The sequence below is a fragment of the Dermacentor andersoni genome, chromosome 3 (genome assembly GCF_023375885.2).
Source record: "Dermacentor andersoni chromosome 3, qqDerAnde1_hic_scaffold, whole genome shotgun sequence".
Lineage (NCBI taxonomy): Eukaryota > Metazoa > Arthropoda > Arachnida > Ixodida > Ixodidae > Dermacentor > Dermacentor andersoni.
This window is the reverse complement of record NC_092816.1, coordinates 96,514,611-96,586,699: the sequence shown is the minus strand read 5'-3', so window position 1 is coordinate 96,586,699 and position 72,089 is coordinate 96,514,611. Positions and strand designations below refer to the sequence as shown.

At 46.2% G+C, this 72,089-nt stretch overlaps 1 protein-coding gene and 2 non-coding genes across 5 annotated transcripts; 1 reads left to right on the top strand and 2 right to left on the bottom strand.

Annotated features, from left to right (window-relative positions):
• Nucleotides 1-19,637: 19,637 nt before the first annotated feature.
• Nucleotides 19,638-19,709, bottom strand: TRNAQ-CUG (transfer RNA glutamine (anticodon CUG)). Its single transcript has one exon. It is a non-coding gene; the product is annotated as a tRNA-Gln (tRNA).
• A 5-nt stretch (nucleotides 19,710-19,714) lies between these two features.
• On the bottom strand, nucleotides 19,715-19,786 carry TRNAE-UUC (transfer RNA glutamic acid (anticodon UUC)). The gene has a single exon. It is a non-coding gene; the product is annotated as a tRNA-Glu (tRNA).
• A 12,303-nt stretch (nucleotides 19,787-32,089) lies between these two features.
• Nucleotides 32,090-71,511, top strand: LOC129387459 (uncharacterized). 3 transcript variants are annotated; one of them, XM_055076385.2, is made up of 8 exons: nucleotides 32,090-33,451; nucleotides 38,962-39,079; nucleotides 46,823-47,203; nucleotides 57,190-57,333; nucleotides 61,482-61,630; nucleotides 63,786-63,990; nucleotides 67,181-68,212; nucleotides 71,200-71,511. In XM_055076385.2, exons 3-8 carry the CDS (start codon nucleotides 46,945-46,947, stop codon nucleotides 71,337-71,339), a joined length of 1,929 nt encoding a protein of 642 aa, XP_054932360.1. In that variant the 5' UTR covers nucleotides 32,090-33,451; nucleotides 38,962-39,079; nucleotides 46,823-46,944; the 3' UTR covers nucleotides 71,340-71,511. The 3 variants fall into 3 exon arrangements, with proteins under 3 accessions (XP_054932360.1, XP_054932359.1, XP_054932362.1); XM_055076384.2 differs by having other exon boundaries at nucleotides 38,962-39,089; XM_055076387.2 differs by lacking the exons at nucleotides 32,090-33,451; nucleotides 38,962-39,079 and having other exon boundaries at nucleotides 45,363-47,203.
• The last annotated feature ends 578 nt before the right edge of the window (nucleotides 71,512-72,089 follow it).

Below are 72,089 nucleotides of genomic sequence, written 5' to 3'. Positions count from 1 at the left end.
TCGACCACTGTATAGTTGGTCTAGTAGATAGTCCGATTGAGCGCCGCATTGTCACACAAGTCTGCAAAGAACTTCTGGATTGCATTGCAGATGGCGCACTTGCTCGGAACACAACCTTCGAGAACCTCCTGCTCATCTACGTTAGCTGCTGACTTCTCCAGCTGATCGGCTATTGAAAAATACGCATGCATGAATGCGACAAAACCAATCACAAGTCGAATGAAAGTGAAAGAGAAGTGCTCAGAAACCTCCTTAAATCTGCTAGAAAAAAAAAGAATGACAGAACTTGCGTTCAGTGTCCAAAGCAGTGGTCGTTTAGTGAACTTGAGGAAATATTTCTGGCAGTTTATTAGCACATTTTATTATGTGCTTTGTATTTGCTCTTTTTCCTTTCTGCCTTGCCTGCCGCTGTTTGCCTCCTAGTCAAGTGTGCACAGGAAGAACTTTAACTTCGTGCACTATAACATATCTTGCCTTCAGTACTTTGGAATATTAACTCAAAAGCAATTATGTAAGATATTGATCTCCTATATAGCAGAATTGCATCAGGTAGTGAGCATAACGCAGAAAGCTCCTCTGCAGTGCGTATAATTTCCCTAAGGAAGACAACGGCTGAAGTTTTCAACCTGCCATATACAATATTTCGGTGGGTTTCTGAATTGCTAAGCACGGCAAACTCGTGCATATTACCTGTGCCAGAAGTTTAGAATGAATGAATGAACTTTATTTCCCTTTTAAGGGATGGGAGGGGCCGGAGGGGAGAGAGGGAGGTCTAAGTACTCCAGTCCCAGCAGGCGTCCGTCACCACATTATGTAGCTAGCATTATGGCTACCATGCGTGGTAGGCCTCCGCTACCTCCTCAGGCCACGTCAGGACTCGGTCATGTATTGTGGGATAAGTTTTGATGGGGCATAGCCACATGATATGGGAGAGATCTGCTATCGGGACAGGGCAAAAGCGGCACTTGAGTGTCGGGTATGTGGCGGGAAAGAATAAGTGCAAAGTGCGCGGGGTAAGAAAAGTGCGAGTTTGTAGTTGGCGTCACAGTATTTCTCTCTGGCGCGTCCTAGGCACAGAGAGAGCTGGATGCAATAGGCTTTGGTGTCTGTACTGTGTGGAAATTTCATGGAATGTGACGAGTGTGTCTTTATTTGTGTGTTGTTGGGAGTCATTTGGTTCTAGAGTTAGGCCCAAATTTGTGGCCACTCGGTCCGTGAATCCTCGAGCAGCGGCATGGCCATTTCGTTGCTTTGGAGTCCTTGATATGCTGGAGTACATACGAGAGCGATGTCGTTTTCTGGTGGGTGAGCTACAAGTAGAGAGTGCGCGAGGTTGTTAATGTAGCCGTTACTGAAGTTCCGGATAGCAGTCTTAGAGTCACAAATGATGACGTCGCAATCGGGTAGCCCCGATGCGAGTGCAATGGCGGCCTCTTCCGCGTCGCTCGCCGAGGTGGTCTTGACTGATGCTGAACAACCAGTGTTGGCCCGGTTGTCTACGACAACTAGAACATAACGATGTCTAGTGGTGTAGGCTGCAGCATCCACATAGTAGACACCTACAGCTTGTCCATAGCTGCGTTGTAGCACCTTGGCTCGAAGTTTGTGACGTTTGACGTGAAATTTGGGGTGCATGTTTCTGGGTAGGGGCTGGATGTGGTATTGGCCTTGTATGTTCGGAGGAAGTTGATGTCGCTTGCTCTCACTGAATGGTGGAGCATGATGAAGTTGTTTCAGGACCTCACGCCCAGCTTCAGTAGTGGTGAGTCTGTAATATTGCGATGGTAGATGTGTTTTGGTTAATTCTTGGAGGGTATTTAGTGTGGCCGTGGCCATCACCCTTTGTGTGGATGCTTTAATTGGAACACCAAGAGCGGCTATGTGTATCTTTCGGATCAAGCAATTTACAGTATCCTCTTCCTGCCTAGAGAGTGAGAGATATGGTAGTGCGAAGGTGATTTTGCTTAAGACAAAATCCCTGATTATCTGAATTAGCTCCTTATCTCGAAGCCCGCCGTGTTTGTTGGAGATCCTCCCTATCAGCAGGAGCGCATTATCTGTCGTTGTTTGTACTGCTTGCAAGGTATGCTGATTTTAAAAGCACTTCTTGTTGGGCTAGTTGGTAGCTGTTCATTATAAAATATGAAGACGCCAAGTAAACAGACACACACAAGAGAAGAGAACGGGACAGGGCGCCACTTGCAACTGTCACGTGCGTCGGTCGGTTCGATAATGTCTTCTTTGAGCCTTAACATGACATCCTGGCAAAAAAGAGATTTGCGAAAGCCAGTCATTTCCCAAGGGAACAAGTGATTATGTTCGATGTATTTGGAGAGGCGTAGCTGGATTACGGGCTCCAAGATCTTCCCTATGCATGAAGTGAGAGAGGTTGGACGGAAGTTACCAATGTGAATTGACTTATTCGGCTTTGGAATGAAGATTACCTTGGCTGCTTTTCATTGTTGGGGAATCTCCCCCTCTTCGAAATACTCGGTGAGTTTACGTATGGATTGCTCATCGAGGTTGCGAAGCGTTTTATTGGTCAGAGATTCTGGGCCTGGTGCCGTGGTGGTTCGCACTTGGTTGAGGGCATGTCGAACCTCCGCTTCTGGGATCGGACTGCAAAGCTCCTCGTTGGGGTCACCAGCATAGTCGGGCATGGGTATGTGCGTAGGAAGGGGCATATGTTTGGAGGCCAGGTTGCTGAACATGGTCGGCCGGACGGCTGCATGTTTATGCAGTAGTTTATTCATCTGGTGGTTATTGTGCGTCTTAGTCGTGGTATGGTCGAGCAGGTGCCAGAGCAATTTCCAGGTCTTTTTAGTGCTAAGATTACCATGCTCTCCTACGCAAACCTGAGTCCATTGCTATGCCGCCAATTTGATAGCGTATTGTTGGATCTGAGAGACTAAGTTTAGAAAGTTTGAGCCAAAGCGAGGATGCACACTCCACAGCAATTTTACCAACAAAGGTAGTGATTGGGGCTTGTTGGTGAATTTTCAGGAGAACTCTTGATGCAGCGTGGGAAGTATCACGGGCACAAGGACGCACATATAGAAAGACAACACACAGCGCTGTTAACAGCAACAATGTTTATTCTCAAAACCAGACCGCTTATATACCACAGGTGCCATAGCAGACAGAGATCCCGTGGTGATCTATGTGTTGAAACTCATTTATTCCGACAACCAGCTATTCTGGAGCTGTGATCCCCGGGCTAACAAATCTTTACTCCTTTTCAGTCTAACCACTCGAAATCAACCAAGAGAGGCATTGCAGTAATGTGCCTCAGCAACGCATTAAGGAAATCTTGCGCTCACCTAATGAAGGATAGCTTCTGGAATAAAACTTTACGCTTGAAGGAGACTGGCTCTCCAGACCTTGTTTTAATGCCTGTAGCAGAAAAGCAGCTCAAAAGAAGTCGCGGGAGTTCAGGCCAATCTAACACTCAACACCGCGCAAGTGCAGGAACGAAAAATGCAGCTGTAAGTAATTTCCTATGTTCACCAGCTTTCACATCATCTCAAGAAGGTGTGAACTCCGCGATAACGTTAGGGTGGGTTTTTTCACTATACGGCAACCTTGGAAGGCTGTCTGAAGACAAAGCCTTCCAGGGAAAAAAGAAGCTGAGTGTGCAAAACAGCATAAAAACAAATTGGTAGGTTGCAAAGCATTTGTGATTTATCGTATTCCGCTCTCCTGTGGGAAACAATACGTCGGCCACACCAGTAGGCGTTTAAATGAGCGGTTGAAAGCGCAAAATAACAAAATAAAATACCTACCGCCTGACGGGTTTCTCGCCCGCCATATCGAAGAATATCCTAGCCAACCTTTGTTTGATAAAAGCGTCATTCATTTTTCGATATCAAGAAGAGGTCACCCGATGAATTGCTGAGGCAGAGCATATCGACGCACTTGGGGATTTGTTCATTAGCAAGCCGTCGATAGCGTTGTCGCCTAAGGAGTTTGATTTCCTGCTTCAGCGGTGACAATTTGTTCTGGTTGGTTATCGCGGGTCATAAATATGGTTCGATAGTGTGACTTTCATCGCGCAAGTTTCTCAGTGCTTCTATGTGATCTATGCTATAGCTATGGCGCATGTGTTTACAAGCGGTCTGGTTTTGATAATAAACATTGTTATTGCTAGTGGCGCTGTGTGTTGTCTATTTGTATGTGCCTTCTTGTGTCCGTGTTCGGTTTTGCGCTTCATCAAAAGCGGTCCTGAGGAATTTGGTGCTCAGATACGGCTTAACGGCAATGTGCTCCATAACGCTATGGAGCCAGATTGCACTAGAAGAAAATGATCACTTAATGCGGGGTTGCGAATGTTGCTTGACAATAAGAGATTGGCAATGGAAGACAGCCATTGTACAGCAAGCAAGCTCCTATATACTGAATAATTCACAAAGGAAGAGAGCAGCTGAATTTTTCTACCTGCCACATACAGTATTTTTGCTCTTTCTCAACTAAGCACAGAACTGCGCATATTACCGATTTCAAAACTTCGAAAAACGGGAGTACAAAATGGGGGTGCATGCTTGACAAAGATGATGATCTGTTTTAGGTGCCAGAACTGCTCTTTGGTGACAATGGCGCCAGGTTTATTTCAGAAAGCAGCTGTTGACGAATGCGTGATTGTTTGGCTGAGTTTCACATAGGGATGTTATACAGCGAAGCTACATTTGACTAGAATTCCAGGATTCTATCGCGTCCGTCGACAGAAAACGATCATCATCAATCGCTCATACCCCCGTAAGTAGGCAAAAAAAGCAATGGTGCTCATAGCCCCGTTAACTGGAGGCGCCTCCAAACCAGCACTTACATGAACCTGATGCATAATAACCGCATGTTTCCGGAATTTCCGCATCTTTCCTTACTCTGATGCCAAATGTAAATTATGTGATGATAGAGGAGCCATCCTAGGGCCCTATAACGTAAAACTATTCCAATATGTTTCTATTCCAATTTCCTGACGTCAAATTTGCGTAACCGCTGACGCAAGCATCAGGTGGTCATCCGTAGGGTTGTCTAAGCAGACCGATCAAACGCTCTTTTCGTTCATGGGAGGTTACTTTTGTTTGCTTGAAAAACGAATAACATTGCCTACACTGAGCGGCTTGTCTTATCTAATTGGCTGACAAGAGGCGAGGAGCACGCTCAAGTGGAGGGGGATTCGATGGGGCCGAGCCACTGCACTGAATATCGATAACTGGATGAAGAGGGTGGTGCCGGCGTCTGCGATTGGTCCGCTTTCCCTTACTTAGCTGGCGGTGGCTAGTCGACAATCGCGGCGGCATGCAACGGAAGCTTAAGAATGACACTAAAACGGATCCTCACCAAAGAATAGTTGGCAGAACACGGTCGTAAACGTTCCGAAAGTGTTCGAAAACGTGACACGGCTACGCAAAATGTTTTATTATACGCAAATAAACCCATGCTCTCCGACAGGTGCGAGTAGCTAGTGCATCAGCGATCAGCAGCAGCCATCTTTTATTCCTTTTGGAACGGGGCAGCCAGCGGTTATTCAGAAGAAAATTCAGTTTTGTTCGGCATATTAATGCATCTTTGACGCGTAAACGTCACTGACGCGGTGAATTTTTGCAGTTTTGTGACGTCTCGTGACAGGCAGGTGAAGTGGGTGCTGCCCGAAAACTTTTGACCAATATCCGAGGGCTAGTGCCGAAAAGGCGTCGAATCAGAAATAACTATTTTTCTTTTGTTCGGTCAAATATTGCATAATCAGTGTGTACACGTCATATCAGATGGGGAGCTATCGCGGTTTTCGTGACGTCGCGTGACCTACAGTAGAAGTGGGGGTGGCCCAAAAAAGTTTTTGACCAATCGCGGAAGGCTGATTGCAGAATTGGAATAGAACTGTTTGGAATAGTTTTACGTTATAGTGCCCCTAGACCATATTCTCTGGAACTGCGAAGTAGTTCAGAGGAGAATAGGGGCGCGGTGGAGAGCCGCACTGACTCGCTCAGATGCCCAGAACCAGCTTTGGGCCATCCGGCAAACCCGTGAAGCTACCCAGAGACAAGGTCTCTCTGCTGGCCCCGGCGCGGCCTAGACCCAGGCCATCCATTTGCAAGATATTGAATAAAGTTGTCACACACACATAGTCCCGTAAGGCGGAGGTTACAAAAACATAGGAAAGTGAAGCGAACGGTGCTTACATTCTTTGGAATCACGCATACAACATACAGAACAGCATACGTTTCAGTAAAAAAAAGAGGCTGAAAACAAGCATCTGAACCACATAATTGATGATAAGGACCTCATGATAGCAATGCAAAGCATGTAGCGGTCCCCGTATACGTTTCCCGGTAAAGATTACTGCTGCGCTTGCTGCCGTGGTGACGCCATCTTGCGACGTGGGTGTGACATCCCTAGCCTTTCCTATATAAACTTACCAGCCTAGCAACTGATATCAATGTTGTTGCAGTACCGCTGTGGGCGGCGGCGTGCTGTCAAAATTACCATTACTGACATTCCGGCCATTACTCTAAAATAGCACTATTACTATTACTCCAAAACCATAAAGCATTCCATATACCCTTATCAGCAGTTGTAGCAGTGGTCTTCAACAGCTTCGCTGGACATTCGCTTCCGCAGAGCCGGGATGGCGAGCTTTTCTTTTTTAAATGAGAAAGCATTATATGCCCCATTTCGAGAAGGTCCAGTGGCGACGTTACCAAAACATGGTACCAAAATGGCCGATGGTGCAAAGAGGACAAACACGTCAAGAAATGCTCGGATTGATGTCAAACTTCTCAGTGTCTTACGCAATCCGGCATCGTGTCTTCTCCACGTGCAAAAGCTCACACAAAGCTTTTGATGCTGTGCGGGTGGTGGTGGTAACAACTTTATTGAGACTCTGCTCAGTTGTGATCTGGCAGGCCCGAGTCCTAGAATGGCCCCTCACGAGGAGCGACCCTTTCGGCCCAGGCAACGAGGGCTTTTTGTACTTTTTCTTCCGGCGTTCTCAGCTGCTCTTCCCACGTCTGTTGTGAGGGAGCTGGCAGGAGCGACCTGGGAGGGGGTAAGCCCTCGCACCCCCAAAGAATGTGATTTTGGGTAGCCAATGTTTGATTTGTGCAGTTTTGACATATTGGGTTCCATTGCCCGTTGGTAATTATGGCTAGCCAATGTGGGCTGGGGAACGATTTAGTTTGGATTCGACGCAGGATCGAGGCTTGCGCTCGCGTGAGGCTTGCGTTTGGAGTTGGGTAGATGCTGTGCGGTTCACCGTCGTCGTTGTCTTCTGTCACGCGCTAACGATCGTTGAATACGAAGTGGCACCGCTGCGCTCCATGTATCCATTTATTGGCCAATTTCCCAAAGTAGGTAGGAGCCACATACGTGGCAGGAAACAACAGCGACAAGAACAACACTTTCGACGCCAACTCATGAGCGTATATAATGAGGTATACCACCGCCGTCACGTCTCAAAAAAGAACGCCGTGCAAGTTTACGACGTGCACGACGACATGCACATGAATACCTAAGGGGGAAATTTGGAGCACGCTTAAGCATCACCTGTAGTAGTGGAACGCGATATCATTTAAAGATCCCTGACTGCTTCTCATGCTTCCAGGCAACTGCAGCTTAAGTAACTGTAATGTTTATCGGGGAACGCTATAGGCGAACGCTGGAAGCAATGCGGCCTCTTGCGTGGGCCGATCCCGCAGGTTGGGAACAGCCGCAGCAAAAAAAAAAAAAAAAACAAAAAACAAAAAAACACGTCATTTTAAGCTTTGTTTCATTGTTTTGTGCTTGTAATATTTGAGTCTAACATTTAACAGAATGGGCATGCGCTGTGGGTGTTCTGTTTCATGACGTTCGTTCGTGGGCTGTCATTCTCAAAATTCCGAGGAATAGCTTTGTCAAGAATGTAAGACAATATATGCGCAATTTTAGTGACAGATTGGTGTGGCAATATAACCCGCATATACCGCATGTCATATAGTAAGACATGGCATATACATATACCTAAATACATACGGGAACATTCGCGCAAGGGGACGCCGGCACCGGACGCCGACGCCGACACCGCATTTTCTGCGACAAGGGGCCCTTAACGATATCGTGTTAGAGCATTCCACCAAAGTGACTAGAATGCTTTCGCATTCCCACACGTTATCAGTCTTAATTGCCTCTCACGAATTTTTTTTTCTTTCCGAGGGTTAAAAGTGGGCGTGGGTAATAAGCGTGGCAATACAGTACACAGTAGCCAATGCAAACCCCCAGACAGTACATTTCCACATGTACCTTCTCTGCATTTTTGTTAACGACACTATTCTTAATATCACAGCTCACTACTGCCAACTTATTTAACAGTTGCACAACCAAGCCGAAGATGGAAGACAAAGATACATTTTTTCTGTCTTTGTCTAGGTCTCTGGCCTGTTGAGAGAGAGAGAGAGAGAGCGAGAGAGAGAGAACAAGCGGTTGATAAGCTGAATCAGAGAGAAATATTTCTTCTTTTTTCTCCCAAGGAGGGGGGGGGGGGCTCCTGAGTTCAGAGAGATAGAGAAATAAAATAAAGGAGAGTTAAACAGATACGCGTCCGGTTTGCTACCCTGCACTGGGGGAAGGGGTATAAAGATGAAAAGAGAGGGAGAGAGAGAACGCAGTTTAGCGCACCTTTAAAGGTTCACACCGAGTCTACACACGGTCGCCAAGACCTGCCGACTTGAGGTACCGCAACAACGCTTTCGTACGTAGCTTTCTGTGCCATCGACGTGCACGGCCATGGCCCAAGGACCTTCACGTACGAAAACGGTCTAGAGTCCAGTCGGTCCGGAGAATTTCACGCTCGATGTCGTACTCGGGACAGAGTCATAAGATGTGTTCAATCGTTTCTAAAGTTACACAGCAGTCGCAAAGGGCCTTACCCCATTCCTATGCGGAACAAGTAGGCCTTCGTAAGTGCCTACTTCGTAGTGCCGCGAGCCAGAGGCGGCACAACACTGTCGCATCAGAGCGGGAAACTTTCGATAGCACATGTAGCATTAGGGATGGATCAAGTCTATGAAGATGACACTTCGAGAGTTTGGAAGAAGACCAGTATCTGTGTGTCATAGCTTTAGCCCCGATATGAAGCTTTCTTGCAGCGTCGGTTCTGAATAAGGAGATTGGAACTGGTCGGGCTTACAGATGGGCAGACCTGGTGGCTTCGTCGGCGATGTCATTATCAGCAATGCCGGTATGTCCAGGTGACCACTGGAATATAATTTGATGCCCTTGATCGATAGCTTGATGGTGGTCTTATTTCATATGCCAGCTACTCATGAGTCCTGTTATATGGGACATAATTCAGATTATGAAGTTCTGCCTTACTGCAAAAGATGGCCCATTTCTCAGGCGTCTCTTGCAGAAGGTATTTGACGGGAACACACAGGGCAGCAAGCTTTGCTGCCGTTGATGTCATGTGTAAAAGTTTGAATTTCATTGTAGTTTGCGTAACCGGAATGACAACAGCACCTGAAGAGCTTGTAGATGAGACCGAACCATTGGCATGGGTGTGTATTTGGTCCCCGTATGTCTTATTGATCGATAGTAGCGTCATCTGTTTCAGAGCATTTTTTGGTGATTGACCTTCTTTACATCTGGAATACTTAGGCGCAGCTGAGGCTCTTGGAGACACCACAAGAGGAATGAAGGCCTTGCCGCTGGTGTGTATCCTGATGAAAGACGATGTGTATCGGTGATGATATGCCATAAAACGTTGAACGAGGTCTCCGCGAGGGCAAGAACGCTAAGGGATGATCGGGGACGCGGGAAAGATGACGGATGTCCTAAATCCAGATAGCCATTGGCCTTTGCTGCTTCTCTGGCCTAGTTTACCAGCTTGCGCTGGTCCCGCAAGTCGGATGCCACGAGCTCGGACTCCCACGATTCTTGGAGGTCTTCTTGCAAAATAAGTTCATACCAACTCGACCAGTCGTGTGTTAATGAATTTGCTAAAGGATGACAGTCACTGCACTGCAGACGCCTTGTAATTGCTGGCATCTGTACTCGAACAAGTCAGACGTGCTTAAAGTATTGAATGTTTACAGAGCGAATTTATTGTGCAATGCTTTTCCCTGGCTGTTAGCGTGATGTTGTAAGTGCATGCAGAAATGTACGGTCATTCGTGTGGATGGGGCAAAAGAGCCCATGGGAAAAAAATTCCTGCAACCCATGTGAGCTTTTATTAATATACAATGGATACAGTCCTTATTGGACGTCAGTCAATGATTACCGTAACACTGAGCCAGATGATAAACAAAAAGGCGATCGTCTTACGTGGCGGACGGACTGTTTTCCTCGTTCGGTAAGCATAGAAATGCATGCGCATTTAAAGAACTCACCTCCTATTAGTATGTGCGTTACGTTGATGCACAAGCGAGCATTGCTGAGTGTCTTGGCAATGGAATATTGCAGACGAAGGTAAGATGCCAATTCAATAACAAGAACCTGAAAACAAAACAGGAATAAAAAATGCGCATCACCTGATAAGAACACAAGCAAAAGCCTTAGCATTGAAATGCCTAGGTGAGTGCAGTTTCTCTGCAGCGGCATTCTTTATGGCCATACAGCAAGGTCCTCATTGATACAGCCATATCTCTCTCTCTTATGAGCATGCATGAAAATGTGCGCGCACCAGACAGAGAACGAGGTGCAAGACAAACAAGCTTGCGACATTTCATTTTGGTGTTCCACACTCTCTGAAGGCTTGCAGTAACTGAAATGACCGCTGTCCAACCTACGCTTAACTATGCGTGCACAGTGGACTTCCGTTATTCGACCCTGACGGGACTGACGAGATTGATCGAATTATCTGGAGGGTGCGATTAAAGAAGCTGCAGAAAAAGATGTCGACGGCGCTTAAGCTTCGCCTTTAAGAGTGGAACACGATAGCATTCGAAGATCCCTGACTGGTTCTCACGCAGCTTATTGCAGCTTATGTAACCGTAGTGTTTACCGGTAAACCCTTGCGGCGAACGCTATGCACGAAGGCGAGCTTTCTGGTAGAAAGAAACGTGGCCTCTTGCTTTGGCCGATCCCGGAGGTTGTGCACAGCCGCGCCAAAAGATAAATCATTTTCAGGTTTCTGTTACTTTATCCGCATTTTTAATCTTTCAGTCTGAGAAAATGTAATATCTTCTCAGATGGGCGGGGGGGGGGCTCTAAACTTAATTATGAGCGGAAGAAAGCTTCTCAATTACTTTATTATTGGCCTAAAATATATGCAGATACCGGGAACTATGGGAATCAACGTTTTCATAGCTGCACGTGACATGTCCAGGAATTTCGGACATCGGTCACTAGCACATGGCCACCTGTCGGTGGCGGGTGCTGTACGGTCACGTCACTCAATGGGAAACGAATTCCAAAAGTTGACGACAGAGCGACGCTTTTTTAGACACGCAGGTCTTTTCACTTAAACAATCAGTATGTTATTCTCTAACTATACGTAAAGTTTGGTTTTAGTGCAGTAATATTCCTGGGCTCAATGACCACTTTAGTGAAGCATTCAAGACTCCATACTCCATACTCCATACCGGGTGTTTAGGCAAACATTTTCTCATTTTTTTAATTGCCTGTGGCAGATAGCACAATTCCAGTCTATGAGCTCATAAATGTTCTCATAAATGAGAACATGTTCTCATAAATGTTCTCATAAATGTCATACCAACTAGCCCCTCACCGTACGCTTCTAGACTATGAGCTGGTCTACACGAAAAGGCGGACATTACTTGCTCAAAAAAGTTAAATGCATATTCAATTAAAAAGAATTCACTCATCAAGTTTTGAACTAATTAAATTATGGCACACATTACAATTTACAAATTCTAGCCGAGTTAGCAAGGCGGATCCACTTGGAACAAATTTTCACGATGATACTAGTTACGAAATATTAATTCCCGAACTTTGCGGAGAAACGCAGTGGTGTTCCAGTTATTTTTGTGGTTCAAACCACAAAACGAAATTTTGGTCAGAAAGTAAGTGGAACGACAGTGCATTTTCACCGCAAGTTTGACGGCGCATATCTTGTAAATGGTGCTATCCACACAATTCTTTTTCAACTGGATAGGCCTTGCAGTCTCACCCGCTAGAATATGTAAATTGCAATTAGGGTAATTAGTTAAAATTTTCATTAGTCAGTTTTTGTTAGTCGCTTATGCATTTCAGTTTTTTGTGCAAGTAATGTCCGTTCTTCGAGTAGACCAGCTCATGGACTAGAATTCTGCTATTATCTGTGACAGGCTACTCCTAAAATTTTTTAAAGTGTTCGCTGGAACACTCGGTATAGTAATTCATACCATAGACACGGACATTCATGAATCCAAATCACTAAAAAGACGTAGTGTTCATCGTACGTGTGCAGTTTTTATTAATTGTGCAAAGTTCCTGAGGTTAAAAAGGTACTTTTGTAAGGCCGCCCTGCAGTGAAGCCACTTTACGTGGGCGTGTGCCTTTTGAAAACATCAGATGCTCCAAAGCACTTGAAATTTGCAGCGCTTCTACGTAAAGTAGCATGTGAGTAAGGTGAAAGCCTATCTCGAAAACACCACGCGGTAAACAAATTCTTTCAGGTGAGATTCGCCTTATTCAAAATTTCACATCCACCGATCCGCAAAACACTCGGGTAATGCAGTGAAAGCAACGCACAGTGTAGAGCTTCGAACGAACAAGGTGAAACAGGTTTCTCGGTAAATAATGAAATGAATAAAAAGGCAGTTTCGACATGATTATTATTAAAGAGAAACAATGACCACGCTGGCAAAAACGAAAAACATTTCGAGTTACCAATGTCGTGGAACATGCGAAGTAACCCCGACTACCCAGATTCCTGGGTATGCCTCACATGATTGGGGACGGGCAGCGTTAGGGGGAGGAGACGGGGGGCTGGGCAGGCCCCATACTAACACAGAATTCTCGGGGACGGAGTCTTTTCTGCTTCTTTCTCCTTTTATTCCCTTTACCCGTTTCCCCAGCACGGGGTAGCCAGCCAGTACTTACACTGGCAAACCTCCCTGTCTTTCCTCCCCTTTTGTCTCTGTCTCGGGGAGGGGGGGGGGTGCACGTGCCCGCTGTGCCACCCCCTGACTACGCCACTGGCGGTGACTATAATATTACGGCTACGACGTCAAAAGGATTTTTGTTTTGTACTCCAGTAAAAAACGTTACAACCTGTTCCATTCAGTTCTGTTACAACATGGGCCGATACAGAAGGTAGTGTTACACAACGCCTACGTATAGCGTTAGCTGCTACGATGTATGGACTGGAAGAATGCGGGCCGATCCCGAAGGCTGTGCAGCCTAACATAGCGTCTCGAAGCGCTAGCTGCCGCGAGGGAAGAAAGAATGGGAGAAACTGGCAAGTCCCACGTTATAAGCAACTTGTGGCTATTAGATGTGATGCACGCGAAATACAGTCGTAAGTCGGAGCCGATTGGAGACTGGCCTTGCGCATACGTTCTCCTTCGGGCTATGCAAGGAGGTATAAACAGATTGCTGTAGTGGAAAAAAAGTTTGATCAGTGCATCCAGACTACCACCATATTAGGAGGGGCACGATAATGCCTTACCGTTTAGCGAAGTAAAAGTAAGTGCTTTTTTTCACACTTTCGAGTTTAATGCAGCTTATTTTGCCGTACAGATGATGGTCGATGTGTATCTTTGTGCTACTGGTTTTAGCGTTAAATATAAGTTACCGCAGTGCTGCTAATAAGGCTGTGCAATTGGAAGGTATGGTTTTGGCCCACGATCCAAATATTGTATTACTAACCGAGACATGGCTACGGAATGTTGTTTTTGATAGCGAATTTGTACTGAAAAAATGCAGAGTGTGCCGTAAACATGGTATGGGTTGTAACAGCGCACACAAGACAGGGATAAGAGAAAGAATAAAACGACGACACAGCGCTGACTCTCAACTGATTTTTATTGAAGATATGTCTAACATATATATATACATATATATATATATATATATATATATATATATATATATAGGAGCCATTTGATAAAAACCATGACATGCAAAAGATACAGATATGCGTCGAGGAAACTGTGACAAACGGACATAATCAAAATTGACATAGGCAATGCAGTTCCTTGTCATAAAGAGCGATAGAAGGTTCACTGATACACGCTTTGTCCCTAATCTTTATATTGTGAGCTTCGGCGATTTTCCTTGTCAATTGGCTTGCGTGTTTAAACATTACACTAGTTTTCTTAAATTCCGGGCGACACCCGCACGACTTGCAATGCTCCGGGAGATGAAGTGGCGCAACCCCTTGCAGAGATAACTCATGCTCCCGAAGTCGAGCATTCACACATCGCTTCGTTTGTCCCACGTACTCTCGACCGCAAGATAATGGGATGGCATATACGACCTGCTTAGCACAATTGATGTATCTGTTCACATGTTTGGCAGTGCATTTTCCTTTCCCTTGCTGTCCCTTCAGCAAATTATCAAGTAACGGGCATATGCGACCTATCTTTTGTTTCGCAGAAAAACGAACATCAATGTTGTACCTTGAACCAACGTTCTTAAGCCCGTGCGCTAGCTTGTGTGCATACGGTACAACTGCGTTTTTTCTTTTTTCTTCTAATTTGGTTATAATACCTTGGTCATTTGTGCTCTTGACGCCGCGAACCATATTTTCACTCACAGATGAAATGATCGCTTCGGGGTAACCAGCGTCCAGTAAACGAGTTGCCTGATCAGAAAATGCAGCCTTCGTCATATGAAAACACGACTTTTTTAAAGCAGCATTTAGAATAGACTTCGCTATAGCCCGCTTCACTACTTTGGAATGACCGGATTTATAGTTCAATATGGGTTTAACCGACCTGGGACCATATTTCAAGCACACATGAAATTTACCAAAAATTATTCTCAGGTCAAGAAACTGCAGTCGATGGTCCTTAGGCACTTCGAAAGTAAAATCAATGCCCATGCCGTGCTGCCTCAATAACGCTAAAATTTCATCAACACCTTCGGCGTGAATGTCTCTGGTAAAAAATAAAACGAAATCATCAACATAGCGAAAAACCCTATTGGAAAGTTTAGCAAGGTGGCCCTCTAATTGCCTATCAATATAACCTATAGAAAAATGTCACTAATGACAGGAGCTACGCACGAGCCAATGCATACCCCCGATTTTTGTATATACAGACCCCCTTTCCATATCGGGGGTATGCAAAAATCGGGGGTATGCATTAGCTCGTGCGTAGCTCCTATCATTAGTGACATTTTTCTAGGTTATATTGATTCAGCGCTGTGTCGTCGTTTTATTCTTTCTGTTGTCCGTGTCTTGTGCGCGCTGTTACAACCCATACCATGAATCCCAACCAACTGGCCCAGCTCGCCGTTCTGATGCAGTATATGTTCCGTAAAGTTCGAGATAGAATAGGAGGAGGCATTGCCGTTCTATTTCAGAACAAAGCACTGGTTGTAAAATTACGAGATGCTCAAGCCGCAGAAAGCATCTTCCGTAAAGTTTATATTGGCCGCATCAGATATACTGACACGTGTACGTGTTTATTTTTTTTCGCGTGACCCCTTTTCGCCGTCTAACAAATATTATTGCTCAGCGCGGGACGCACCCGCATGTATAGGAAGTTTCTCGAACGTTATCGATGGTTCTATCTGCTGTCTGTTGTCACTGAAAGTTGTGTAATCGTGTTTGCATGTGCGACATGAATACTGTAGAACTTTCTGGAAGACACGAGAGTAACAGCGACCACTTTGGAACCTTCGATGACTCATGTATAAAAGCCGACGCGCTTGACCGGCAGATGAGATTTTCGATGATCTCCGACTGTTCGTCGCTATCACTGTGCTTTGAGTGTAACTTGCTTTTGTGGGCACAAGTTCGCTCAATAAAAGTTCGTTTCGTCATTCACAGATTTGCCGCTGCAATATTCACCATCAATACTACGTGACAATATTCCTGGTGTTGTTTATACCCCACCGAAGTCTTCCTTCATTGTTCTTGTAAGACATAATTACCTGCATTGTCCCGTGAAAGGACAAGATAGGTTAATCGTATATCATGAGATTTTAACATGTCCAATATGAATTCGGAATCATTTTCATCTAGTAAGTGCCAAGCTATGGACTCTGAAATCTTGGCTAATATGCTTAAATACGATCTCACGCAAGTAGTTACTGATCCCATTAGAATAAAACACTGCTCAATATATACCCTAGATATATATCTTGGAATTGGCAATATAAACGAAAGCATGTCGTGCAAGATCACAAGTGGCATATCCGATCACAAGGCGGTGGTACCGGCACTAAGTGGAGTTACACTTAAACAGAAGAGGGCGATGAAACATTGTCCTGATTGTTATAAAGCAGATGGATCAGGAATTCATGCTCTGCATGGCTTTTCATTATGGCAATATTATTACGAGTAATTTTACTGTTGATGGTATGTGGCTTCGTTTTAAAGGTGTAGTTCAAAATGGTGTTCAGCGATTCATCCCTTTTATATCTAAATAGTTGAAAATCACAATCATTGGATCAAAAGAGAAATTTTACAGCTGAGGCAAAAGTTGAAACGTTTAAAGAAAGAAGACGAACAAGGTCAGCAGTCCAATTTTAAAAGCAAAGATTGGTGAAATACGCGAAGAAATAAAAGAAGAATGTTCTTGTGACAAAGAACATTGCAATAAGAAATTATAAGCAGTTATTAAAACAAGACCAAGCAAACTTTGGAAGGAGATCAGTCCAGGCACGTGCTCTACCGACATATTTCTTTTAAACGGAAAATTAGTGAGTGACGACCCTGCTGCTCGTATGGCATTTAATAACCATTTCGTTATTGTATACGCAAAAGATAACGACTGGATTCCATCCCTTAATGTAATTCTACCTGCGGTGTCAGATCTCGTCATTTCTGATTAAAGTGCTTTTTTTACATTATTTTTTGCTCTGGATATAAAAAATCTGTGGGACCAGATGAGCTACCGGATGATTTCCTAAACCAGTTCGCAGAATGGTGTACAAAATATTTGTGCGTGTTGTGCACTGAAAGATCCCTGAAAGAAGGTTAGTTACTTGAAGACTGGAGGATGTCCAGAAATAAACCTATACACAAAAGAGGTGACAGACCACAATCTGAATATTACCGACCAATTTCGCTAACCTCGAAAGGCTGCAAAATTTTAGAGCACATAGTCCATAAACACAGATGCGCAGCATTGGTTTCGACATGGATATTCAGCTAGCACACAACTGGTTCAAACCATTCAACATTTTGCTACAGCATTAAGGGAAGGAAAAAAGGCAGATGCCATCTTTATCGACTTTGACAAGGCTTTTAATAAATAATCTCAAGAAATTCCTTAATAAATTGGAATATATTCTAAAAAGGGGAAATTGCTATCATGGATACGAGCCTACCTTTAAAATGGACAACAATTTGTTTCCTTAAATGAAACCAGTTATGGAAAATCCCCGTTTATTCTGGCATCCCTCCGTCCTCGGACAGCTTTTGTTTCTGTTGCTTATTAATGATATTGTCGGCGAACTTTCTATAAATGTGAAGTTGTGGGCTGACGATTGTGTATTGTACACGGAAATATCTTCATCTAGAGATCAGATTAGGATGAATAATCAATTTGGCGATGTCATTGCTTGATGCCAGGATTGAAACATAAAAATTGAAAACACAGAACAGTCTATAACCATAAATACATGACTAGAAATAAAAAAAAGATTCATCGCAGACGATTACGATGCTCTCTAATGCGAAGTTTGAGCGCAGCTGTGTGCGTTTTAATTTAGCGATATATTGGCTGGCGCGGACTATCTGTCTCGTGCGGCACGTTGCAAACGGAGCCAAGTGAGGCGCGACTGCCTCGCTAATCTGGCTATTGCTAGAGGCAGCGCGTGGGTGACGCGTGGGCGCGACTCACGGCAGCCGCCGCCGAAAAATCTACCAGACCACGCGTGCTACACTGGCGCCATCTCGTAGTCAGGTCTCTATACAGGGTGTCCCCGCTAACTTTATCCAGAGTTTAAAAATATGCGAATCGCACGTAGCTGGACAGAACCGAGGTAATGTCGTTTGCCGTCGGTCGGAGGTTGTCAGATTATTTTTTTTTCGTTCCGCCAAATTAGATAATAATTATTAATTAATTAATAAACTTCTTAAATATTATAATTAGACGACAAGTGTCAATGAGAAAATTGAGAAATGAGGTACTGCTTTCTGTTGCTCAATGCGGGCTACAGGAAAGTGTTTTTCCGAGAGCGAAAGAAACCCTCAAATGCTGCTCGAGGTAATTTGCGTGTATTCGCAGGCTACTTTCAGGCTCGGAAAAACATTACCCTCCCACGTATTGAGCAACAGAAAGCTGTATCGGGAATTTGTTATGTCGCTCTACAATTTTCTGATTGACACTTTTAATCAAACTATAATTTTTGAGAAGTTGAATAATTAATTAACGCTAATTATATGATTCGGTGCGATGAAAAAAATAATTAGAGCATCTTCGAGCGACGGCAAACAACATTACCTTAGTTCTGTCCAGCTACGTGGCATTCGCATATTTTTAAACTCTGGCTAAAGTTAGCTAGGACATTCTGTATGTGGACGCTGAGATTACATACTCAAAAAAAAAAGAAAAGAAAAGAAGGAATGTCATTTAAGTAACATCACCTATTGTTAACTACCTGAACTAGGTATTTACGACTGACAGCTCGCTTCAGCGTATAAAGAACGCTACTATTTGTTCGCTTTAAATAAGAAATTTGAGGTTTATCAAACTCAGCTTAGCAAACACGATACGTTGAGTTTTGTGGGAAAGCGAACACAAAAGGATGATGCTTGCTATCCGAGAGAGGAAGGCGTATACGGGGGAAGGTTTGACCATGCACCGTCGCGTCTCATCCCTGAGATGACCCTGAGTCTATAGTGACCCTGACCCTGAATCCCTGACCCTGAGACCCTGACCCTGAGTCCATGACCCTGAGTCTATAGTGAGCTTATCTTTCTAATCAGCCACCGGTGTTCAAGCAAAAGAAAATGATAGCTATACGATATTCGCTCCGTCAACCGAGTTTTTCGTGTTCGCCGGTAATGCTTTCCATTATTATTACGGTAATAATTTCCTAAAATTGTCCGTACATTTACCTAATCTCCAAATTCCTAATTATTACCGAAATGGTTGAAATGCTCGCAATATTTCTACTTTTCTTCTGAAATTGTGTGGAACCTCTTACTTTAATATTAAAACTTTACCTTGGATTTCTATGTAGTCCTTATTATTTCTCTTACGTCCGCTTTCCTTAAAGCTTTTATCCTCCGGTTTCCTACTATACCGCCTGTTTCTTGTCCAATCCTCCGTAGCGGGTCAGTGTCATTAATTCGAAGCAACCGAGTATGCAAGGAAGAGAAACAAGAGACACGGCTGGCGGTCGCGAAAGACATATGTTATTTTTGAAAAAAAAAAAAAGTCACGTAGATGTGGTCCTTGTTGCTGTAAATCGTATTCAGAGTCACTAATAACGTAAAGACAAGCGCGGGCGGAGCGTAAGCTGTCAATGAAAAACTAGGCGAAAAAGAAGAAACAGACAGGAAGGTAAAAAATAAACGATGCTACATTGAAACAAATAAAAATGACAGGTCTCACCGAGATTTGAACTCGGATCGCTGGATTCAGAGTCCAGAGTGCTAACCATTACACCATGAGACCGAACGTTCCGACGCCGGGAATCGAACCCGGGCCTTCTGGGTGAAAGCCAGATATCCTAGCCACTAGACCACGCCGGAGACGGCGGGGCGGGAGCGAGCGCTCGAAGCGGCCTCCGTTCGCGGACGCCGTGCTGCGTCGCTGCACGGAAGTAGTAATTCGTTTGCTGGTTGTGGCTACGGAAATAGATGCGAGTGCTGTGCTGCATAATGTGCATTGCTGGGAGACCTGCAGCTTTGGTTCCGCTGGCGCAGCACCGAAGTCCTCGCGACAAAATATTTTTAAAAATCTTTGTTCGTGGTTCCTCTCTCATAACCGCGAGTTCGCACGGCCAAACGATTGAGCTACGGGAAAGAAAAAAAAAACAACTTTGGAGGCTGAATGCGACCGCGCTGCCGACCTCCAAACGACACTGTATAGGCGATGCCGAAGTACCAGACGTGTCTGTGGGCGGCTAACGCTGTCGCGCGTTCTCAAATGGGTGGTGCTGGAACCACACGCGGCTCCCTAGACGCATTTTAACATATGTTGTAGGTTTATTCTTTGGCTCGCATGCAGCGTTCTAGCTCGACCTCTTCCTTATAGAATTTGGCGAGGGATCAAATACATGAATAATAACTGCATTGCCCTTGCCAAAGATGTTGCAAACGAATGCTTGAACGCTACGCACTGTCCAGACAAGTAAAATATGTTTTTTTTTTCTCATAAAAGAATATACTCGCATGTCTAAAAAATTGTGTCCGAAATAACTGATGTCAATGCTTCCATATTTTCTGTCTATATAATAGGTGAAGAAAACATCACACGAACTTCAGAACTATATCAGTTTGAAACCAGCAAAGTAGTGCACGCCACCTATCTGAACAATGTAAAGGCCATGAAATGAACAAGTTTAGGACGAATAATTTAATGAAACTTTGTCATTCAAAAACCTTGTTTACATTTTTATACATATCCAACGGCCTTGGAAGAATATCAATGACGCTGTCCTTTGTTACAATGTATTGCGTAGGAACAGCTGTCACCGGTCGTGTATTTGTGAGTAACTGCACCGAAATTATTGTCGGAACAGATAGGACATATAAGAAGCAGGAGTTCTACAAAATGTACAAGGGCGAGTCAAATGAAAGTGAGCCGATGCGAGAATATGACAAACGGTGTACTTTATTTGAAAGTAGTCTTCGTGACCATTTAGGCATTTGTTCTGCTGACTAACCAGCCTCGGGATTCACGTCTCATAGAACTCCTTGGGTTGCTGCTTCAAAAAGTCTGTACCTGACTCTTACACGTCATCGTCCAACACGAATCTGCTTCCCTTGAGCTGTTTTGTTTTTTTCGATTTCTCCAAAATGTGGAAATCGCAAGGCGACAGGTCTGGCCTGTATGCCGGATGTTGCAGCATTGCATTGTTGCAGCCAGTTTTGTATTAACCACATCAGCGACATGGGGACGGGCAATGTCGTGGAGCAAGATGATCGCATTCCTCAATTTTCCACGTCGTTTGTTCTTGATTGCGACAAGTAGCCGATCCTGCGTTTCATAATATTGGAGACTATTGATAGTCTCTCCAGGTTTAGCAAATTCGATCAATGATGGCCCCTAACGATCGAAAAAAAAAAAAGTCAACAACACCTTTCCGGCAGAAATGATGACCTTCGCTTTCTTTGCATGTGGTGAACTCAAATGTTTCCATTGTATGCTTTGCCGTCGTGTATCAGGATCGTAGTAGTGGCACGATGATTCATCTCTGGTCACAACTAACGACAAAAAGTCGTCACCTTCATTGTGATACTGGATTAGATGAGTCAAGGCAGCGCCGAACCTCTCCGTCTTCTGGCAGTGGTTCAAAATCTTGGGCATCCATAGCGCATGTAAGAGCCGATAACCGAAATGTTCCGTATAATGGCATGAGCCGAACCGTGACTGATGTTTACATGCCCTTCCAATTCATCGATACTTATCCTCCGTTCTTGTCTGATCAGCTCATCAGCCTTTGCACTTGTGTTGGGGGTGATTATTGCACGATGGCTTTGGCCTGGTCTTGGATCGTCTTTGCAACTTTCACGTCCTTCTTTGAACCGTTTGCTCCAGTGCTTCCCAGTGGCCAATGAAATGCAACGTTCAACGTACACGGTAGCCATACAGCGACTAATTTCTTTTTGAGATCCCACCTTCAGCTATCAAAAACCTCACGACACCACGCTGTTAAACTTTTGGAGCGTCCATTATGTCACGCAACCATGTTGAACCGAGTGTATGATAGCATTAAAGAACCTTTATGCTCACACCTGCGTGTCACTTTTGTAAATGAGAGATGCCTTTCTGCTACGCGCATGCCTATCAAATGATGAACCGAAGCATTATCGCGCGGGTTGAGTTAGCTCCCTTTCTTTTGACTCGCCCTCGTATATTGGAAATGCGAAGATGCAATGGAATATACAAATGCGATTGATAAAAAGGAAAAAATGTGTCACCGGAAACAAAGTTCACTGGACGCATACACAAAACCTCGCAACAAGATATTTAAGTATACTGATAAGTCTCCAATAAATCTATGTATCTAAGAAAAAGTCACTGTATATAAAGCGTCAAACAAGGCAAATAAACATGTTGCGCAACCAAAATTCAGAGATCAGAGAATTTCCGGAGTGGTTGCGCTCAAGCGAACGCGTTCCGATCCGCCGAGTCCCCGCAGTGATGGCGGCGAGCGACCAAGCATTGTTTCTTTTTCTTGTCTGCTGGTCAGAAACCGTCCAAAACTCTGCCAGGTGAAAATCCACTCGGCAAGAGAAAAACGAACGCGCACCGAAGTGCGCCGCGCGGTGGTCCGGGCAACGCGAGGAAAACGCATGCGCTCTGTCTGGCTCCGGCAGCCCGCTGGCAGCGAGAAAAAAAAAATAACATTGAAGAGGCTGAATGTGTCGTCGCAAATAAAAGTCAAAGTAGAAAAATAAATGAGAACTTAGTTACCTTTGCTGGCTTTAGTGTGTTAACATGGATGCTTTGGCGCGGATGAAAAGAAATGTTGATATTATTTTCTGTGACATGACGGCAAAAATGAACCACCACAGCGCTTCGTCTCATCGTACCTCGCTGCGTGCTTTGTCAACTTGTCTGATAGTGTGTTGATTTGGGTTTTCTCGTTTTATGGTCCGATATACGTGTTTAGAAAAGTCAATGAACCGTTGGCGTCAAATGTTTATAACAACAATAAACCCACATAATTCCGGCATTCAAAATCTAAAGCACGACTTTGGAAAAGTCAGTGCACCTTTCGCATCAAAAGTACATGAGAACTTTATACCTATAAAGTTTCAGAATTGAAATCCATGCGCTCCATAAATTCCGCGGCATCCGCGAAATGCCGCGACGAGCCCTCCCGCCATCAAAACACCCTTGAAACTGTGCGCTCGGATGGGGCTTCTTGCGTTATGTGACTCCCGAGTTATGGGCGTTGCCACGAAATCCAGCTGGAGTTCGCAATGTTCGCGATGAAATGTCTTTTCGAGCGTGAAAAGGACATTCTAGACAAAATCCAGAATGATTTCCGGCGCTGGGGGTTGTTTTGGTCGGCGGTACACGACAGCACAAAAAAAAAAAAAAAAATTCAGGGGTGGGGGAGCTGAATCGCCAAAGGCTGAATACGTCTGGCTACGCCCCTGGCGCTGAGATATAGGTGAAAAATTAAAGCGAGGCAATTTCGCCGCAGTTTTTTCAGCAATAATCGTCATTTTCCCACTCGTTGATGCCCTAGCACATCTTGGTGAGCCGAGAGGGCTGTATGGACCCCTTTCGCTAAGTTTCCACCAGATGAACGAGATGGCGCTACCGGCGCTGCGCCGCGCGTTGCCTTAGGCGAACGCGTGCAAAAGCGCACGGATCCGTAGCCATTATCGCTTCTACCTTGCTTCTGTGCGATCAGCTGTCGAAAATGCAACTGGGTACTGGCTGGCGCACTGTGCTCCATTCATGCTACAAAATGCGGACTGGAAGAGGGAAGACCTGTGCTGCAATAATAGTGACTGCAGTGTGCGAAAAGTATGACTGGCAATAGACTAGGGACTAGCATATACAAGAAAGAAATGAATCTGTACGTCCACGTTCACGGACCACTGCTACACAAGTGCTGCGTGTGCTGCCGGCCCTTGGCGATGCACGGCTTTCCTCGAGGATAAAAAGAATGCACTCGTCCGCCAACCTTGTATCGCTAACCTCCGAATAAAAGACTTCAACCCCATAACGTCGGCAGGAGTTAGTGCCGCTCGTTACACAGTGACAAAGGAGTGGCGCCGTTTCCTGGCATAGTAAGTTTTTCGCACGTTATCTGCACACATTTGCCTCAACACAAACTCATACTTGGGCCCATTCTATTGCACACGTATCAAGAATAATTAAAAGGAATCTAGGCGCTGAAGCGTGTCCGGTGACCAAATTTGAGGTTGACCCAAAGTTTAGTTGGTACACCCCTACTATAAACTTCCCCATACATTTTCTAAGGAGCACCATGTATCTCTATGGGTATTCTCTTTTTATTTTATTTTAAAGCGTAAGCTTACGTTGGCGAGCTCCCCAGCCCTGTCACGCGAAATGTGTAATGCCTTGTATCTGCACAAGAATTTGGAATTTGCAAAGCTAAAACATTTAAACCTCATGATAGTGTAATTGTAGATGATTGGTAACTTTTTTAAGCGATCAAGGAGAATTTAAAGAAAAAAATAAAACGAAAAGAAAATACCCATTGGGGTTTACACAGGGCTCCTTAAATAAAAATAATGCATGGGGAAGCTGATCGCAGTAGTGAGCCAACTGAAATTTGGAGGTGGGTCAACTTGAAATTTGCAAATGCGACAACTCGAAATTTTTGGGCGGGCCAACTTAAAATGTGGGTTGGACACTTAAATTAGGGGACGGGACAACTTAAAATTTGGTGGTGGGCATACTTGAAATGTGAGGTGGGCCTACTTAAATTAGTGGGTGGGCCAACTTGAGATTCGGGGGCTGGCCAAGTTGAAATCTGGGGGTGGGCCGACTGAAACTTGGAGATGGGGCAACTTGAAAATTTAGGGGGAAACTTAAATTTGGGGGTGGGCTAACTTGAAATCTGGGTGTATGACAAGTTAAATTTGGGGATGGGCAAAGTTGCCACTGAAATTTGGGGGGTGGGTCAACTTGAAATTTTGGTGAGGGGGCAACCTAAATTTGAGGGCAGGCCAACTTAAATTTGGCGATGAGCCAAGATGAAATTTGGAGTGAACAAACGTGAAATTTGGTTCTGAGCATACTTGAGATATTGGGGTGGCCCAATGTCCAATTAAACCCTGCTGAGTGTCCTTCGAGTTATGAACATCTCGCGGGCAAGCGAGCGCGTTGAGACGTTTGGCGCGTTTTGTTGCGTTCTCCAGGGTAGCGTATCCCACCGCTGCCGAGTTGTTGCGACGCCTGTTTATCGAAACTCGACCGACGTTACTATTGGGTAGCGTGGCGTTGTCGGCGGGCTGCAAGCATGCGGTAGACCATGGTAACCAGGCAAGGACGAGACGATTTCTAGTGCGTAACTTGCACGGTTTATTCAATGGTTGGTGAAAGATAAGAAGAGGGTGAATTGAAAAAGTACATTGCGGGGCCCCTTAAGTAGGCCCCCTAAAATTGTAGGCGGGATCTTGCCCACGTCAACTTGACGTGACCCGCACTGAGTCTGGTTGTGGATGGGTGGCAGCTCCCACTTTCTCCGGTGAGCCAAGACGGGCTCGCCTCCGCAGATGGCACTCAGCAGGTGACGTTGTAAGTCCTCGTCGTGGCTTTGCAGCAGGTTCCACTTTCGCTGGGCCTTTCTTCTAGGCGACGTTGATTCTAGGAAAGTGTAGACAGTTCGTGGAAGGGGTCCCTCTCTGAGTCGCACAGTTTGTGAAAAAGGGTTCTCTCGCACACACACAAAGGGGCCTGTGAACACTGCGGGGCGTCCGCCCGACCGGCATCCACTCGAGACAACCATAACAAATCGGGAATTCAGCCTTCGTTTCGATGAGGCATGGTGGTCGAGCATCCTTTTTGCACCGGGTGCTACACGCCAACCGTAACAGTTTCCATTGCGCCTTACCAGAGTCCTTCCATGAAGGACTCTGGCCTTACCGATGCGCAGTCAGAACGCAGGCGAAAGCTTTCGTGGACAAGGAGCGCACGCATAACACAGGCTTGCGAGACCGACAGCGATGGTGCCTACGCATCGCGGCTGATGCACTCTCCACTCACACAAAGCTTCACGCGCTTCTGCAGCAGCTCGTGTTCCCTTTCGGCCGCATCCCACCCAAGGGGTCGGATGCTGCAAGAAAGTCTGAAAATTGTCTACTAAAGCCTACGCAATCTTTGCCACCTTTCCGGAAAGGCCATGGGTAGACGTGCATAAGTTAGGAAAGGCAAGTAAGCAAAACTAAGCAAAAACAAAGTCACAGCCGAGCCAAATAATGCTTACACTTTAGTAGACAGTTCTCAGAATTTATGTAGTTTTTATTGCTTTAAATTGTTCCGTATCGCTTAAAAAGGCTACCAATCATCGCCATTTCGACTATGGTAACGATTAAACACCTTAACTTGGCAAATTACGCATATTTGGTACGTAATTTGGCATATTTGGTGCTGTAGTGGACTTGGAAGCACCGAACGGGCACGGATGCTGATCATTTTTTTTTCTGATCGCACAGGTTAGTGACAAGCATTTAGTCTGTTCAGTTAGAGACAGCGACATAACATTGATGGTGCTCCCGGGTCCACAATGCTGTGTTTCTATTTTACGTTATTATTTTAATGTTGTCCGCTTAATGTTACTAACATCCGGAGGTGTGGAACGAAATCCAGGCCCTGACTCTGATTCGGATGAACGTTCGCAGCGGGAACTAATCGAAACTATTCTAAGAGAACAAACGAAAACGAACAAAACACTGAAACAACTGCCTTCAAATACCAAGCACGTGGAGACAATAGTTGCAGATTTGCAAGAAAGAATGACAGTTATTGAGAATGAAAGGGGATTATGGAAAGAATGCGAAGACAAGATAGTACACTGCGAGGAATCTTGTAAATCTACCATGACGCAAGTAGAATTTCTGGCATCGAAGGTGGATGATGTAGAAAATAGAAGTAGGCCGAATAACCTAGTAATTTATGGATTAAGTGAGAGCTCTGATGAAGATGTTAAAGCACTTGAAGCAAAAGTGCAAGACGGTATATTAAAGAAGATCCTAGGAATACAAATTAATTCAATACAACGAGGTGTAGCTGTCGCAATTACATCTAACATAAAATTCACGGTTTTAAACAGCATACCTGATCATGAAAGCGTATGGTGTAAATTTACATTTAATGGAAAAAGCATATTTCTGGGCGATGTATACCGACCTCCGAATGCGCCCCCTGAATATCTAGACGTTATGCACGATTACATTGCACAACACACTAACTCACGTTCCAATATTATCATCACGGGTGACTTCAATTTATCAGGAATCAATTGGACTAATCTTTCGCACAACAGCTCTGACGCGAAAAGTACTGAATCACTATTGTTTGTCATTTACTTTCTCTCTAGACCAGCTAGTTTTCGAACCGACTAGAATAGCTGATCCGTCATGTTCTGTGCTTGATCTGGTGTTCGTAACCAGCCTATTTGAAAAGAACACATTAAGCGTTGAAAATGGCATTTCGGACCATAAAATGATTGTATTCTCCTGCCCAATTTTAGGAAACCGTGAACGCGTTAAGCCATCGATTGCTGTTATCAGGAGTTACTCAAGATCGGATGACAATGCTATCTCAGAATATTTGAACGCCTGCTTTCTGTAGTTTTTATTACTTCATGACATAAATGAATTATGGTTACGTTTTAAGCATATTGTACATTTCTGTGAAGAAAACTACATTCCCTCCAGAAAGAAACGAGTGAACAGAGAACATCCTTGGGTATCGCGGGATATAATACATTTAAAACAAAAAATTAAAAGGAAGCGCCGAAAGAAAACCACACGTGACCTTCAAGATCTCGTTCGCTTGCTACAAGATAAGATCCAAATGGCCATGGAGCGTTTTTTCACTGTTTTCTGCCTTCTTACATGACGAATAAACCACAAAAATTCTGGCGCTACCTATCGAGTGAGTGGCACACCCTATCGCAAATTACTGTTTCAAACGCGACTGTTGTTCAGCCTGACGTCATAGCAAGCAAATTTAATGAATGTTTTTCAATCTGTATTTAACAGAACTACCTTTTACGGCCCATCTATACGGTATCAGTTCGACAATCAAATGCCTGAGATAGATATCGACCAAGAAGAAATTTTACGACTCTTGAAAAAACTGGATGTAAAGAAACCCTGTGGCCCTGATCTTATATCAAACACATTCTTGCAAAAACTTGCAGTTTGAACGTCAAACTACTTATACGAGAAGAATGGGGGTTATCCGAGGGGCCCGATTTTTATTAGTCATATCATAAGAAGCCAACAAACACTGACACCAAGGACAACATAGGGGAAATTACTTGTACCTAATAAATGAAATAAAGAAACAATAAATTAGTGGAAATTAAAGTGGATGAAAAAACATCTTGCCGCAGGTGGGAACCGAACCCACAACATTCGCATTTCGTGTGCGATGCTCTACCAATTGAGCTACCGCGGCGCCGTTTTCCCATCCACTTTCTTGGGTATTTATGTGTGCTAGTAGAACCCTGGGAGTGTTAGCCAGCGCCATCACTCACAGACCTTGGCGGCGGACGTGGAACGTCCTTCTTGCCGCAGGCGTCACGAGAACGTGATCTTTTTGAGTGAAGGCAACTGGTCAATAAACCCACATATGCTACCTGAAGGCATCAATGTTGCCGGATTCGAGACCCTCGTTATGTAATAAACGAGAAAAAAGGGGGTTAACCGAGGGGCCCGATTTTTATTAGTCATATTATAAGAAGCCAACAAACACTGACACCAAGGACAACATAGGGGGAATTACTTGTGCTTAATAAATGAAATAAAGAAACGATAAATTAGTGGAAATTAAAGTGGATGAAAAAAACAACTTGCCGCAGGTGGGAACCGAACCCACAACATTCGCATTTCGCGTGATAAAACTACTTATACGTAATTTACAGGCGATCTTTGGAAACTTCAGCGACACCTGACGACTGGCGAATGGTCAAGGTAATACCCGTGCACAAATCTGGCTCTAAACTCGACGTAACTATAAACCTGTTTCATTAACATGTGCACCCAGTAAATTGTTCGAACATATTATTTATAAGGCCATAATATTGCACTTAGAGAATAATAACCTACTATACAGCCGGCAACATGGATTCCGTTCAGGTCTAAGTACTATTACTCTGTTGGCTGAGATAAACCATGATATAGCTAGCGCAACAAATAACAGAAGCCAAATAGATGCCATTTTTTTAGATTTTGCAAAGGCCTTTGATGTTGTTCCTCATCCAGATCTTATTACTAAACTAACTGCCGTTGGTATACACGTGAAAACAGTATCATGGATCAAGAACCATCTCGAAAACAGAAAGCAATGCGTAGCTATGGATGATATTATGTCTGATTACATCAACGTTTTTTTCTGGTGTACCACAAGGCTCGGTTCTTGCGCCCCTGCTATTTTTGATCTACATCAATGACATTCGTTCATGCGTTCAGCCACCAATTCAGATGAGCCTATTCGCCGATGATTGCGTAGTGTACGCAACAGTGAATACCAGAGAGGATCAGGTAAAACTAAACGATTCGTTTACTGCAATACAAAATTGGTGCAACAAATGGGGGATGAAACTGCATGTAACCAAAACTACCAGTATCTCCTTCACACACAAGAAAAATGTGCTTCAGTTTACATACACAATAAACAATATACCACTAATAAAATTCGATGAGGTCACATATCTCGGTTCACTCTTACAACGATATTAAATTGGGAAGCTCATATAAATAACATATATGACAAGGCTCTAGGTAAACTACATTTCTTGAGAAGAAAACTTAGAAACACACCTCCTAGTGTTAAATTAAATGCATACAGAACCCTCGTTAGACCCGCTTTAGAGTATGCTGACATCATTTGGGCCCCACACCAGAAGTATTTTACCGACAAACTAGAACGTATACAGAACTTAGCATTGATACTTATATATTCACAATGTTCGCGTCAAACGAGCATTACGAACCTGCGTGTCAAGGCTAATGTTCAACCACTGGCTCAACGTAGAATGATTTCCAGATTGGAATTTCTATGCTTGCTTTATCACGGCTGCTATCGAATACCACAAGCAACATACATTCAAGCGCCATTCAGACTTTCTGCCCCAACGAATCCTAATAAACCAATACGGCACCATCTCAGCCATATAATGACACCCACAAGTACTCTTTATTCCCACACGCCATCTCCCATTGGAACATGCTACCCTGTAGAGCTGTAAACTGCCCATCTGCCAACACATTTATTGGCAGTATTGAGAATCCGGAATTCGAATGGTGATAAGTAACTGAAGTTGCCTGTACTTCATATGCAGCCTCTTGCCGATGCATACTTATGGTAAACGTTGTTTTTCCTGCTTCACGAACCACTCATTTAAGCAGAGTGTATGTATTCATTGAGCATGTTCATTTTTGTGAGTGCTAATGCTCTTTGTTTTGGATGCAGTAGTTTCACTTTTTTCTCTTTTTTGTACTGTATTTCATGTTGTAACCACTCCTGAATGGGCCCGACGGGGGCCTGCAGTATTGTTAAATAAATAAATAAATAAATAAATAAATAAATAAATAAATAAATAAATAAATAAAGGAAATTGTGCAGATACAAGACATTACACATTTCGCGTGATCGGGTTGGGGAGCTTGCCAAAGAAAGCTTACGCTTGAAAAGCTCCTTTAGCGTGAGGAGGAAGCTCGGTGAGGAAGAAAAAGACCTAAGAACAAAATCTTGGTGGCGATGTTGCCATGAAGTTCCCTGCACATGACTCGTCAAGGCGTTATGGATTTTGACATCATTGGCGTGAACCTGTAGATAACTGTTTTTCACTAAATGACTACGTTGCGTTCTGCACGAACTAAATGTTTCACCTAGGAAGGTATGAGAATTTATGAAACTGGCTCAAATACGCAAGAAATAATTAACGACACCCCGCTTGCAGTACGGCACTGAGCTTTCGAAAAAGAAGTTAGAGAAAGAGGTCTAGCCTTAATTTCGTCAATTTCTCACCCCCCTTCTTTTTATTGTTTCTTTTTGAACAGCATTAACAAAGCCATTGGTGAAAAAAAATATACTTTACCATTTTTAACAGGTTTCAAGCGGGTCGCAGCAGAGAATCTATATATTTCTGACTGCTTCTTTTCCACCGTTTCGTATATACATCTAAAACCGCCCTCATGTTCGAGATGTTGTTTTTTTACCGTTGCGTGTTATGTACATGACCTTGCGGCGAACAAACTCCCTCCGGAATCTGTAAAATGAGGTTTCTCAGGTGTGCAGCGCAAGAATAATGGACTCTCACGCGTCCCCTGATGTTGTTTTCCCCGCACGCCTATAGCGTCTCCTGGAATCCGGCTTCTCTTCGTAGCTATGCGCCGGCGGCGGTCGGTGTGGTTGCAGCTTATTACGAGAGATGGCGCGAGTGTTGCGTTGCTAACGCCACCTCACCTATTAGAAGCGCGCGACATTGAATAGGCTCTTCCTATACGACTCAAGGTTGGCGAGAGGTGCGGACACTTCTCGCGTGCGCCGACCCAGAAAAGCTTAGGAGCTGGACACCGGAATGGACGAACACGATAGTTCGAACGCGCCACCGTTCGCGTGACCGTACACGCGAACGATTAGGCGTTGGTGCCCAGCATCAGGGCGAACATATTCGCTCGCGATCTGGTCGCGGTGAATCGGGCTTGTTCAATTTGTCGCGTGCCCATCGGCATGTTCTGCGTGTTCTGATTTGGCATAGCAGGCATTAGTGTATGAAAGGTCAATGAATGCCTTTTTGATTGTTTGCACTTCTATGGTGTCGCTCTTTTGTCCTTAGGGCACGTGTGAGACCGCCACAGCAGGGAGTGCGCCAGCCTCCGCTTTTTTATAGAATAAAAGTGTTCAGCTTTCGTGGTCGGTGCAGGCGAGAATTCCGAAAGCTCTACCATAAATATCCTAGCGAATAAAGATGTGGGTTATTTCTTATAGAATCTCCACATCTTGCGAGAGCTTTGTGAAACATGTCCTTGCATGCACTCTCATCTGCTGTTATTTTACTACTGTATACTAACAAAAGTTATGGATCTTTTTCACTGTTTCCAAAATCCCCCCCCCCCCAAAAAAAAGAACATTTTTCGTGTTATTTTTTTCTCGTGGCTTCAACTTTTACTGAAATTTTACGTCTCTGTCTACAATGAAGTACTCCAAGTAAGCGTAAACACGCTAATGTCGGTTGCACGCTGAAATACCTGGCCGACTGCTAGCCTTGATGTCACGTGACGATTGACATGCCCTTCAACCGCGAAAGACATCCACATGCACCTTGGCCAAACGAACACTAGCACAACTTCACGTGGTGTCCCGTGTTCGCTCTTCACACACATACCAATTATCTCTCTCTCCCTCTCTCTGGATATTGCGCCGCGCTGGAAACTGCAGCAAAAAAAAAAAAAAAAGCTATTACAGCCGGGAGGAATCGTTAAGGCCTGCAAAATAACATAGCAGAGTGCAGGCGTAGGGCAGTTGGTGACTCATGATTTTGGGAAGTTGCCCCAAGCAAAACAAGAGACTTGAAGGAAGGGACAACACGAAGCGCTTAATTGGTTAATCAATAAAGAAAGCGAAATTAAGCATCGAAAGAGTGCGCGACAGAAGCCTGAAATGAGGGGAAAGGGGGCATGACCCGCGGAGAGTCGTCTGCTGCTTTCTTTTAATTTGTTCGTGCGTAATTCGTGCGCTTTCCTGTATCGAACGACGACGCACATGAGATCACGGTCACCCCAAGTTCGACGCCGTGCGTGCGCTCAATTGACCAGATTTACGAGGGGCAGGGAAAAAAAACAACAAAAAACTTGGGAGAGAGAAGTGGTTCTTGTGGGAAAGGAGGAAAGTCTGGCACTATCTTCTGCAACCCATGCGGGAGCACGGCTCAGCGACAGCAGGGTGGGGGAGATGGGATTAAAAGAAAGAGAGGGTAGGAGGGAGAAAGGTAGAGGGTCGTCCCAGCAGCATCAAAGCAGCCCGGCCGGGAGGGCCCAGTGGGTTCGACCGGAGGAGTAGGCCACTTGGGAGATTGCCATATAGGTTTCATTCTGAATGAACAAGGAGCGCACAAAAAAGAAAACAAAAAGCAGAAGCATAAACGCATAGCTCAAACGGACAAGGAAAGTGCCTATAAGGTGGCGTCGCAAGACTACTGACGCAGGAGAGCGCGAACTTAAGTATTATAGTTGTTCTGTGGCGGGTCGTAGAAATGCCACTCTCCCTTTATCTTTCTTTTTTCGCTTCGCGGCTCCCGCGCTTTCCCTACTTCTAGAAAGTTAACATCCGAGATCGAAGGTGTCAGGACGCCACGCTTGCCGATGCAAGCCAGCTGTCTCGACCCCGGGTGCGTGTCGCATGCGGCGGTGATTTGGGAATGCGTGGCACTCATCGGCGAACCGATCGGGCGAAGAAAGATCTCGCGGGTAGCGCACGAGAGCCCAATTCGTCCTTCAACCAAGAACTAGGTCCTGCGGATTTTCCTGGTGAGTAGTGTCAACCAATCGCTATAAGATATGTAGCATTGTGCAGAACAGCTAATGAGACCAAAGTGTGACGTCGTAAATATGGCATTACGCGACGATCGAGTCCTCGCTCGCGAACTCGGGTAGTGCGCAGAATATTCAGCAGGAGTTCCAGTATTGCTCAGCAGCACTGTCTAAATGTTTAGCTTCAAGTCTATACGTGCAGTTTTCGGACTAGAGGCAGTGCAACTTGACCCATTAAAAGCTGCACACCACCATCTTCGGAGAATATCCCCTGAAAAAGGAGCCGAACAGGCTCCGAAACGTCTGGCTAATAAAATTCACTTATTCGGTTGGAGTCAGTCTGGAAGTCACAACGAACGGCGTATGAGTTGAGCTATTCCTGGAGCTGGGCCGTAGGTCTATAATACTCGCTGTAATCGGCAAGCTTATCAATTACGTCGCTATGTCCTAGCGCTAAGCGCAGCTCAGTGGCGGCTGCTGATGGCAGTGACGGCTCCGCTGCACGCGTATTCATTGTAAAGCAACAAATTAGCCTTCGAGGATGCCTAAATTCTTTCGTTACACAGGTAAATTAGTTTATAGCGGTCTTCGCTGTAGATGTCTTCGCAATACACAGGAAAGATAGGAATTCGGCCTGCACACACGTAAGCCTTCGTTGTACGGCTAATTTCGTTGTAGTGCCGTTCGTTGTAGATGCCTTTGACTATATAATATTGTTCTTGCTGAAAGACATCGGGAGTCGCATAGGTACAGGGAGATAGGGGAAAATGGTGTGGACAGAAAGCGTGTGCGCGAAGGCGAGCCTCCCATTCGCACTGAACGGCCAGTGTCTACAAGGGCAATAATTGACCCTGACGCTTTCTCCTATCTGCAACATCCCGTACTCCTCCCCAGCTCCCATGACAATTATAGTATTGTCATTAGTTTCATCTGAAATGTTATATTGTGAATTTATTATTATTTTCCACTAATTTTATCTGAAGCAACGTTGGAATCTTTTGTCGTCATGCTCTGACACGCGACTCAAATAATTTAGTCTTGCTGTTTCTCCTATATTTATCGTAAACTACAGGTGACTAAACTGATAAAATAACTCGTTATTTTAATCTTTCATGCTGTGCACATTGCTATTGCCTCATCTTTTAAACGCACAATCCTATTTTCCCCAGCAAATGAAATAGTGCTGCCTGAAACAGCTGGCTTCCGACCTCTGCGCTTGGAAATCGCAGTTAACGCTACTCGCTCGAAGAAACGCTTGCACTATTTGGGACAAGTCCTGTCCCCGAACAATGATCCACATCCATGCCGCGGACCTTATGCGACCGCAAAACCGACGCCGTCAAGGATCATGGCAAAACTAAGTGCTCACTTAATGTCAGAGGGACACTGTAGCCTTCCTGCGTTTCACTCAAATTGAAATGCGGCCGTTGCGATAGGGAATCCAACCCGCGACCTCGTTCACTCATCAGCAGGACGTTCGTCATTTGCCGCTGATTCACCGCGGCAAGGAAATTCTCCCCGGACACGGGCATCGGTGTGCAGTGACTAAGTCACTGGAAGAGTCAACAGAGCATCGTAGACACAACGTCAAGGATGAGCGACGTGGGACCATCAGCTTCACTCGAGGCCAAAGCATGCACGCAGTGACAGTGGCGCATTTTGCAAACGGCTGAAAAACAGTCTTCGCTTATCTGTGCAGGTTGGTGGCATCTGTATCTGCATTCGCTAACTCTGTTTCTGCAACCACCGCCGCCACTCATACTGCCATTGATTATCGCGCGTTTGTTGTTTCTCGGAACGTCGCACTTGTGTCTTGTAATAAGCTCTCATGATGCGACGACTTAATCTTCTGGTTCAGAACCTATAGAGACTCAGGATGTTGTTATGACTTATGCTCAATGCCGATGTAACTGTCACTTCGGGAAATGCAGTGGTGTTTCTGAAAGATTGTTTGATATGATGAAGAAGCGACAAGGATAGCCGAGAAGTATAATAATTGCAATCAATGTAAATCTCGTTATTTGCAGGCACAGATTGTGTACATTAGGAGGAAGTTATCTTTTATACCACTGCTGAAAACTAGTTTAGACAAGCTCGTTCACCGTCAGGAAATTGCACACGACATTTCGCAATCGGTACGGCATCTGTCGGACACTTACGACCAGTTAAGGTGCAGAAACGGGACAGAGGCATCAGTGATTTAAAGAGCTGCCTAGAAGCCGTTGAAAAGTCGTCAAAAAGAGATGATTGACCAGATGAAACAAGAAGCAAATGACACGTAACAGTACAGCCGTCACCTGAATATGTAGAAATTCATGGCCTTGGGCCACACGAAGGTGAAGCCTTCAGAAAAAAAAATTAAATATGGGGTTTTACGAGCCAAAACCACTTTCTGATTATGAGGCACGCCGTAGTGGGGGACTCCGGAAATTTCGACCACCTGGGGTTCTTTAACGTGCACCTAAATATAAGTACACGGGTGTTCTCGCATTTCGCCCCCATCGAAATGCGGCCGCCGTGGCCGGGATCCGATCCCGCGACCTAAGACTTCAGAAAGGATGGAACTAAGATTTTACAGGTACTAGCCCTTCCAGAGTTAACGGAGAACAACTCCGAATCACTTATTTCTCTCCCTCCTAGAAAAAAAAAACCAGTTGTTAATTTGATATTGTGCCCCAGACTCTGCCCTCAATATGCTTTGAATAAAATACATAAAGACAAGCGAGCAACAAAATCCTCTGGCATCCGGTTTTTCGACAACCTTCTGGCGACAACAGACGACCGCTGTGGCTTGACCAAAACCAAAGCAAACACTGAGAACCATATGAGTCTGGTTAGGACGACTGACGGAAGGATCTTCGTATGCAAGCAGCCTGACGCACGTGCTACAAGAATAAACCAGGAAGACAGTCTTATTAAGAACGCCTTTATCGTCCGCATTTTGTCGGACGCTGATTGCTGACCATTTACGCTATGAACTGCTACCCTGTTGACTCTTTCAATATTTGAAAGCCCATATTTGTAGAGTCCCATATTTGTATAGAGCGTAGTTTCTCCGCTCGACTCTTCACCTCGGATGAAGAAAGTTGATGGCAACGCCGTGCCTCGACAGAAGCGGTCACTGCGCTTCATCGACTATGGCCTCCGAGGCCATGCATTGACACTGCACGGCAATTCTTGATAAGTGTACCGCCTTTTTCAGTCGACGGGTGGCGCTGCATTCGGTGGAGTAGAAGAAGAGCTTCGAGTCGAGGATCGGTTCGAGAACACGGGCGTTAGTAACGGCAGACCGCTGCTTGAACGCGGAAAGGCATTCCACACGAAGTTTGAGAAGTGAGCATGCTGACGCTGAAGCATAACAATAGAGAGATGCTATAGCAGCGCATTTTCATGTCTGCCTATTAGTAAATATTAAACAGCAAGGAAGTTATACGTCACATCTGAACTGCACAAGCGTATCAAGCAGAGAGATCGGCTTCTTCTGTTATTGTTACGCACTCGGAAGTTCTGCGCGAATATAAACGTAGAAGGAAAAAAATAAATTCTGACTTAAACAAGGCCAAAATGAACTTCTCGCACGTAAATTTGAAGCTGCTACTCTGCTACTACTTACAATACCGCTACAGCGTGAAAAAAAAAAAAATTCGCCCATTGACTAAAGCTTCTGCATCAGCAGTGCCTTCAGAGTTATCCTTATTCGTAGAAAGCTATTCCGGTGTCCCATTCGCTAATATCTTCAGTGATGATTTTGTTAATTATGGTGCGACTAACTTTCCTTAACATATAGCCCTGCAGCAGTCTCAGTCTTTATTTTTTTTTGCAGAACAACAGATGACGAGATTACTGCTATTATTGCTTGATTGCATAACAACTATCAGAGCTGGTGATGACGATATAAAGGCTAGTCCGATCAAAGCTGTTTCTCATTAGCTATATTAGGCTTTGTGCCATACTTCTTTTTGTAACCCTCAATCTTCACACTGGCAGTTTTTCAGAGAGAATGAAAACTGCCCGCATAGCAGCAGTCCACAGAGTATGGATGTCCTGCGATCTCAACAACTACAGACCAATTTCGGTGCTATCGATTTTTTTTTCATAAAGTACTGAGTAATTAATGTACAGGCATGTAAATAATTTCGTAGTATCTAAGCAGACAATTTCCAACTACCAGTATGATTTTAAGGGGGCAAATCAATCGAGGATGCCTTTCTTAAATACCAGGTGTTTTTGCGAAGACTTCAAGTAATCTTTATAATCGCCTGTGGCAGATAGCGCAATTACAATCCTTGAGGTGGTCTACTCGAAGAAGCGGACATTACTTGCATGAAAAATTGAAATGCCTAATCGACTAAGTAACAAATATCGACTAATTATGTTTTAACTAGTTAAGGCGCATATTAGAATTTACAAATTGTAGCCGGTGAGATTGCACGGCATATCAACTTGAAAATAATTATGTGGATAACATCGTTTTCTAAATATGCGCCATCATACTTGTGGTAAAAATGCTCTGTCGCTCAATTTACTTCTTTAACAAAACGTTGTCTTATGCATTGAAGCCCACAGGTAACTGGACCGCCAATGTTTTTCTTCGCAAAGTTCGGCAACGAGTACCTTGAAACTAGTGCCGTCCTGATAATTATTTTTAAATTTCAATATATGCCACGAGATAATTAGTTACAAACTTCACGGAGAAACTCCTCTGTGAGTTCTCTAAGTATGCGTAAGCAATGTGCCACTTGCTTAGCTCCACGCAGCCCGGAGTCATTATTGATGTTAGGAAACTTGATACGGCCCGTACAAACGACAGCGCTACGGCGACATGAACTGCTGCGGACGGCGGCGCAAGGTGAATTAATGAGGCAGGCAGACTAGTGCAGGTGGCGGCGCCAGGTGCGCTGATGACGCTCCGATCATTGTTAGCTGCTATCGCTCTTTAGCGCATTACCCATACGCGTCGAACCATTATGCGCCGCGCGGAGCACATCTTGAACGCGACCTGCGATGTGGACAGAGAGTGCCGATTGCTGTTAGCTTCCCGCTCTGTGTTCTCGCCGTTTCGCGTTGAAGGGAGACGTGCGGGGCCACATATTGAAAGTGATCTGCGAAAGGCGGGCAGGGTGCGGCGCGTGCTGAGAATTTTTGTGAGCGCTGTGTTCTCGCCGCTTCCTTCGCGTGGCAATGACAGGCAGCACGAAGGTAAGGCCGCTCGCTACTGCGGACTCTATCTATATTGTATGCGTGATTCCAAAGAATGTACTCACTTTTTGTTTCACTTTCCTAAGTGTTGAAGCGTGCTTCACCTTCGCCGCGGGTCGGCCCGGTATCGGCCCACATTTTTTGTCTCACGGGATGGACGGTTTTCTCGTTGGGTAAGCATAGAAATGGTAACTTGCAACCGTCCAGAGGGGAGGTAGATAAAATGGTGGAGAGGAGGCAGAGAATGGGTACAAACAACGCAGTCACGAAGCGAGTGAATGACAGCCCTTGCCACTCTTCACTCGCAGTTCCCATGCACGAGGGCAGGGAAGACGTAAGAGGGTGAAGGCGACGTGGGAAGGCGAGGAAACGCTACCACGAGACAAGACGACGGTTGCGGACAAACGGGATAAACTTAAGTTCAAGGTATGCTACGGTAAGTTTCTGTAATTTCTGTGAAATAAACACCATGAAAATTTCTCAAGCAGACAAGTGACGCTTTGCGTTGGAGACGCAAAGCCCCATTAAAGTACCGTAGTGTCTAGGCGACACTACGGAAACGACCACGCGTGAAATCAGAACTTCTGTATCCGCCGCGGTAGCTCTTCCGCTATGGCGTTGCTCGAGTTCACGGTGTGAATGCCTACAGCGGTAGGCGCATTTCGACTGGTGCGAAGGACGAAAAGGCTCGTCTATCTAAGTTTATGTACACATTAAAGAAGCTCAGGGGGTCGAAATTAATCCGGAGCCCGGCACTACGGCGCGCCTTAAATCAATCGGAGTCTCGGCATGTACAACCCCATAGATTAATTAAAGTTTAACACTTCTAGCCCGATGCTAAATGCCGTGGTAGGCAATGACATTGCTAACCTTCTCGGAGGCTATGAACAGTGGCGCACAACGACTCAAGCAGAAACGTCTCGCTGTGTGCACTGTACTCTACGCAGGAAAAGAACAGTGGTGCGCGTGGTAACGTTTAACATCAACTAAGCCTTATTGTATTGCACTACACACAGAAGAAATTAAACGTCCACCGTGAAGATAACCGTTAATTACCGTCTGTCAAAACAAACAGCACCGAAAGATTCGCCTACATCGATCTTTATTGTGTGTTAGTACCCGCATGTCTTCCTCTTGTTGAACAAGCGTTCAAATTATTATCGTCAGTAGGCGTGTCTACGAAAGCTCTATGGCACTATGGAAGAAATTCTAGAAGAGAGAGAAAGGTTGCATAGAAAGGCAGAGAGATTAACCAGAGGTAGTACTGGTTTGCTACCCTGAATTGGTAAAGGGGTAAGGGGATAAACATTTCACAGAGGGTCGGAAGATAAATTTTTACTGGCATTGGACATCAAAAAGGCCTTCGACAGCATCTCCCACCACGCTATTCTGGAGGGACTGGAAGCGGTGAACTGCGGATCGCGAATTTATAACTACGTGCGCTCGTTCCTCAGCCACCGCACGGCCACAATCGGATTAGGCTCCACGAGGTCCGACACCTTCAACTGTCCCGACAGAGGTACCCCTCAGGGAGCTATACTCTCTCCACTGCTATTCAATGTAGGGATGAGAAAGCTAGCCCTGGAGCTAGATAAGCACCCGAATCTCGGTTGTGCGATATATGCCGATGACATCACGATCTGGGCTCACCAGGGGTCCTACGGGGACAAGCAAGAAACCCTTCAAAAGGCCATAGACGCAGTCGTGGAATACGCGAGGGCGGCGGACATGGCATGCGCACCCGAAAAATCGGAATTCATTCGGGTGCGTGCGAAGTACGCAAGAAAGAAGGACTGGGTGCCGCTCACTTTGACTCCCGACGGGGTGCCAATTCGTGAAGTGGAGACACTCAGAATATTGGGGATGTGGATACAGCAGAATGCTGGAACATCTCACACCCTACAAAAACTAAAGGCGGTCACAGGAAACGTGGCCAGAATGATAAGGAGAGTGGCAAGAAGCAGAGACGGCCTAACTGAGGGAGAGACCATCAGCCTGGTTCACGCATTCGTAATTAGCCGACTCACATACGCCCTTCCGTATCAGGCCTTGACAAACCAAGAGATTAAACAGGCAAACGCAATAATAAGAAAAGCCTTCAAAGCCGCCCTTGGTCTTCCCGAATGCACTAGCACAGAGAGATTCGAGGGACTGGGCCTGCACAATACTTTTGACGAGTACGCAGTCGCGACGTTACATGCCCAGAAAGAAAGACTTTGTTCTTCAACTCAGGGCAGGGAAGTATTGGCGAGGTTAGGCTTTCCCCTGAGACCCCAGTATTGCGGAGAGGAAACGGCACAGATAGACCGCAATGTTCGATCGCACATCGCGGTGGCCCCAATTCCCAAAAACATGCACCCCAAGTACCATCCCGGACGACGCAGAGCAAGGGCAAAGACCCTTCACAAACGTTTCGGCATGGGACCGGGGGTGTATTATACGGATGCCAGTCGAGCCAGCTCAGACACTTTCAGCATAGTCTCTACATGCAACAACAACATAACAACGGCATCCTTCAAAACCTCCTCGGCATGCGTGGCAGAGGCTGCAGCCATCGCCTTGGCCATTCAGGACGCCGAGCGCCAAACCAATTCGGCTGTCATATTAACCGATTCACAAGCGGCCTGCCGCCTGTTTTTACAAGGAACGGCACCCAAATCAATAATCAAAATTTTAGGCACTCAACTAGAGGGGCACCACACTATCGTCTGGTGTCCGGCACACGAGCGACTGGCAGGAAACGCTAGGGCAGACCGTATTGCTCGAGGTTTGAACGTCCGAGCAACGGCATGGCCTAGCGACGTCCTTCCACCGAACTCTCGTGACATCCTCCTACAGCAAAGGCAGGAGCGGAGACGTTTTGGACATCCTCACTCCGATTTAAACAGCGAACAGGAGAGGGACTGGCGTCGTATTCAGACGAATACATACACCAACCTGCACCACCTACACAGAATACACCCCACGAGGTTCACTGACGAGTGCCCGTGGTGCACAGACACACCCACACTAAAACACATCACATGGGAGTGCCCCAGGAGGCCGCCGCACATAGACAGTCCCATATTACACCAACATCCACTAATGAGGAATAGGCAGTGGGAGGCATGGCTTGCGGACGAGGGTCGGGAGAGCCAGTTGGCTCTTCTGGACCAAGCCCAGACCAAGACCAAGCTCGTGCCAGTGGGGCCCTGGAATAGGGGCTCCAACCATCGTGCCTTATTTTATTTAGATTGAATAAAGTTTTTTTTTTTACTCACCGACGATTACGACGCTCCTTAATGAGAAATTTGAGCGCCGCTTTATACGTGTTTTGATTAAAACCCTTGGAATACATTTTTCAAAGCACCCTGCATGGAATGTATATGTTGAAAACCTCCATTCAAAGATGTCGTCTGCCATTGGTGCCCTTACACGTACGCGATGTATTCTTCCTACAAAGGTGAAGATTATGATCTACAATGCGTTAGTGTCCTCTATGTTGCAGTATTGCCGCATAGTGTGGTGTACTACTGGCGTAATAAATTTGCGCAAGCTGTATTTGCTGCAGAAAAGAGCCATACGACATATTGCTGCTGGACATTATGCTTCTTCTACAAAACTTCTTTTTACAAAGTACGAAATTCTTCCAGTGTTCTGTTTATATAATTATAGGCTGATGATGTGTTATAAAGCTTTTGTTAAGTATGGTACCAATACCATAAATATTCTTGCTAAGTTAAAAGCAGAGAGAGAGAAACAACTTTTGTACTAAGCCCTTAGTGACGGTTGGTGCGCGCTGGCACCAGATGGGGTGGAACCTTCTTCTCAGGTCCCATATGTGTCCAGCAGTTCCTGGCCCCTAGCCGCCAGCGCGAGCTGGGTCGGTAGGTCGGGGCTGGACAACAAGGTCTCCCATCGCTCGGGGGGGTTGGGGCTGGGGAGGGTGGGGGTTAGGGATGGTGGGGGGTTCTTGAGCTTAGTGCACTCTGCAAGGATGTGTGCTTGAGTGCCTTTTAACCGTCTGCAAAAAGGGCATGAAGTGGCATGCTCTGTTGGAAACATCTTGTGCAAGAGCACGGGATGCGCTAGCGACCCCGCTTGCGTGCGTCGCACGATTGTTTGCTGCATTCGGCTGAGTTGCGGATGCGGACGGGGAAGCCTACATCTGCCGCTTCTGTACATTTGCGTGATTTCTTTATAGCTTGTCACGGGGTGGCGGTAGCTTTGGCTCGTCCTCGGCCCGGATTGACAGTTCTCGGGCATAGTGGTCGGCGAGTGCGTTGCCTTCCACTTGCGAGTGAGCCGGGACCCACACGAGCTCAACGGCCCGTCCCGGTGATTTGCATTTGGTGAGGATCGCTAGTGCCGCGGGAGAGATGTTCCCCTTGCGGTAGCTTGCGTAGGCGGTCTGGGAGTCTGTGACCACGGTCCTCACTCCCGGTTGTGCGAGTGCGAGGGCCACGGCCACTTCTTCTGCTTCGGCTGTATTCGTCGTCCGTATTGACGCGCCTGTGACCAGTTTATCGATGGTGGTGACGACCGCCGTTGCTCTGGTTCCGTGCTTGGGAAGCGAGGCGTCCGCGTAGAGGACCTCGGGGTCCTCTTCCAGCTGTCGAGCCAGTGCCTTGGCCCACGCAGAGCGTCTCTCGTTGTTCCTCCCCGGCTGCATGTTCCGGGGGAGGGGCTTGGTCCTAATAATGTCTCTCCACGTTGCGGGTAGCGGCTCCGTTGTCGGTTGCTGTTCAATTTGCCATCCTATCTTGCGTAGGACGGCCCGACCGTGCTCTGTCCGGCTCAGCCTTACTCTTTGGTGGGATAGGTGTGCTTCCACCAGCTCTTCCACCGTGTTGTGGGCACCCATTTCCAGCAGCTTCTGCGTTGACGAGTAGACTGGGATGCCCATGGCGAGTTTGACTGCTTTTCTTATCGTCGTGTTCAGCGTCTCGCGGTTCACCTTCGCAAGCTGGAGGTACGGGGCGGAGTAAGTTACGCGTGACACGACGAATGCCTGCACCAGGCGCAGTGCGTCTTCTTCTTTGATTCCTCTGTTCCGGTTGGTGACTCTCCGGATCATGCTCAGGACTTGCTCTGATGTGGTCTTGATTTTGTTGACGGCTGCGAGCGCCTTGCCGTCGCTGCGCAACAGCAGGCCCAGTATCCGGATCTGCTGCGTTGGTTTGATCTCTGTGCCGCCGATGGTGATGATTATGTTCGGCGGCGGCTCTTTCTTTGGTCTTCCGGGCTGTACCATGAGCAGCTCCGATTGCTGTGGAGCGCAGCTCAGGCCGCAGGTCGTGGCATACTCGTGGATGGTCGTTGCCGCTCTCTGCAGGGCTTCCTCCGCCCAGGCATCGGACCCCGCGCGGTTCGTCCACACCGTTATATCGTCGGCATAGAACGCGTGGTCCACGCCCTCGATCTGATTGAGTAGTTCGGGCAGAGGCAGGAGTGCTAGGTTGAAAAGCAGAGACGACAGGACAGACCCCTGTGGGGTACCCCTGTCTCCGAGCTCCACAGGCTCTGACAGTTCATTTCCTATCCGGATAGTTGATGTTCTATTTGTTAGGAAATCTTTAGTATAGCCGTAGGTCTTGCGGCCACACCCCGTCTTGCGCAGGTTCTCGAGCACGCTGGCGTGGGACACGTTGCCGAAGGCCCCTTTGAGGTCCCGGGGCACGCGCCCCGGGGTGTATGCCTCGTTGCTCTTTTAATCACTAGTTCGTGTAATTGGATCAGGACGTCTTGGGTGCTCAGGTGCTGGCGGAATCCATACATGGTCGCCGGCATCTGATTTGTCTCGTCCAAGTGTGCTTGAAGTCTTTTGAGAACCATGCGTTCCATGACCTTGCCCACACAGGACGTGAGCGAGATAGGGCGCATGTTATTGATTGTCAGAGGTTTGCCGGGTTTAGGTATGAACCGTACCTCGGCCTCTTTCCATTCTGCGGGCAACTTCGAGCTTTCCCAGGTTCTGTTGATGTGACCCAGGAGCCCGCGTGCCGCCGCATCACTCATGTTATTGAGCAGCTTGTATGTAATGGCGTCCGTTCCGGGTGCGCTCGTCTTATTACTCTCGTCTATGGCTGTTAATAACTCCGTGATGGTGAACGGTTCATCCAATGCCGGATTTTCCGGTCCCCCGTATTCCTCCGGTATCGGAAATCGCCCTCTCTCCGTCTTGAGGTAGATCGCCTTGAGGTCTTCAATGAGCCTTTGGCCGTTGCCATCGTAAGCGTTCAGAACTTTGGTGAGGTTGCGGTTGGTAGCGGTAAGTTAAAAGCAAGCACAAGTGTTCGTTCAACCAGGCACAAAGACATGTGGATTGTACCCACCCCTAGAACTTTTTATGATGAACAATGTGTGTCCTATAAGCTACCTTCCCTTCCGAACCTATCAAACCATGGAGATGATGTTTCGTGTAATCAAAATTCTCTCATTAAACGTTTCGCCCAGTCCATTTATTTTCAGGAATAGTACATACTTTTGTGAATTTTTTCCCCTCTACTTGTCGGTCGCTGTTTTTCATGTTCATGCCATTTCAAGCCTATGCAATTGGGTTGTATTGTTCTTGCGCTTTGTTACAAAACTTTTTTTTGCTCGGTGTTATGTAATATTCGCTGATTTATTTGAACTCTTTGTGCATGACCGACATCCTGCTGCTTTGCCAACTGTAAAGGGGTCGGGACCTCGTCAAGCTGCTCAAGCTTTAGGCCCGTACTCCTTCTATTCCAAGGGAAATAAAGTTGATTGATTGATTGATTGATTGATTGATCGATTGATTGATTGATTGAATGAATGATTGATTGATTGATGTCGCAATATATTGGCTGGTGCGGACAGTCCGTCTCGTGCGGCGCGTTGCAAACAGAGTTAAGTATTGCGTGACTTCCTCGCTAATCGGGAGACCGCGAGAGGCAGCGCGTGGGTGACGCGTGGGCGCGAGTCACAGCAGCAGACAGACCTCCGCTCACGCAACGCTTTGTTTCCATGCAGGCGACGCGCGCTATACTCTGGCGCCATCTCGTTGCCATCGTCGCCGCAAAGCCCGTCTTGCGTGGAACTACGGGGCATACAAGCCCCGTTGTTAGGCGATCTTTTATAAAAAGAACTGTAAACTTTTTTCCATAATTCTAGATAGCAGCGCATCCGCAATAACGTTCCTGGTGGTTTACCTCCGAAAATATACTTAGTTTCAAGTGAGCGTCTTTCCTGTCCAGGTCACCTTTCTTCCGCAACGCTTCTGCGCTCCCCTTTGCAAAAACCATTCTTTCCGGGCGTTCGCGTTCAAGTGTTCCTTCGTATATTGCCCTGAACATCATTCTAAACCAACCTCGCTTCCTTTTACCGTTAGGGTTAGTCGTGAGTGTTTTTTTTTACGAATACACCCATGTTACGTGAACGAACAAGTTTCCTCTCCTCACCTCAAACCTTTTTACATGTCTGCTGATCTGAAAGGACCTCGGTTGTAGTTCTTTTGAACATTGTATATACGACGTTTATGGAAACGGAAATATAGGAGCGCGAAAACACGGGACACTGTAAGGGGACACACACGCATCGCTGTGCGTGTTTGTCCTTATACTGTATCCTGTGCTTTCACGCCGTTGTGTTTCTCCTAATATACAATTCTTTTACGTATCCAAGTCTACATCCCCATTTCAGCTGCTTGAATACTGACATAAATCGCTCGTTTGATACAGAATCACTGGTCACACCAGTACATTGTAGTCCCTTTAATCCGTCTGGTACCTACCAGACGCAACACAGATTTCCCAATCGCTTCTGCGTGTTCTGATTCACTTACCGTAAGTGAATCGTGAAGATTGAAATGTCAAGTAAATTTCTCTTAGACGTTATTTACGTGCGAACTATAAGAAGGTTATTGCAAGTATTGGCTTCAATGCATGCAGCAACTTTGTAACCCTCCAAAAACACGTGCTTTGGGACTGTATATTTCGCAGTGAAACGGCCATACGCACTCCGGGCGACGCCGGCGACGACCGCCAGCCGCGAGAGTGCGCAGTAAACGATGTGTTCAGTTTTGATTCGTTCGGAAGACGAGCTTCCCTTGCGGCTGGTGACCAATAAAGATAACGCGCGTTTCTGCGGCCGTTACAGCGCCAGCCAGCAAATTTCATTTGGTGGCATCGAGTTTACTGATTTCTCCTGCATGCCCGACTATCGCAGAGGGCAGCCCAAAAACTCCCGGCCCGCATGACTACCGGCAGAATGAGAAGATGACGGCCTGCCGTCACCTCTAGAAACTGTTTCCTGCCTGCGAAACCTGCACGCGGGCTAGCTATATAAACATGGAGGGAAGCCAGGAGTGTCAGCAGCTGCGACCGTCTTCACGGCAGCGCCAGCGGAAGGGGCGGCCACCACCAGCGGGACCAGACGGTCCGCGATCATGGCTGGTGGCTGTCGCCTGCGGGTGGAACCTGTTCTGGACTACTCTCTTTCGTCGCTCCACAGGAGTCATCTACGTGGCCCTGATCCACAAGTACAGCGCCACACGTGAACAAAGCAGCTGGGTGCTCAGCGTCAGCACCTGCATCGCCTGGCTGATCGGTAAGTCATCTCTTTGCGAAGACTATAGCTGCTAAGGGTACACTCCACGCAGATTTTGTGCCGTTTGTGCCTTTCTTTTCAGAAGATGCAAGCATGGTTTAGCTTCTGAAAATAAGTTCAGCTTCTGAAAGCCATACTTATTTTAGATACAACACAAGTAAATAACGTCCTTTACGTCTAGAAGGAAGCTCTCAATCAACGGTTCAGGAAAACTGGTTCAGGCCACACCGGCTTGGCTTGACGCAAGAGGCGACCAACAGTATGTTTTTAAGATTATTAATGTGAATGCTAGAAGCATATTGAGTTAGGTTGACGTGATTGAAGCAGTGATCCTATAGCATGAACCAGATGTAATGACCGCAACAAAGCAGGGCCGGGCAAAGATACATTGCAATTGCATCGTGATAAGATACAAGGTTCTCGGGCAACAAGTATTTGAGATGCAGATGCAAGATATTACCACAATTATTTTATCCGATAAGATTATTTCCATTTGTATCTTAAGATACTTCGATACATTCGCAAATTTCTCGTTATATATCTATATAATGTCGCAGCAAACGCGTATGCACAAAAATGCTTGCTTGGAAATTTCTTAACTCCGACCAACCTTGTTTTGCTGGAATGAAGTGTTGGTTAGCATCTAAAATTGTTAACGAGATAGCGTTAAGGGCCCCACCGGGTGTTGCAGAATATCCGGTGTCGGCGACGGCGGTCTCGCCCGTGAGCTAAAATTTCCGTATATATTTAGGTATATGTATATGCCACGTCTTGCTACATGACATGTGGTATATGGGTTGCACTGCCACACCATTCTATCACTAAAGTTGCTCATAGCTTGACTTACATTCTTCACAATGTTATTCCTCACCGGACAGGTGTACAGCAGCAACAACGTCGATAACGACGATCTTGTGACACATGGTGTGTACAGAGAGCACATAAAGCTGCAACGACTTTTCATATTCTACTAATCTCATCCTGACCTCATCGCCTGCCCTCGTTGGAGTGATTTGACTTTAAAATAAAAGAATGTCGTCGCTTTTAGTTTTATTGAGGTGGCTTAGTGGAATAAGTATCAGCTTGAGAAGCGGTGTTCAGCCAGAGTTTATATTTTCTCATGGTGATGTTACGATAGCCTCAATATCTCGTACCTTAAGATATACAATACATTCTTTCGTGCATCTGAAATACAGATACTGATGCATGTCTTGCCAGACGTATCTTGATACAGATACAAGATACTCAAAAAGTATCTGAGATAGTATCTAAGTTACATGAATCTTCTATTCTGCCTAGCACTGTAACAGAGACATGGTTACATAGGGATGTAACGCATTCGGAGGTAACGTCTCCAGGCTATGTACTTGTAAGAAATGATCCGCAAAGAAGAGGGGGGGTCGCTCTTGTTATCGAAGGTTACATAAAATTTTCTGTATTGGACGATAACTCTGGCAATGAAATACTATGGCTTACGACCAAGTTTTATGATCGAACCGTGTATATATTGGGGGGGGGGGGGGGTGTTACATTTCAACATGGTCAAGGGCATTAATTAAACGTTTGCTACAAGGCAACTCCACCCATCCATCAGCGCCTATCCAGAAGTCAACGCAGCGTTGACACCGACTGTTGATGGTCCCACAAAATGCCCCTGCCACTACCTGACAGCGTGAACTTATGAGCAAAGAGGGCCAACGTCGAATGCTACCATGAGAAAGGCTTCGACCTTGGATTCCCTGATTGCTATCCTGTCCCCTATTCCATACCATCAGAGGTGGGGTGCTGCGGAACGATGCGATATCATGGGCGGAGATTGCAACCGATTCGACTATTGCGATTGGCCTCGATAGAGTCATCAGATTCCCTAGTGGAGTCGCCTAGGGAAGACAACGGTATTAAGAGCGGAGACTTTTTGTGAGTGGGCCGACGTGTCCTGATGCGATCTCGGACGTTTAACATGCTCCTGGATGGAGTGGGCTTTCGTATCTGGAACCGTGTCATCATCATCACCATCAGCCTGGTTACGCCCACTGCAGGGCAAAGGCCTCTTCCATACTTCTCCAACTACCCCGGTCATGTACTAATTGTGGCCCTGTCGTCCCTGCAAACTTCTTAATCTCATCCGCCCACCTAACCTCCTGCCTCCCCCTGCTACGCTTCCCGCCCCTTGGAATCCGTGTAACTAATGTCAAATTGGCCCTTTTTCCTTCATTCCTACTACTGCATGTTCTCGTCGATAGGCTTGGTGGATTCCTTGCCCTAACGCCACCTCGAGCCGCAACAGGGGATGTACAGGGCCCCAAATTCTTCCTTAGATACAACTAAGCTAATAGATTCTATGGGTTCATAGTTTCGTCTAACTGACAATGTCGTATCATTAGGAGACTTCATCCTAGCGGGAATTAACTGGCTATCCCAGTCTTCTGGAACGGATCAAGTAGCAAGCGCTAAGCAACTATTGGAACTTGCATTCTCTTACAGGCTAACTCCAATCGTTAATGATTTCCCTCGAGTGGTTACTCAATGGTCATCTGTCCTTGATTTGGTCTTTGTGTCACCTAGGCTGCGACAGTTTCTGAGTGGTTGTGATGCAGAGGGCATGTCTGATGGTAGTATGGTAATAATATGGTAGTAATATGGTAGTAACGCGCCTAGCGATGTTGCCAGAAACGCACTCGTAAAACCAATCTTTGGAAGCCACAGAAGTTATTCATACAAAAAGAAAACGACAAGAAAACTTTTGTTCGAGAAACTGTACTTCTGAAAACATATAGGAAGAATGTAATGTACGTAAATCTGTATTACACCAATGCGACAAGAGCTAAAACTATTGATCAAGGAATCCAAAAATAAATTTTACAATGTGACATTAAAGAAATTATTGAATGAAGACCCTTTCAAGTTCTGGTGCTATATAAACACTTCGGCATGTTCGTACCAAATATATGAGGAATTTGCTCAACAACCTGTTGATGATTTTATTACCCTTTTAGCTTCGGCTTTCACGAATGAGAGTGGTATTCTGCCTGATTTTCCCGCTTCATCATCTCGACATCCAGTTGGCAATGTAAAAAATTACAGAGGCAGGCGTTCCTAATCTCTTACTTAATTTAAACATAAAAGAAGCCCTGGTTCTGATGGTATATCCAACGAATTTCTGTACAGATAGAAAGAATAGCGATCCCATTTCCTTACTAAAATGTTCTAGTGGTCCCTACGCATTGGATTATTTCCAACCGCATGGAAGCGTGCTAAATCACACCTGCCCACAAAAGTAGTTCTCCTTCTGATGTGTCCAATTACCGTCCTAGCTATGTCGCTCATCAGCACATGCTCAAAGTTACTCGAACACATTGTTACCAAACATCTGTTCGTCTATCTCGATAGGCATTACATATTGTTTCCACATCAGCATGGAATCTGCCAAGGCTTAGCAACGTCAACTCAAGTAACTGAATTTGTCCATGATCTTTCCAACGCAATAAATTCGCGTCGTCATACTGACGTGGTATTTATGGATTTCGCACAAGCATTCGACAAAGTGTCCCATGCAAAATTAATATTTAAAATTGATAAAACGTTTCAAAAGAGTTTGCTTTCAACGTGGTTTGAGTCTTACTTCTCGGCAGCAGTTTGTTCAAATAAAACATGAGAAGTCTAGATTGGTTGCTGTAAAATCTGGACTTCCTCATGGGAGTGTACTGGGCCCTATCTTATTTTTATTATTTATGAACGATCTACCAAATTATGTCAGTGTCCCGATTAGGTTGTTTGTTGTTTATAGCACAATTGAGACTCAACATGGTAAAGTTAACTTATACAAAAACCTTCGAAAAATTCTTAATTGGCGCGAAGATTGGCGAATGATTTAAGCCCAGCAAGAAACAGTATTTATGTCTATAAACAGAAGAAAAAAACGACTGGATTATGGCTAGTGATTGACGACACTAGGCTCAAATGTGTACAGAAAAACAAATAGCTCAGAGTATTGTTTGCATCTGATGTGCGATGTAATCTGCATATTGTAACGAAGCTGTATATGGCTGTGATCTGGCGGATCGTCTCCAGGAACAAACGACGCGTAGAACAACAATTTTTCAAATGTGTGCCGATCCCGAAAATAGTGCAACACCGAGCCGACTCTTGGCGGAGGTGAAGCACGCGTTAAGCCCGACCCATACCTGAGCCGATGCCGAAGATAGTGCAACACCGGGCCAACCCGTGGTGGAGGTGAAGCAGGCGTTAAGCACTCCCATACGTGAGCTGATCTCGAAGATAGTGCAATACCGAGTCGACCCTTGGCGGAGGTGAAGCAGGCGTTAAGCTCGACCCATACGTGAGCCGATCCCGAAGATAGTGCAATACCGGGTCGACCCGTGGCGGAAGGGAAGCAGGCGTTAAGCACTCACCATACGTGAGCCGATTCCGAAGATAGCGCAATACCGAGCCGACCCGTGGTGGAGGTGAAGCAGGCGTTACGCACTCCCCATACGTGAGTCGATCCCGAAGATAGTGCAATACCGAGCTGATCATTGGCAGAGGTGAAGCAGGTGTTAAGCCCGACCCATACGTGAGCCGATCCCGAAGATAGTGCAATACCGGGCCGGCTTGTGGCGGAGGTGAAGCAGGCGTTAAGCACTACCCGTTGCAGACATCGCCACAGCATGTATATACCACCCCTCGCCCCACGTAATGACTGTTTTAGGTTCAATTAATTCCCTCTGTTATCGGAGAATGGAATATGTTACCTAAGTCTACAATCAGATATGTTCTTCGCTTACCTCATATAAGAAAATATAACACTACTTTTCTGTGCATAACATTGTGACTACATAAAAATTTATTTTATATTTAATCTTTCCACAGTGTCCTGATGCTGCCCATGCTTTCCCCTTGCTTTTGTATACGATGCATTTTTCACTGCATTAGTATACGTACGTATGTCATTCTTGTATATTTTGAGCTGCGTCACTAAAATTTTTAAATAAATTTTTGCCTGATGAATTTTCGTACCTTCCGCCCTGTAACGGTCCCCCTCAGGTCAAACAGTATGAATGAATGAATGAATGAATGAATGAATGAATCCGTTATAAAGATTTGTGCAGAACTGCTCGAGAATTACTTTCAATGTAAGCGAATAGAGCGAGCGAAGGAATAAACAGATGAACCGACCGACCTACCGACTGACCACGAAAACAAGCGAAAGCAGCAAAGAAAGCTACATTCGTTTTAAAAATACCGCCATTTGTTCTCAGTTAGGATTCAGTCCCGCGAGTCCACGACGCTGTTGTTATCACCGAGCCATCGTCGACCTCGTCGTGCCGTTGTCGACTGTCATTGTTACATCGCTATTATTGTCATCCGTCAGTGTCATCGTCGTGCTGTTGTATGCCGTTGTTGTGTTAGCTCTAGTGGTCCTCTTGAAATATTTTTCTTGGCCCAGGAAGGGGGCTGACGTATTTCTGCTATTCATACTGCCAGGCTAAACCAGCTTGAAGCGCCACCATTTCAACCCATTTCCATCGGGGTACTTATGTTGAAGGAAAGCCTCACAAGTGTCCCAGACCGATAGTATAAGGACGTCAAAATGCGTGTTAGAAAAGCAGAGTGAGTGGCGAAGCGTTCCATATGAGGGAACGACGCCCTAATAATAGCCCCATCCACGCAAGGGGGCCAGAGCAGCTGCAACGGTGGTGAACTTCTCATGCGGCGTTCATTATTGGACTTGCGTCGCGTATCTCAAGAGTTGAGACCACGGTGTAGATTACATACTATATATCTTACACCATGGTCGAAACATAGGGAAGCGATGAGCAGTGGCGTGGTGCCACGCGTGTGCCAAAGCAGGAGCAGAGCTGGCAAGTTTGTCATGGAATAATCACGCAAGCGCCATCAATGCTTATTAGTGGAAGGGACGTGAAAAGGATCTCTTTAAATTTTGATTCAAGCTTGTTAGGCACCACGTAATATTTTTCTGGCTACGCTGGTAAGCAGAGCAGTTTCGAGGTGTACTGGATCAACATCTGCACCGTTTAATTATTTAGCTTAATGAACGCTATGGAGCATATTAAAAAAATACCTTGGTGGAGTTTTCGCTGGCACTTAATTAACGCTTTTATGATAGCAAAATGACCCCTGCTACCGTAGGAAGAGCTCTCAAGCCCGAAAAGACGTAGAAGTAAAGGAATGGAGGCGATGTCGTTCGTAGTTTAGGCACTTGCTCACCGTGACGTAATATGCGTTTATTGTTGGCGGCATCTACTCGCGTTAACGACGGACTTCGTTACATTAGAAAAACACTCAACATAGCAAGCTCAGATAACTTCTGCTGTGCAACAAGGGCCCGAACACGTGAAAACTTTAAAATTATTGACGTACGATAATTGACGCATTAGTGATGAGGCATAAAAAAAAATGACGCAGAAACTTCTCAGGGAGTTGTCCGAGTATGCGTAAGAATTGTACCACTTGCTCATCTCCATGCAACCCGGTGTCATTATCAATCTTAGGAAACTTGATCAGGCAAGTATAAAGCCTATCAATCCTTATCAGTCGTTATCAACCTCATTAGATTAGATCTGACCCTTACCAACCCTTACCGGTTGGTCTCAACTTTATCAGGCTGGATCCAGCCTTTATCAACCTTTATCGGTCGGTATCAAACTTAACGCAATCGACACGCTCCTTATCAACCATTACTAGTGCTTATCAACCTTGGATGGTAGCGCGAAGTGACACGGACAGAGACTAGAAGTAGACAGGAAGACTAAAAGCAGACCTACCAACTCGCCGAACTTTCTATACTTTTGCTTAGCAACCTTATCGGAAGCGATACAAACCTTGCCAACCTTATCGGACTTAATCTGAGCCTTGTCAACCATTATCAGTGCTTATTGGCATTATCAGAATTCATCCGACCAGCGCAAGTCCTTATCGCTCTTTAGCACCTTATTCATCCGCGTCGAGCCACTATATCAACCGTGATGAGGCCCATATAACCTCTCAAGACTCCTTATCATGCTTATCAAGTCATTGACTGCTTATCTGTCTGTGTTGCGTGACATGAAGTGCTTGAGCCCTCATAGATTGGTAGCATTTTGGACGGTGAAGCTTGGGTGAAGGAACGCCCCAACGGAAAGCACATCCCGCGACCGCCGAAACGCAACGGAGATGTGGCGCATTCAGCATTAAATTTTCACAAACTCGTAATTTTCATGATGTGTGGTTCTAGAGATGGCATTTATTCCATCATCACCAAACATTTCAACAAAGGCTTCATAGAAACACTGTTTTATAGATTATTTTCTCTATTGTGGTCCTTCATACGTGATGACAGGCTTCGTCGTTGAGTAGACGTAGAAATGCTTACGGATTTAAAGATCACAATAATCGGCGCATCCTACGCATACATGGGAATCAGTGGTGAGGTAATCTTTCTTTGGTTTTAGTTAAATGTCTTCATTCAACTTCTTATTGACGTATTGTAGCTCCACATTCCTCCCGCGGCAGCTTCTGTTGCCGACTTATTCCTCACTTCGTGTAGGCGACTTTACGTTTTGGTTGCCGACTTCGTCATTTCCCTGTAGCTCAACGCAACTCACTCGATTCAAGATCTGGTCATATTTTTTTCCCTTCAGTTCCTTCGCTGCACTCAGCTGCTTCTGTTGGTGACTTCATAACTTCTCTGTAGCCGACTTCTTCAATATTCAGATGCCCACTTCATAATTTCCCTGTAGCGCGACGCAACTCGCTCAATGCAAGATCTGGTCATATTTTGTTCCATTCACTTCCTGTTCTGCACTTAGCTGCTTGTATTGCCGACTTCATAACTTCTCTGTAGCCGACTTCTTGCATTTTATGTTGCCGACTTCATTTCCTCTGTAGCTCTACTCAACTCGCTTAATGCCCTCTCCGGTCCTATTCAGCATAACAAAATACTTCAAAAGTCTAAACTTGTGTAATGTTAGCCTATAATGTCACTTTAACACCGCGCAGAAGTGGGAAAAAAACGTTTGGGGAGAAATATGGTGAAAAACGAGTTTGTAGCGCCTAAAGATCTGCTTCAGTGCGTTCAATGCATGATATTTGTTGTGCTGTATTTCGTTGCAACGTTACTGGACATTTCTGTTCAGTGTTCCAGCTGTGCGCTTCGTTTATGTGGCAGATAAATTTTACTTCATTGTATATAGTTGTTTTCTCGCGGTGGGTTTTCTAGCCCTATGAATCATGATTTATCATTAAACATTTTTCATTCTAAGAAGTGATTCAAAGTAGATATGACTTGCATAATCACTAGCTCAATTGGTAGATTGTAATATGTGCCGTAATATACTTACTTAGAGAGATAATTTGCGTAGTTCGGCTAATTATGCACTTAGGCATTTTCATTTCTTGTAGGAGTAATGGACGTGTCATCGAGTAAATTAGATCAAGGATTAGAACTGTGATAGTTGCACAAGTTTTAAAGGTTTGGTGCAGCTAAAAAAAAAGCACTCTTTATAGTGTTGGTGCATGTGGTAAAACTGTCGTTTGGTAATGCACATGCTATTAGTACAAAAAAGAAAAAGAGACACAAAGAATGCAGATCTAATGCACGTGTTGGAGTCTATGTGCAATGAAGTTTTAGTAAAACTGTTGATTATATGCTTCATACCTAACGGCGATGTGTACAGTTTTGTTCACTTTCATCCCGTGCAACGTGTAATCTCATGGAATGTTAATGTTCATCAACTACAAAGGGCCCTACTTTACTCTTATTCATTCTTTAATCTTATGCACTACATCGTACACAGTTGCTATGCCGAAATGCAGGCGCGAAATCAGGCGGACGCACAGTGCGAAACGTACACGCAGTTACGTCACAAGCACGAAGGAGATGTGTGATGCCTGTTCAGAAAAGAATGGTGATGATTGTTGTACGCACCGGAAAGTAAGATGCATTAGACAACATTTCGGGCCTACCCATATTGGAGGACTGGCCAACAACGAATACATCCAGAGTGACAGATACTGAATGGCTAAACAAAAGAAAATAAAGTAACTGGAAGAATCAGTGAAATAGAATTGATCATTCTATTAACACGTGGGTGTGCTTTAGATATATCTGTGAGATGACATTATATGTTCAGGTTTTATGCAAGAATCCTAGGGCGACAAACCCATTCTGGAGGATTGGCCAACGATGAGCACACTCATTGTGGCAGATACTAACTGGCTAAATCAAAGAAAGTAAATTAAATGGAAGAACCAGTGCAATTTAATTCACTATTCTATCAACAGATGGGTGCTATATGCTATGGGTGCTATAATTTGCTATGGCTATGCAGTTTTATACACTCGCAAAACATTTAAAGCTGCTGCTTTTCAAATAATTGTTGAGTGTGCACGTGAAGAGCCCAGCGCCTTTGTCAAGTGGTCATGGCATGGCCCACATTTCCTTCCGTTCGACTGAGTTCATGTTTTCATGTACATTGCTTTGTTTGACCTATCTGTAATATTCTTACAGCTGCACATTAAATACAATGAGCTCCTGAGACGCCTGTATATCCCACAATGTCGCCTATGAGCGGCTTTTCAACACTGCAGCTTTCTACTGCTTTCAATTATCGATGGCGACGCCCTCATGGGGCATATCCAATTGTTCTCGAGGTCTTGGTAGTTCAAGCTTAGCTTCAGACTGTGTAGCAGACATTATGTTTTCACTGATGCTCCATGGCTTTTTAAATGGGTTTCTGTTAATAGTTAGACAGCTACATCACAGCAACCACCATTTCTCGCCAAAAGACGGAGGGGGAGAACAAGAGAGAAAGGAGGGCATCATCCTCGCACCATGGATATAATGGCAGCTCCGAGATCTAGAAGAGCATGAGCACGGTCTCTAATTGTGGCAAGCGACCTCAGGGGTCACGGTATGCCTGGCCTCGAAAACATAAAACGGCTGAATGGAATTGAATGCGTGTCGCATGGTTTGCGTGATTCTGCAGGTCCTGTCGTCGGCATCCTCACGAAGTATGTACCGCTGATGGCGTTGGCTTTTGCGGGAAGCCTGGTGACTGCCGTGAGCGCCATAGGCTGCGCCTTCGCTGGGGACATGACGGCCGTCTTCCTGCTGCTTGGAATCTGCAGTGGTAAGCGTTTCACTTTCCAAGACGAGCAAGCACAGTCACTATACGTTCGTCGCAGTAGGGCAGAAGCCTAAAACCAACAAAGGTGAAGGAGCAGTGAAGTGCTAAACATGTTTTTATTCAAGGTAACATGGCCCAAATCAACACACGCGGTGATCATGAAAAACGTCGTGTAGTGGAAGGTTCAGGATTAATTTTGATCTCTTACCTCTGAGCACGAGCGTCTTTATATTTCCCCTGATCAAAATACGGATGAAAATCGAACCCACGACGTCGTGTTCATCAACAGAACGCCATACAGCTACGGAGCCAACGCCGCAGGTGATGTGGCAACGTTTCTGCTGCTGAAGAACGAAGCAGTTCATTTGTAAGACGACATCCGCTCGATCAAAACGCAAAACCTTGTGCGTTTTGATCGAACGACTGTCGTAATACTTACACCGAGCCTTGCGTAGAGGAGTTCTCACCAGGTATGTCGTTGAGAAGTCCTTGCCTGGTAAACGTTTACACCGAATATTGTCGACGCAGACTGGTGCAAGCAGTTTGTCGAAACGTTTGCACCAGTAGCTATGTTTACTAACATACCTACGCCGAGCCTGGCACAGATAAGTTCGGTTCTGTTGAAGGAACACGTTGTCACCGGATATGCGGTCTATAAGTTTATGTCCCACAGACGAGCACGCCGAACCTTGCTGACGCCAGAAACAGCTCCGACATTTTGCTAATTGACCTTGCCCGCATCTATAGACTTCACGCGTATCCGCTTTTTAAAACGTTGCCACCGATCGTCAGTAGACGAGTCCAGTTTTCGGGGCCTCAGTTGCTGCCTAGGATGATGTAGATAGCTCCTCGCTTCTGTACCTGGTTCACAAAACAATCCCCCTTTTTCTGCAGTGCACCTTGGATTCCGAAATATAGAAACCCCTTCCTGTTTCTCTATGCAATTCGCTACTGGGAGTATCTCATGGTTATCCCTTCTACGTCTCTCTTGCGTATCTATAAGCGTCATGAGCAACTGTTTCCGCCGGGTAAAAAGGAAAATAGTGTGATCGGGGAGTCCCTCTAGTCGATCATATAACACATTACTCAAGACTCTAAGGTAATATGATCACCGACTACAGACATTCATAACAAGACGTTTTGGTACCCGTAGGGGAGCCTTGTTAACAAACTTGAACAATGCTCCCGTATGGGTACCGAAACGCCTTGTTATCTTATTTATGTTTGAGGTTGGCGTCCATTTTACCTTTGGCTATGATTAATCCCGACCAGACGAGTTGATACTTGATTTCATTGTTTAAGAGAGTTGGCATGGATGACTGCTAGAAAGTGCCGGCACGGTTATGCGTAACCAGCGAAGTACATTCTATTAGGAAGATTAACTTATTCATATCAACGAGAAAAATTTAATTAAATCACCCACGCGCTTTTATCTACGCATACTGCGAGTCTGCATGAATTCTCCAATCGCGCATTAACAGAATACATTTTTTTTATATATCGTAGATGATTTATTAAGTTAGAAGAAATATGCTCCATAATGTCACCAAATCGCTACTATCGCCTTCGGTATGAACTAGAACGCGTGAGCGCATGGTCAAGCCCTCTCCCAGGTTGGATAGTAGCGCCAATTTTCACTGTGTTCCCTACCCAGGTTTCAGGAAGTATTTGTTCCGCCAAAATGGTTACAACTGACCGATGGCTCCCTTTTGTGGGAGCTGTGCGTCATTATGCATCTGAATCTGACAACTGCCATTATTTCAGAGTTGAAAGCTTGACTTCGCCCCTCGATGCACCGTCGCATAGATATCTTCATTATTGCTCGATGTATAATTATCCCTTTCGCTCTTTCGGCGTGTAATCGCAGCAGAAACGTCGCCGAGAACTTGCTTTTTCTTATCTACGATAATTTCCCGCACAAGAAGTGGCCACCGGCTGTCCTGACCGCTTTCGTCAGACCAAGAGTTGGCACATGAAACTCTGGGAGAAGGCGAGACAAGGGGTTGTGCTCGAAGAATCTCTCCCATTAAGTCGGGAACACTGCACAGATTGGCGCCACTATCCAACCTGGGAGCACGCTTGGCCACGCCAGCTCTGATTGAGCGCGATAGTACACACTCTGAATCATAGAGCAGTGTACGCACCTATGGAAGTCCTGCTAGTCATGTCTTAGGATGTCTGGGTTGCCCGAGACCAAGAAGCCACGAAGGTGGGATTAGGCCTCCTGCATTACTACAGAGAGTATTATTCTATCCATGACTAGGAACTACGCCGTCGGTGCCTCTATATAACCTCCTTCTTCCAATTTCTTGATTACTCTCGCCTTCTCCATCTAGGCCATGCGTCTCCGTAATTACTGTCTGATTCATTCATTCGCTAAACAATATATTTATTATGGCCTCTTTGTCAGCCTTTTCTCCTTTTGTTTTTAAGGCAAACGTCTTATTCAGATGTTCGTATGATATTTATAGCGTCTCGCCTGTCCTTCTTCACATCTGTTTTATTGCGATAGCAATTATATGGGCGCTCCAGGCGCATTATGCCGTCGGCATCGCCGTCACCGTCGTAGTCCCCGCGAGGTTTGTTACCTCTCAACACCACAAAGGCGTTAATTGGACGTTTGTCGCGAGGCAAACACCCGCCCATCCATCAGCGCCTATCCAGACGTCAACGCAGTGTGGACACCTACTCTTCACGGGTCTCAAAAAAGGTCAGCACCCCACCATTACCTGGCAGCCTAAGCTAAGGATGAAAGGGAGGTCCCTGTCTAATGCTAACGAACAACAACGGCGGCCTGGCATTCGCAGTTAATCAGACGTTTGCCACGAGGCAAACCACCACCCTTCCATTAGCACCTATTCCGAGGTCAACGCAGCGTGGACACCGATTCTTGACGGGTCCACAAAAGGCCACCAACCCAACTATTACCTAAACGCCTGGACTAAGGATGAAGGGGGAGTCCCATCCAATCCTACCAAACAACGACGGCGAAGTTTGGTTCGCAGGTTGCTATGCTGCCGCATTTGCCGAACCATCGGGCTTCGGAGGCGGAGTTACTGCGGAGTGTTGCGAGCATGGGTGTGGTATCGCACCGGATCTGACGATTGTGATTCGCTGCTGGACAGTCTTCAGATTCCCTAGTCGACTCACCTAGGGAAGACGACGGTATTAAAAGCGGAGACTTTTCGAGCAGTAGTGCAGAGAGTCCTGATGCGAACTCGGACATTTACCTTGCTCCTGTGTGGAGTGACCTTCCGTAACTGGAGCCGTGTAACTAAGCAATAAACGATTTTTCCTTCATTCTTGCAACCTGATGTAGCAGTCGATGGGCTTAGTAGACCCCTAACGCCATCCTAAGAGGTCCCGTATGAAGTCCAACGGCGATAAAATCGTCGCCGCGCGCCCTATACGCTGTATGTGCGAGTAACGGCGTACAAGGGAAGCCGACGATCGCGGTTTACCTCTCCCGCACGAAAGAACGAAAGAGACAAAAGCGGGCAGGAAGCGCACCGTCTTCCGCCCTTGTGCGAGGCACCCAACGTCGCCTCCTTCCCTCCTTCCAGGAGGGAAGGAGGCGACGTTCTACTCCGGCTGCAACTGCGCATGTGGCGGCCACGCGCGGTTGTCAGGCCGTATATTGAGAGCGATCTGTGTTGGGCGCAGAGTCTAGGTGCGTCGGCGGCTCGTAGCTTTTTGAGGGTGCTGCGTGTTCTCAGCGCTCGCTTTTCGTTATACCGAAAGACAGCACGAATGTCGCTTCGCTCGCTGCTGCTGCCCCGTTTCCTCGCCAGACTTTTGTCAGCGAATTTCCGCGGTCATCGAGCCAGATGTGTTCATGTCTGCTTATTTCGTATAGCAGTCCACTAATTGGCTATCACAATCGATGCTTCGCCTTACAGGTGATACCGCGATTTTTTATTACCGCGAATATTCCGTTAACTATGCCTCATAGCCAACCTGCCCAACAATTCTCAATGACTTTTTTTTGTTATTTCGCGTTCCGTCCGTGCCTTCAAACTGCATTGATGTTCTCTCAAGGTGTAGCCTTAGCATACCGCTTTCAACGCGCTTCGCGTATACGTCGTGTGTACGCCCAGACGTCCCATGTGACAAAATTTTGTTCACGGGGTCTCAATCTCTCGCCGTTACAGGTATCGGCAACGGGTTGGGGATGCCTACTAAAGACGTGATCATCGGCAAGTACTTCAAGCGATACCGAGGCTCAGGCAACGGCATCTACTTCACGCTTGGCACATTGGCCGGGTTCGCTTTCCCACCGATCCTACACCTCCTGCTACAGGTGAGGTCGTACTCGCGAGCCGAAGCCCACTTCCGTACAGTACGTACTTAACCTTGGTCATCCGATATGAACAGAAATTAAAAGGCAAGCGTACCTGTACGCTCAAAGAATAGGTTGAAAGCCCGTTGTAAAATGTTAAGGTGTGCTGCATAAAAAAAATGTGACATGTGCATCTCGATGACGCGCCGCCCACATGCCTCAACACATTCGTTTCTTTTTTTTAAAGATCCCTATATTGAGACGTAATGCACATTGGTCGCGGTTTACATGCATCGGATGGGCTTCGTTTGAAGTCGTTCCTGGCACCGGAAAAATTACCTTTTAGGTGTCAATCTTTTAAACTTCTTCGCAATTGTCATTCCTCAGCCGAAGTTGTGAAATTTTTGAGGTGGGAATGTGAAGTATACCGAATTAATTGTAGAAGCCTGGATTAAATAGGCAGTTCGTTGTGTTTGGCCTGGGTCATACAAGTATGCGTGACATTCCACTCTTCGCTGAAGCACCGTTGCGTGGGTACTGTTGCCGCCCTCCTCCTCACCGTCGCTCGGTCTGCGTGACGGATCAAAGTGAACACCGGCGCGAGGCGCACGGTCGGTGTTTATGTCTTTTATCTTGCGCTGCTGCTTCGATTACTATACCACAGAATGTACCGTCCAAGAAATCGTTCCACCTGCCTGAAGTTATCCGGCCTGCCCACAAGCATTGCGTGATGCAGCCGCCGAGCCACAGATGGCATTTCGTAACCACGCAATCTTTTTTTTTTCTTTTCCCTCCTTCCGATTTTCCACAATTAAGCCTATAGACATCGACCTATACGCGTCGATGTCTAGCTCGAACAAGTCGCTTATAGGTATGCTCATGCGCACGTGACGGCCTCCTGTAGTCCTTCCCATTTTCCCAGCATCCGCGGAGACGCATAGGGCAGCATGTAGACTTCGGACTCGCATACTATACGTCGTTGATAGGCATGCGACCCTCCGCCGCCTTCCTTGCGAGCGCCAAAAAGCTCGAACAATTGCGACATGAAACTGGAGAATTCTGCAAGTCACTTCGGCGAAAACAAGCTGGAATGGCTCGCGAAACTCGGCCGCAGCCCCCTGCACGAAATAGTTTATGCCCGCAGGTAAACTGGCAGTATAGATTGGAGAGCGAATGCCGATAGCTGTTAGTCTATAGACCTTTGAGGTTAAGAGGCAGTAGCAATATTGGGCAGGTCACGTAATGCTTATAGAAGACAAACGGCAGTGTTTTGACAGACACGGGCGCCATTGGAAGGGACCAATGCGCAGTCGAGGACGGCAGAGGATTAGGTGGTGCGACGTGGTTTTGAAGTTTGGGGAACAACATGACGTCGGCTGGCGCGAGAATGGTATGTAATTGAAGTTCACATGGAAAGGCCTTCGTCCTTCAGTTTAATAGGCTAATGATCGGATGATGACGCATGCTCATCACTGGTGTACGCATTTCACTGTATGCATATATATATATATATATATATATATATATATATATATATATATATATATATATATATATAGGTTGTTTCTACGATGATATTAAGTAATATTAAAAAGGAAACCTTTTGAAATAAGAAGGCGGCTTCTTCGAAGACGGCTTCTTCGTCAGTGGTGGTGGCCATGAGGTGACGTATACATGGCAAATCATGGCCAATTAACGCATATTCGTGAATTAAGCTTTAAACTGTAAGTTGTAGCGGGTTCATCATAATTGGGAAATTGGAATGATCTCTCGGTACGAGCCATATCAACTTTTGTATCCAATGGCCTTATCAGGGGAATTGTGGCACGACGAAATCAGAGCGTGCCAAACCGAAACTGGGAGACTTCGGCGAGCGCAAATGCCGCTCCTCTCGAATCGACTTTGTGCTTACGTCACCCAGCAGCGGGCGGCAGCCAGCGCTCTGTGACAGCGAAAACGCAGAGACATTGCGGAGTCTGTGTAGGTTCCTTAGTCACACAATTTCTTTCTCTATGGTCACACTCTGGTAAGAGAAAGTACGACCGAGGAAACCGTATGGGCTCCGGAATGACGGTGCGTTTTCGCCTTGACTTGTAAAGTACCACATAAGATAAGCGGAAATCCTGAGCTCGTTCGACGATTTCGCCTTCGTACGCTCCCTCCCAATCTTGCGCAGGAGTACGGCTTCACGGGCGCCTTCCTCATCACGGGCGGTCTTATGCTCAACGCCCTGCCAGCGTGCATGTTATTCAAGGTGCCCCCCTGGGAGGCATCGAAATCTGCGCGCACCAAGATCTCGCCCGCGACAGTGGCTGCTGACACACCCTCCAACACAGAGCAGCAACGAGAGTCAGCAGCGAATCCGGAACTTTCGGAACGAGGTACACTCATGCTTTCTTACTATTATTTCTGTTGAAACGAATAGCTTTCTTGGCTTAACAGTTGTTGAGGATCGGGCTCATTGGCGACGTAGGTATGTATGTCGTTTCCCTTCTGTCTCGTCCTTAATTTGTTTCCGTGCTACGAAGTTACAAGTTCTTTTGTCTCTTTCACCCGTTTTCGTGGCGGTCAGACCGTCACCGCTCACACGAAGGCCCCGATGCAAAGGACACGTGATCTCACGCAACTGAGTTGCGAAGTGCGTTTCCGATAGCTCTTTGTGACGTATATCAGCTCATGCGAGATCTTTAGAGCGTCTGAAGCTTTACGTGCTGTGATAGAGAAAGAGTCATTGCCGAGAGGAAGAGGCGCTCTTTTCTGCAGCCCTTTACGGTGTATGTCTGAGCGCCTTGGCGATGGGGAAGGGGACATAAAGAGGAAAGACAGACAAACAGGCAAATAACTTTATTGAGGTCTTGAGAAGTGCTGCCTTTAGAGCAGAGGAAAGAAGCAAGAAATATTGAAGGTACAGTTAGTTTTTCCTACCTGGATGAATTAAAAAGCACTGCGACCACCGCGGGATGCCTATGCCCTTTCACTCGTCTTAATTTAACTCCGCTTTAATTAACCCTAAAGGTCATGGGTTCGACTCCCGCTAAAGGTCGTGGGTTCGAGTGCCTTAATTATCTCAATCTTACCTATGTCATATTTAACTTCACCTTAATTAGCACCAAAGGTCATTGTTTTGGCTCCCACCAACGGTCGAGGGTCTGAGTCCGGCCAAAAGTCGGGGGTTGGAGTGTCTTAACTAACTCGATCTTAATTAATGTTACTTTATTAACCTCGCCTTAATTAACGCCCCTCGCAAAAGGTCGAGGGTTGGTAGCCTTTCTGGACCATCGTATGGTCACGCCAACGCCAGGTTCTACGTCTCATGAGCCATGTTATGCCCCCCCCCCCCCCCCCCCCCTACTTTTTAATCCTTTCGCGTTAATAAGTTTGTCGCGGTCCCAGCCCGCATAGCCGAGAGCAGCACGCAGGCTGCGCATTTACAGCTTACAAACCAGCCCCGTGTCCTCCAGATGGAGTGCTCGGGAAGACAGCCCACAAACCTCTTCTCGTCGCGCCCCCCTCTCTCCTCGTGGCTGCGGCGGCAGAGGAGGGTGGCTACTATACTCTGTTCCATACGCAGCAGTCAACGCTGTGGAGGATATAGAGACTTCTTGCAGTGGTTTCGTTCGCACTTGAATATAGTTCGGTGTATTTTGGATCGCAATGGTGCGCAACTGTTTTATTTTTAAATGTATGCTCAGTATTGAATGAAACAAGTTTTAACCCTTACAAACAAAGCACTGCGGTATACGGCTGCAGATGTGTTGTTTTAGAACAATTTTATTTTTGTTGTTCTTTTCGGGTTTTTTCGTCTGCAATCTGTCCCGAGGAGCCTCCCGTACACGATCGCGCCAGCGAGCGCTGTTGCCGCGCAGCCAAGCACGGACGGAACACGTGGAATATTAACTTCTCTTGGCTGAACGTCTTGCGCAGCTTCCACGTGCGCTGACTGCTGTGTATGGAACAGAGTATGGCGGCTACCTACGATGGCGCTCGCGCCACTGGAAACACACACATCACGAATCGACTTGTCTACATCCACCTGTATTACCGCTTTGGATGTGCTGGTTTACGGATTTGTTTCCTTTGGAATTATTACGAGAGACATCAATACCTAAATATCCTCACTGCAACAAACACGCTCTTTCGAGCACATCGGTCGTTTAATAAACCGAAAAGCTTTCCAGAAGCGCGCAACTGTTCGCTTACATTGACATCCTCGACGGTTTCTGCACAATCTCTAATATTTTTTATAACTTCGACGCACGTTTCTGCCCCACACTTTGGTTATATCAGAAAGAAGAAGAAAGAAAACTCAGCGATTTCCCCTCCAATTCCATGCTTTCTTTCTTTTCTCTCACTTTAAGAAATTCGGCGTACTTTTCCGTTCACCGTGTGTGAGCCTTCGGTTACTATTTCTGAAAAAATACCAAGAACTCTTCCCTGCTTTCATCAAGCAAAATTGACGTCTTTCCTTTTTTGGCGGTTGTACTGCGTGAACGAAATTTTATCTGGACTTCTTTTTCCTTGGAGCGGCGGAGCTGGGCCTGGGCGTCAGATTTTAAAATTCTTAATTCCGAAAGTGCCTGTAATATTTCCCAGATAGTATTTTTACAAGAACATTTTTCTGCGATTTGTGCTGTACTTTCATCTGAGTGAAATGCTGCGACCGCTGTTTGCTTTCCTTGTTGGCGTGAGAATGACGCCGTGGTACCCAACGCAAAATAATGAGGTTGCTGCGTTATGAGGCGCATGCAAAACGCCTCACGCGCTAATAACGCATTCAATGAATTGTTGCTCTTTAAATATGACCACAAGCTTTGGCAAGCAGCAAGCAAAGGACTATATACAGCGATTAAACAGCCTGCGTAACTTCTACAGTATAGTATACAGACGTTTAGTGAACATAACGAAAATGTGAGATATGTAATTACTCCAATCAAAGAATGTGCGCTCCGGAAGGAGTGCACATTCCTTGATTTTCGTAACAGGAAACAAGTTATGATTGCATGACGAAAGCAAATTTGCTATATCGATGCATACTTATGATTCAAAATTGTTCGCTACATTCCCAGGCTCTAAATCTTCTAATTGACAGGTGTTACCAAATTACCTGAATTCGCATTCCCGTTTCACACGCATACATGCACTAATGCACTTCGTCTTTGCATACTTTAGAGAAGGGGGAGATCGTATCATTAAAAGAAATGATAAACATGTCATCATCATCATCCCAGCCAAGCACACTTATCGTTAAAAGCCTCCACCTGAACTAGACCACACGGTAAAAAAGAGAGCAATCAAAGTTGTCAGCGGTTGGCGTTCCTCGTCATATACAACTTTCGTGATCTGTCCAAAACTGGCGCATGCAGCATCACGACATTGCCAATCGATCCCTAGTATTGCGGCGTCGTGAACGCATCATTATTCATTAGCTGAGGTGCCCAAAGTAAAAAGTGAGTGCGGACTGCCCACATGTCTGCTCATTTTTCGCGCATGTATTAGGTGTACTACATCTAAACGTAGATGTGTGCAGCAGCAGCTGGGACTTATAAATGCTTCTTTTCCTTTCCCTTACAGTGGCGACGATTAATGGTACCAACAAGGCGGGAACGTCCGCCGACGCCGAACTTAACTGCACCGCGCTCAAGGACGTGCAATTGAAACCTTTCGTCAAGAGCACGTCAATTTTGCAAAACAACGAGGATATTGCCTCTTACGCGAACGGGTCTTCGCCCGACAACCAATCGGACATCGTTTGCGTGTCTACCCGCGAAATCTCCGAAGCACGTGCTCCAGCTGTCGCAAACGGCATTGCGACCACGTACGAGTTTCCTTCCTTTCCTGAACCTATACAGTACGGGCCCATTTCCTTCGGCTTCCTCAAGAGAAAACAAAGCGCTCACGGCGACACTCCTACGGACTCGCGCTTGGACGGCAGTTGCAACGTTCAAAATGGTGGAGCCGTTGGCACCGGCAACAATGGTGCCGTCGCACCTGCGTGGCCTTTGTCCGAGCCGGAAGTCATCGTCGTCGACGGATGTTCCGAAGCCGTCACCGTCGACGCCGCGGTCAAGGGACTCTGTCGCCAGACGTCGGCCCGTCCAGACGCTCTGGAGGCAACCGGCGAAGGCGGGGGCTCGTCGCACTGGAGCTTCCTTCGGGCGCCCGTCTTCTACATGGTGGCCGTGACGTACGCCTTCTCGGTTTACACGCAGCTGGTTCTGATGATCCTCGTCGACTTCGCTGTCGACAAGGGCTTCACGCGCCGCGACGGCGCAGTGTTTCTCTCGGTGTCCGCCATCGGCGACGCCTGCGCCCGGCTCTTGGCCGGCGCGCTGTCGGACCGGGCCTTCTGCGACCGGCGAGTACTCATGAGCGCCAGCGCGATGCTCACGGGCGCGCTGTGCGTCTCGCTGCCCACCATCCGACCCGACGGCTACGCGGTGACGGCGCTCATGTGCGCGTTGTTAGGCTGGAGCAATGGTACCGTGGTCGTGATGTTCGGGCCCGTGCTCGCCGACCAGCTGGGAGTGGAGAACTTGGGACTTTCGTCGGGCGTCACCCGGTTCGTGATGGGCCTGGCTTACCTGGCGTGCCCCAAGATCACCGGTGAGCGTGTTGCTGTCTATATATTTGGCTTATGCGACACAAATATTCGCCCATAGCTATAGTTGTATGCCTGCCTGTGACGATGCCGCTGTTCCTTCTCGTTTACTCATCTCCCCTTCAACGCGCTCTCTCTGATCAGCGTGAGTTGGCCATTCTCTCCATCTGGTCTCTACGAGATTTTCTCGCGTGTCGTACCGGTTCTCTGGCGTTCTTTGCAACTGCAACCGTGACACTCAATCTGGCTTTGCGCGCCGGACCTTATTTTCGCAATGTGCAGCCTTTTATAGTTACCCTTGAGTTGCCGCGCCGTGATGTGAGAGAGCTTTGCTTGTCCAGAAACGCAGTGTTGTTTAATTACTATAGCTTCACGAAATGTTCTGTTGCTGGAGACCTGACCGCGACGTCTTGTCCAAGCACAACGCGTTAGAGGCGTTTATGTTGCTCAAGCGTTCTCGTCGAAGTAAAACGGGCTGCGTGTTAGCGATTATGTCGTCCCCGATACTTTGCCCCCGCAGCTCAGTAGAATACGGTTGGTCACTATCATCAACAAGAACTCTATGTCCTTTCAAATTGAGCTCTACGCCACAAGATCGGCATTGGCGCTATCGACATTGTTGCAGACACTGTGTTGAGTTGGCATAGCCTTCATGGGAGAGCGTACGACGGCTGGTATACCGTCCACCTTTCCAGTAACCTTTAATTCCACGATGGCCAACACGCTTACGGACATGCGAAAGCTCTCTAGCTCCCGCGAGAGCATCTTTTCGTGATAATTTCGAAGAAGTTTTTGAATTCGCCTTATATTAAAGGCAGTCTAACGCTGCCATATTCTTGCACATTCCTCCACTTTCTTTCGACCTCACAGGGACTTTGATCCACCCATCACTGCGCCGAGCTGTTGTATCGGCATGAGCGTGGAACCGTGCAGTACTAGAAGCTTCTGAGCTAGTTGGATCATATCGATTGATTCCTAACAGCAGAGTACAACTATAAGACACCATGTAGGCAAAGACGAGGCGAGGCCAGACGGGCGCAGTTCGTTCCTTGGCACAGTGGTGTAGCAATTGCATTCTCCTCTTTAGGCTTACGCTGTAAAAAGAGTTTACAACCTTTGGGTTGTATTTTTTCACTCAAACAATAATCGTCATCTGTTTTGCCCGCATTCCATTTCTTTAACGCTGCGAGCCCGGTACTTCGTAGTCACGAACGGCTTGCGCGTTATCAGCTTGACACAGCCTTCTCGACAGGAAAGTATCGCGCGCCGAGTTTTCAAGAGAGGAAACCCAAGCAAGGCAGATGGCAGTTATTGTTTGCGGACGACATAAGCGCCGAAAGGTGTAAACTTTTTTTACAGGGCAGGGGATACTCGAGACAGAGAGAGAGAGAGAAAAACTTTATTTGGTTCCTTCAAGGATTTAGCGTCTCGAGGTCTCGGTCGTCTTGGGCGCCGGCGACTTGGAGCCTCTTCCGGCAAGGGTGGGCCCCTATTCCAGGGCTCCACTGAGCCTAGCTACCTCACTAGCGTGCTGCACTAAGGTCCGCACTCGGGTTATTGTGTTGGTGGAATGATTTATTGTGTTTACATTCCCATGTGACATGATATAGTGTGGGTGTGGCGCCGCACCATGGGCAGGTGTCTCTGTATTGGGTTGGGTACATTTTGTTTAGAATGTATAAATTTGGGAAGGAGTTTGTCTGCAATCTGCGCCAACTCGTTGCTTCCTCCTTCGTTAGAGCTTTGTGCGGTGGGGGATATTTGGCTCTCGTCCCTCTGTATAAGTTTAAGATTTCTGTGTATCCTCCCTCGCAAGCGTGTGGGTGATACACCGGGGCGCGCGACTGCTCTGCTCGGAACGTGGTCTCTCGAGCTAGGCTGTCTGCCCTTTCGTTACCCTCTATGCCTGCGTGGGCCGGAATCCAAATTAACTTGTGTGTAACGTTCCTCTCGGCGAAGTTGGCTCCGCCAAGAATTCTGAGGGCGGCTTTGCTAATCCTGCCCCTCGTGTAATTTCTGCACGCTTCCTTCGAGTCTGTTAGGATGTTTAGAGGCCTGCCTGTCCTATATCCTTCTACTGCCGCCAGCGCCACGGCAATTTCTTCGGCCTCCGCTGTGTCGACTGCCTTTGCCGTTGCACATGTGATCAGATTTCCGTCGCCGTCCACCACCACCGCCGTGGCCGTGCGCTTCCCTTCTCGCAGGTACGTGGCAGCATCCGTGTACACCGTGTTCTCTAGTAGCGCTAGGGTTTTTTCCACGTATTCTGCTCGCGCCTGCCTTCTGCTCTGGTGGAGGTTGGGGTCCATGTTCTTAGGTACTGGCCTAACGCTTATTGTTTTTCTTAAGCAGTCGGGCACGTCTGCGTATCTATCCACGTGTCCGCTCGTGTCCCGTCCCAGCCTAGTCAGGAGCGCTCTCCCTGCAGGGGTGCTTTTGAGTCTGGCTTTTTGCGTTTCAAGCAGGGCTTCCGCCAGTTCGCTGAAAGTGTTGCTGATGCCCAGTTGGAGCAGTTTTTCGTTTGACGTGTTTTTTGGCAGATGGAGAGCCGTCTTGTATGCTTTCGAAATATCGTGGCTCGCACACACATTATGCATCAGAGGCATTAGATTCTCAGTTGCATTTCTGTGTGTTATACACTGTGGTCCTGGAGATCGCTGTTACAACTCTCTTGAAGTATGAAATGAAGCTGAGAAAAAAAATATTAGCCGGTCTTACACAGTTATTTGATGTTTTTTTCCTGTGTGTGCAGAATGTGTTTAATGACTAGCTATTCAAGCTGAATTATTGCATGAAGGCATGAAGACCGGTTTTAACATATGAATGTCAGCCTAAAGCATCATCCCAGTCGTAAAATTTTGTTGCGGTAAGTATAGAAGGGCTTCAGTTATGTTTACGTTATTATCAGGTGTTCTCTTTAAGACTGACCGTACCGTCATCGCCAGGACATGATGCACAATTTCTTTCCGCACGTTTTTCTTCTTTTCCTCAGGTTACTACAAGGACGAAATCGGGTCATACGATGGACTCCTTCAAATGATCAGCATTGGCTCTTTCTTCGTGTGCTTAATGTGGACCACGGACTTCTTTTATAGACTCGTCAAAAGACATCGCAAGAGTAGTGCATCTTGACGCAGTATGCTTCACGTGTACATGGCTGCAGTGATAGTACAATGGACATTTGTTGATCACATAGCATTAGCTGTGCAGAAAATGGACTATGCCTTCAGTATCCTGAACGTTCTTGCGTCCAAGACAAAATGTCAGTGCACGATCCTCCTGAGATATCCTTCATTAAATAAAGGTTTAAGAAAGAAAAAATCGAGAGCGCTGTACTTCAGTTATTCGCCAGCTTCCTGCAGTGTACGTGATTTCTTGCCTTTTATCACGCGGCATGTGGCTGTACGCCCTTTAAATTCAAAGCTGGTGTTACCGTCAACCGTTATACGAAGCCATGTATAGTTAAATATTTACAAATTTCAAAAAGATAGACATGTTTATGACAGGATGAACAAAAGAATGTGTCATAACGCCTACGAGAGGCACTTGGAAGGAAGCCTATAGACATTATGCAAGTTCAAATGTCACGTATATACCCAAGTGCCGCCACAAGACACAAGCTTGTACAGTCGCCGCCAGATATTTCGGACTGCCCCTGCTCCACAGTGCGCCAATATACCGGGTGTTTGTGTGAAGGCTTTAGGTAATATTTAAAAACAGATGGTTAAAAATAAAATGACGGTTCCTTCAGAGGCATGCCGTAAGTGATGGCGAGCATAAGGTGACGGATAATGCGCGGTAGTTAGTCGCCAATTAGTGAAAATCTATTCACTTTCAAACTTTTAATTTTAGTGAGCTCACCGAAATTGGGAAATTGGAGCG

What these genes read in the sequence shown, in the direction of transcription:
- LOC129387459 (XM_055076385.2), top strand. Translation starts at nt 46,945, where the DNA reads ATGGAGGGAAGCCAGGAGTGTCAGCAGCTGCGACCGTCTTCACGGCAG. An exon ending in GCTGCTTGGAATCTGCAGTG is followed by an intron (nt 57,334 to 61,481) that starts GTAAGCGTTTCA and finishes TCGCCGTTACAG; the next exon opens with GTATCGGCAACGGGTTGGGG. An exon ending in GGCGTGCCCCAAGATCACCG is followed by an intron (nt 68,213 to 71,199) that starts GTGAGCGTGTTG and finishes TCTTTTCCTCAG; the next exon opens with GTTACTACAAGGACGAAATC.